This window comes from Coregonus clupeaformis, chromosome 34, assembly GCF_020615455.1.
Source record: "Coregonus clupeaformis isolate EN_2021a chromosome 34, ASM2061545v1, whole genome shotgun sequence".
NCBI lineage: Eukaryota > Metazoa > Chordata > Actinopteri > Salmoniformes > Salmonidae > Coregonus > Coregonus clupeaformis.
In genome coordinates, this window is record NC_059225.1 from 696,156 (window position 1) to 757,500 (window position 61,345).

Here is a 61,345-nt window from a genome sequence, read left to right on the forward strand (position 1 = left end):
CTCTGGAAAAATAGTAACATACTGTAATGGCCTATTTCCTACACTATTTCCTACACTTTTTGTCATCATGTCTCAATACACATTCTTCACATGCAGCTGGAAATCAATCAGCGATAAACAGAAATGATATGAAATATAAAATGGCAGCCGCCATTGAGATAATATGAATGTGCTGCCTGTATGTGCTCTAACTGTCTAGATTCCACCCAGCAAAACCCTGACCTTTGTAGAATCATTATAATACCTTCTAATCTGAATAGTTGCTGTGGATATGGCCTTCCCTTTCCTGCTTGGTGGAAAGGGTACGCAGGATGATAATGGGAACATTTCAAGGGCTTCCTGCCTCTCTCTCTGCCTGCATGTGGGAATTAATGCCCGCCGGAATGAAATTGACACAATATTTGAGTGTCACCCAGCATCATTATCATGTACATTTCAAAATGTACAGATAAGAGAGAGCATTTGAATATGCTTTTTTTCTCACTAGACCCATAGTAGTGTGTTGGTGTCATCATGCGTTCAGCATGCAAACATTCTGTTTAAAGCTAAAGAGGCTGTTGTATGTAGTGATTACAGTCATGGCTATAGTCCAGGCCATCATTGTAAATACAGTGTCTTGTGAAAGTATTCACCCCCCTTGGCATTTTTCCTATTTTGTTGCCTTACAACCTGGAATTAAAATAGATTTTTGGTGGTGTGTATCATTTGATTTACACAACATGCCTACCACTTTGAAGATGCAAAATATTTTTTATTGTGAAACAAACAAGAAATAAGACAAAAAAACAGAAAACTTGAGCGTGCATAACTATTCACCCCCCCACCCCAAAGTCAATACAGCTATTACAGCTGCAAGTCTCTATAAGCTTGGCACATCTAGCCACTGGGATTTTTGTCCATTCTTCAAACCAAACTGCTCCAGCTCCTTCAAGTTGGATGGGTTATGCTGGTGTATAGCAATCTTTAAGTCATACCACAGATTCTCAATTGGATTGAGGTCTGGGCTTTGACTAGGCCATTCCAAGACATTTAAACGTTTCCCCTTAAACCACTCAAGTGTTGCTTTAGCAGTATGCTTAGGGTCATTGTCCTGCTGGAAGGTGAACCTCCGTCCCAATCTCAAATCTCTGGAAGACTGAAACAGGTTTACCTCAAGAATTTCCCTGTATTTAGCGCCATCCATCATTCCTTCAATTCTGACCAGTTTCCCAGTCCCTGCCGATGAAAAACATCCCCACAGCATGATGCTGCCACCACCATGCTTCACTGTGGGGATGGGGTTCTCGGGATGATGAGAGGTGTTGGGTTTGCGCCAGACATAGCATTTTCCTTGATGTCCAAAAAAGCTCAATTTTAGTCTCATCTGACCAGAGTACCTTCTTCCATGTGTTTGGGGAGTCTCCCACATGCCTTTTGGCGAACACCAAACGTGTTTGCTTATTTTTTTCTTTAAGCAATGGCTTTTTTCTGGCCACTCTTCCGTAAAACCCAGCTCTGTGGAGTGTACGGCTTGAAGTGGTCCTATAGACAGATACTCCAATCTCCGCTGTGGAGCTTTGCAGCTCCTTCAGGGTTATCTTTGGTCTCTTTGTTGCCTCTCTGATTAATGTCCTTGCCTGGTCTGTGAGTTTTGGTGGGCGGCCCTCTCTTGCGGGTTTGTTGTGGTGCCATATTCTTTCCATTTTTTAATAATGGATTAAATGGTGCTCCGTGGGATGTTCAAAGTTTCAGATATTTTCTATAACCCAACCCTGATCTGTATAACCCAACCCTGATCTGTACTTCTCCACAACTTTGACCTGTTTGGAGAGCTCCTTGGTCTTCATGGTTCTGCTTGCTTGGTGGTGCCCCTTGCTTAGTGGTGTTGCAGACTCTGGGGCCTTTCAGAACAGGTGTATATATACTGAGATCATGTGACAGATCATGTGACACTTAGATTGCACACAGGTGGACTTTATTTAACTAATTATGTGACTTCTGAAGGTAATTGGTTGCACCAGACCTTATTTAGGGGCTTCATAGCAAAGGGGGTGAATACATATGCACACACCACTTTTCCGTTATTTATTTTAAATTACAGGTTGTAATGTAACAAAATAGGAAAAACGCAAAGGGGGATGAATACTTTTGCAAGGCACTGTAAGAATTTGTTCTTAATTAACCTTTCTGGTAAAATAATGATAAAATAAATAAAATAAAATAAATAGGTTGTTGTTAAGCACAAGGTGAAGAAGCTGTGGTGTGTTTTGCTGCATAAACCTACCATTAATTAACAACTTTGAAATTATCCATGAATTTGGAATGATCAACACAAGTAGTTGGGGATAGAAACGTAGCCTACATCTTGTGGCCATTGAAAACGATCATTGACACATTCCATTAAATGTTTTATCTTCGTGAAATGGACAACATTTCAGAAACAAGATCAATTTTCGTAATAATAATAAAGTCCTGACACCTTGGTATCAGATAGCCAATGCCTCTCTTGCTCTGTATCGCTTTCGGTTTCGGCCACATAGCCTATCCCTCAGAGAAAAATAAAGAATATCCTTTGTGCAACAGTGACATCTTTTGGTTAAATATATCCCTGCTTGGAGTTGTGGAGAATGTGTGAGGTCCAGGTCCACAAATCATCAATAATATTCTGTATTAGGCTATTATGCTTTTATTTAGACACCAAATTTTGATCTAAAGATACATAACTAATCATAGAGAAATAAGAAACACCAATGCATCCAGTAGCCTTTAAAATAAATTGTTACCTGTGTAATAATTGCACTGTAATTTCTATAGTAACAATATTGTAATAACTAGGGTAAATGAAGTGTAATCTATTCTAGCCTAATCTCGGTTAACCCAGAACTCAAATCTCGCGTGATTGGTCAACTACCTTTTATGTTTTGGTGGTCTGCCCACCGTTTCCACAAGCTACCACAGCCACAAAGTCAAAATGGGCTATATCGTAATAATTCATGAAAATAAAAAGGAGCTTTTGGGGTTTAATTTAAAGTTAGGGTTAGGTATAAGGTTAGCAGTGGGGTTAGGGTTAGGTTTAAAGTCAAATTTTAAAGAAAATACATTGTAGAAATAGGCGGGGTTTATGACTTTGTGGCTGTGGTAACTAGTATCTGCCCACAATAAAACCTGGTTTGAAAGACTATAGACGTAAATCCATTGCTATTCAAATGAAGGCTATTCAAATGAAGGCTAGTGCTTCATCCTTCACACAGATCACGGTCATGACATGTAGGCCTCCTCTCCTACTATGGACAAAGGCTACATTTAGTTGCTTCTTCTATTCATAACAGTGACACGTAGCTATGTCCTCTGGCATATAACATTTATGTCACATACTTCTACAGATATAATCTGAGATGTCAGATATCCATATCCTGACCTATCCTATTCAATTAATCCGTGGCCAACCCTCTCCTTTTCCCAGTGGTACTTCCGTTTCTGCGCAGTAAATTGAATTCACTCAAATTCTGAAGTTATACTGAGTTTCAGCAGCAGCGACTGCTGATGATATCCCCGTAGCCTACGTTGTCGGTGTAAATCTGGGCAGCTATGAGCGGAACTATCGACGGTGTTGTGTCCCCCACCCAAACAATTACAATACCTGCCGACATCTCCGGACAGATGTTAGATCTAGACGAGGATGACGATTTAGAAGTTTTCAGCAAGGTAAAAAGAACACTAGCCTAGCCTACTAATGTGGAACGTACGGGGAAGTTTAGAAACTGAGTTGGCGCAGGGGGTTGATGCGATATGTCTGTGCTACGTGGATAGCCTACATTTGACACTCAGTTCTGAGTTAATCGTTTAGGGAAGGTTGCATTGCTTTTGTAAATCCAATTAACTTCAGGCAGAAACGTGCATTGTTACGGTGCGTGCCACTTGGATAGTCTAAAATGTATCTTTTACCAGTTTAAATCACAGTATTTTACGTAGTCTACATTAATGCACCATAACTACATCTTAAAAGTATATTTTATATCAGACATTGGCTCGAAAAAAGTATTGACGTATCACCCTTTTCAATTATCTGCTGATGTTAGGCATGTTTTTGTCCGTTTCAAAGGTCACTCGATCAGGTGCTGTCATGCAAATAGTATTAGGACTAATGCCGCGTTCAAACAACTGGGAACTCGGAAAAATACGGGGTCAAATCATGACGTCAGTGATCTTCTGCTCGGAAAGTCGGAGCTCTAGAAAGTGGCCGGAGTTCCCGAATTGGAATTCCGAGTTGGATCACCGTTCAAATCGATTTTTCCCAGTCGAAGCTCGTTTTTTCCCGCGTTCCCAGTTGTTTTGAACGCAATGAAGTCTGAAGTCGGAGATTTCTGAGTTCCAAGCGACCAGTTGTTTTGAACACGGCATACTTAATCTCGTTGCCATACACAGAGGCGTCATGCCCATAGGGGGCACGTGCCCCCTTAAATTAGTCCTGTAATTTTTATTTTATTTTTTACAAATGTTGTTTCTCTGTGATACTACTAGCCATCTAGCAATTTTATGAAGTTGGCTTTAGCTAGCCCAGATAGGTTCCCAACATCATAACTAGCTACCAAGAAGCCATTTCAGGCAATCAATGAAGTTAGAGTAGCTTTCTTGTCTACCATAGCTGGCATGGCTGCTGGCAAGATTGGTAGACTTTAGAAAAGCAAACAATTACTAAATGTTAGTGCTGAGCGATTAACTGAAATGTCAGTTATTTTTTTATTTTTAAAGAACTAATTGACCGAAGTCCGTTAAATTATTTGAATTTCATTTAGTTTGTTTTTTTCTGTGAACTCAATGCGCACATTGCGCTGCAATTTCTCTAGAGCTAAATCAGATCAAGCACGAACTGTGCGATCTTGTAGGGAGTTGTAGTTTCCAATGTTCCACATAGTTTAGTGCAGAAAATCTGGTAATTAACTACAAAGACCATAATCCATTGCGCGCCTATTTGTCCGGTCTGTTTCTTTTACACCTGCTACGTAAAAGAGAGAAGAATGTGCGATCAAGAGGGATAGAAAGCAGTTGCTTCGCGACGTATCTCTACCTGAACATATACTTTTTTCTTCTTCATAGAATTAAGCATAATGATTATGACTAGATTGAAGGAAAACGGTGTTTGAAAAATGCAAAATGCTCCAATTTAAATCTAAACCCGATTTTCCCCAGCCATCTTCACTTTTGTACCCCCTCAGATTGTTGGGGTGCATGATGCCCCTGTTGCCTAATGTAGCAATGTTTTTGATACTCTGTCACATTTTGTTGCCAAATCTGATTGTTGCATTATCATTGCTGGATGAAAGTTGTGGCCGCCAAGATCTCACAACTAAGTTACAGGGTTTTTGAAGTTCTTTCATCTGTCAGACTAGCAGAAGAAACAGACACATTTTGCAATGAACTTTCTGCCTTTCAGCAAGAAAGCCGCTCATGGTGCCAACTAAAACTGCCATGAGGGGACAGGAAATCAAATCAAGTGCATATTTGATCTAAATCGAATTGTTTATTTGTAGCCTATTATTTTTGCAACATCACAGAGAAAGCAGTTAAAATAGTTACATCGTTGTTGTTTCAGGTTGTGTTGTTCCCATTGTTTTGCGGTGCGTATCGCAGCCAGGGGAGTAGCCTAGGCAGCAGGCTATGCATTCTGCTGACTACAGTAGCCTCTCAGTTCAGTGTTATTACAGGAAGCGTCATGAAAGGACAATGATAAAAGAGTGTCATGCTGCTCCCTGTGAACAATGGCACATCAGTTCAAGTCCGCTGAAACGTTTGTATGTTGTAGATGGCCTGTCCATGATTTGACTATGACACTACCATGGGTTGTTGACATCGGATTGTGGAAAGGTGAATAAATGATTTGGAAATGGTGCCATATATTTCTTGACAAACTGCATATGGAGAGGAAGTTCAGGGACCATTAAATACAACTGACAGTTGAAAGTTCCTTATCACAAACAAACTCGGTAGGATAGCCTACAGGTAGGTAGGACTGTTAGCCATTTTATAGGATCTGAGGACATCCCTCAGATGATAAATGCATTAAACTTACCTGACCCATCACATGTGACCTGTTGGACAAAAATGTGATGAATGCACAAATTGTCACAAATGATGTGCTACCTTGTCCCGGACCTGCTGTCTCGACCTCGGAATGGTCGGCTATGAAAAGCCAACTGACATTTACTCCTGAGGTGCTGACCTGTTGCACTCTCTATAAACACCATTACTATTATTTGACCCTGCTGGTCATCGATGAACGTTTGAACAACTTGAGGAACGATCTGACCTAAATGGCCATGTACTCTTATTGCCACCCGGCACTGCCAGAAGAGGACTGGCCACCCCTCAGAGCCTAGATCCTCTCTAGGTTTCTCCCTAGGTTCCTGCCTTTCTAGGGAGTTTTTCCTAGCCACTGTGCTTCTACAACTGCATTGCTTGCTCTTTGGGGTTTTAGGCTGGGTATCTGTATAAGCACTTTGTGACAACTGTTGATGTAAAAAGGGCTTTATAAAATACATTTGATAAGGGTTGACCAAGCAGGCAATGAGAGAACTGAGTAGGGTGATAATATAAACTTGAAGTTTTTTACAGATTAAGAGAAATAAAAAAAACAGTGCATAAAAAGGGTACTTAAAGGTCTGTAAATTAATTAAAGTAAAACTGTTTCAACACCTCAAACATAGATAAATGTAAAAGTGAGGTCTACATGGCATAACAGGAGCAACTCCAAGGGTTAACGCCAGCCATAATGTTAGAGCACAGAATATAAAGGGATGGCCAGTTCCAAATATCTGAGGCAGGATGCACATAAATGATCAAGGATCTGTTCTTAAATGTTTTAGCATAAACATGATTTTAAGCATACATATTATTATTGTATTTTTTATGATGCATTTTAAATATATGCATTTTGAATAGAAAATTCTAGCATAACATTTTAAACTGGGGAACTCCATTTCCCCTATGCTGGACAGCGGTGGTATCAGCTGACACGCCCCTCAATTTCAGGATAATAGGACGTGCCAATTAGCAGCATGCCCTCTAACAAGCGCACCTGGCCTTCATGCTGCAGACAAGGCACCCGAAAAGATCTGCAGAAACTCAAATGGTAAAACCTAGAAATAATTGCTGGATTTAGATGTTACAAATATAAATCAAAGAGCGTGCACTCAACTTAAAATTAATATATGCAACAATTCAATAAAGATGTCTTTGATATTTGAAATGGAAACCACGTGTTGGGTCATTATTTGATTGGACACAATGTTTGGTGCAAATGAATGTTAAAGTGCAAAGGAAAGGGCTTTCTTAGCTGTGTGGCTACATGTGGCCGTCACATCACAAGACGGTGTCGCGTAACAATCTCATACACTATGTACTGTATGGTATTTACTGTAGTCTGTTGTGACAGAAGTAACTGGCCAGCGCATGTGAGTTTTGGTTCTGGGTTCCTCCTCCAGATTATTTGAATCATTTCTGCCCTTCATGATTTGTTTTTCTAGGATGCGACCCTTGCGGACGGGAGTATGTTCAACGCCTCCATGCAAACATCCCCAGGCTCCATGGTCAACCAGTATAAGTTTGAGGAGGACGAGGAGGGTGACTCCAAAGACATTTTCATTACCGTGGACAACCCAGAAAGTCATGTGACTGCCATTGAGACCTTCATCACCTACAGAGTTCTGACCAAGGTGGGGGGGGGGGGTGTCCTCATTGTGGGCATGTGTAATGTACTGTATGTCCTCTAGAAATTGAATTGCATCGATTGTACAGTATATACCAGATTGTGTATTTGCCAATAGGATTGAGTTAATCGGGTTCTGTGTTTCTCTCCCTCGGCCTCCCTCAGACCACACGGAGTGAGTTTGACAACTCTGAGTATGAAGTCCGCAGGCGCTACCAAGACTTCCTCTGGCTCAAAGGGAAACTGGAGGAGGCCCACTCCACTCTCATTGTTCATGTATGTAGTCTCTGACCTGTGAAGGAATTGAGAATTTGGTTAAACTCCACACTATCGATCCACTGTATATATTTCTGAGCTTAATCCTCCTTCCTGTCCTCAGCCTCTGCCAGAGAAGTTTGTGGTGAAGGGGATGGTGGAGAGGTTCAATGGTGATTTCATCGAGACACGGAGGAAAGCTCTCCACAAGTTCCTTAACCGTATCGCTGATCACCCCATTCTGTCCTGCAGCGACGACTTCAAAGTCTTCCTTACTGCTCAAGCCTGGGTAAGCAAGCATATACCAAACTCGTACATAACAAACCACACCAAACACATACTCCATAAAAACTTTCAGAGAGCACACAAAAGACATACACGTTACGCAGTCAGACTACACACACCTGCTACGTCAAGCTAGTCTAATAACTCGCACATGGTGTAGTCACGCTGCCCTACCACAACCTGATTAGCCTACTAGTTTAATGCCTAGACTTTAACTCTGTGTGAATGAATGCTTCCCTTGTGTCCCAGTGTCTTTTTAGAATGTTATCAGTTCACAGATCAAATCAAATCGTATTGGTCACATGCGCCGAATACAACAGGTGCAGACATTACAGTGAAATGCTTACTTACAGCCCTTAACCAACAGTGCATTTATTTTAAACAAAAAAGTAAGAATAAAACAACAAAAAAAAGTGTTGAGAAAAAAAGAGCAGAAGTAAAATAAAGTGACAGTAGGGAGGCTATATATACAGGGGGGTACCGTTGCAGAGTCAATGTGCGGGGGCACCGGCTAGTTGAGGTAATATGTACATGTGGGTAGAGTTAAAGTGACTATGCATAAATACTTAACAGAGTAGCAGCAGCGTAAAAAGGATGGGGTGGGGGGCAGTGCAAATAGTCCGGGTAGCCATGATTAGCTGTTCAGGAGTCTTATGGCTTGGGGGTAGAAGCTGTTGAGAAGTCTTTTGGACCTAGACTTGGCACTCCGGTACCGCTTGCCGTGCGGTAGCAGAGAGAACAGTCTATGACTAGGGTGGCTGGAGTCTTTGACAATTTTGAGGGCCTTCCTCTGACACCGCCTGGTATAGAGGTCCTGGATGGCAGGAAGCTTTGCCCCAGTGATGTACTGGGCCGTACGCACTACCCTCTGTAGTGCCTTGCGGTCGGAGGCCAAGCAGTTGCCATACCAGGCGGTGATGCAACCAGTCAGGATGCTCTCGATGGTGCAGCTGTAGAATTTTTTGAGGATCTGAGGACCCATGCCAAATCTTTTTAGTCTCCTGAGGGGCTTTGTCGTGCCCTCTTCACGACTGTCTTGGTGTGTTTGGACCATGATAGTTCGTTGGTGATGTGGACACCAAGGAACTTGAAGCTCTCAACCTGTTCCACTACAGCCCCGTCGATGAGAATGGGGGGCGTGCTCAGTCCTATTTTTTTTCCTGTAGTCCACAATCATCTCCTTTGTCTTGGTCACGTTGAGGGAGAGGTTGTTGTCCTGGCACCACACGGCCAGATCTCTGACCTCCTCCCTATAGGCTGTCTCATCGTTGTCGGTGATCAGGCCTACCACTGTTGTGTCGTCGGCAAACTTAATGATGGTGTTGGAGTCGTGCCTGGCCATGCAGTCATGGGTGAACAGAGAGTACAGGAGGGGACTGAGCACGCACCCCTGAGGGGCCCCCCGTGTTGAGGATCAGTGTGGCAGATGTGTTGTTACCTACCCTTACCACCTGGGGCGGCCCGTCAGGAAGTCCAGGATCCAGTTGCAGAGGGAGGTGTTTAGTCCCAGGATCCTTAGCTTAGTGATGAGCTTAGAGGGCACTATGGTGTTGAATGCTGAGCTGTAGTCAATGAATAGCATTCTCACGTAGGTGTTCCTCTTGTCCAGGTGGGAAAGGGCAGTGTGGAGTGCGATAGAGATTGCATCATCTGTGGATCTGTTGGGGCGGTATGCAAATTGGAGTGGGTCTAGGGTTTCTGGGATAATGCTGTTGATGTGAGCCATGACCAGCCTTTCAAAGCACTTCATGGCTACAGACGTCAGTGCTACGGGTCGGTAGTCATTTAGGCAGGTTATCTTAGAGTCCTTGGGCACGGGGACTATGGTGGTCTGCTTGAAACATGTTGGTATTACAGACTCAGTCAGGGACATGTTGAAAATGTCAGTGAAGACACTTGCCAGTTGGTCAGCACATGCTCGGAGTACACGTCCTGGTAATACGTCTGGCCCCGCGGCCTTGTGAATGTTGACCTGCTTAAAAGTCTTACTCACATCGGCTACGGAGAGCGTGATCACATAGTCATCCGGAACAGCTGGTGCTCTCATGCATGCTTCAGTGTTGCTTGCCTCGAAGCGAGCATAGAAGTGGTGTAGCTCGTCTGGTAGGCTTGTGTCACTGGGCAGCTCGCGGCTGTGCTTCCCTTTGTAGTCTGTAATAGTTTTCAAGCCCTGCCACATCCGACGAGTTCTTAAGAGGATCAAGTTTAGACAACGCATATTATACTCTGTCGTTTCAGGACGTAATGTTAAGCCTCAATGAGAACAGGGATACAACCACTGGATTGTAGTTTAGGTTGAAGGGGAATTTTCTCATCTTATCAGGCACTTGGTGTGTGGTTTGAGTTTGTAGAACATAACATTTAATTCAAGGTCAATTTGACATGAAAGCCATTTCTGTAACTTGATGACAGTGGAATGTTCTAATCTAGAGCACATGTTATTGTAGGAATGAAAGGATAGGATACAGTATCTGTCTCTGACATACTTAATTTATGTCTATCGATATTATGTAAATCTCACTCCTTCCAATGTAAAGCATAAGTAAGATCAATGAATATAATTTGCTGCAATCTGCCATACTACAGGATGGGACTTTGTCAAAGATCATTGATTGTTCTAAAGCCTTTATTTGACCCCTGTTTGTGTGCATGCATGCTTGCGCATGTGTCTGTCCATCCGTCTGTCCCTGTAGGAGCTGACAACCTATAAGAAGCAAGGACCGGGGTTCTTGAGCAGGATGGGGGAGACGGTGCGAGCGGTGGCTAACTCCGTCAGAGGGGTGAAGAACCGGCCAGAGGAGTTTACTGCCATCCAAGAGTACGTAGAGGATTTCAGCAACAAGATCACCTCCCTGGACAAAGTCACCCAAAGGATCGTCAAAGAACAGAAAGGTAAGACCACAGAGTTAAATAGAACTCTATAAACGTACCACCACCTCACTGGATTACATGGGAATGTAGCGTTTTCAATCAGACTTGTACATTATGGGTAGTTGACCGTACATCTCTTCGTTTCAAACATGGAGAATGATAGAGGACTCTTGTTCTTTGTATCTGTACCATTATGGTGTCTGTGAGCGCACGTGCAGCGACATTGAGGCAATCTCCATTTTGAAGTAGTACATTTTCTTCTACTACTTCTGAGTTGGTAAACAAACTGCAAGGGTGCATACAACCACCTGGAGTGTGTTTGAACAGGTATAAAGCCAAGCTTGGATATTTACTGCCACCTCCAGTTATGGAATATTTGCTCACAAGGATAATTCATTGGCTGATGACCCCGATGGAATTATGTGGTCCTTTATTAACCCATAGGAAGTCCCACCCAGTTGACTACTTAAAAATTGTGAAAGTCCTCAATGCCGCTGCCCATGCTAGAACAGAGTCCTCTATGGTCTCAAAGTACCTGGAGGAGCTGAAAGGTAGTGCATTGTGGGTAGTGTAGTTGACAGTACATATCCCTGTTTGTGTCGCAAGAGTATCTGGAGGAGCTAAAGGAGTACGGTCCCACGTACACCCTGTGGTCGGGCTCAGAGGAGGAGCTAGTGGAGCAGTTAAAAGGTGTAGCCGGCTGCATAGAAAGGTGCTGGAAAGAGACAGAGGAACAGGTCGGCCATCTCTCAGACACCCTGGTGCCTGCTTTACACGAGTACGTCCTGTGTGCTGAGACACTCAAGGTAAGACCACTCCTCTGCAGTAAGACAGTAAAGGAAGTCGTTTAAGCGGCTGTTAAGTGGCGTTTAAGACGTCATGACAGCCCAGCACTGTGCAGTTGGCAAAATGACAGCCCAGCACTGTGCAGTACTTGCTAAACCTGTATTATGTTGATGAAACCATAAAAGGCTTTGACTTAACTTGCCCCCATCACCCACACATATTTACATAGTCTACATACACAAACATACTTACTGCGTAGATAATATCAAGCCTAATGCATCGTTTTGTTGGTGTTTCAGGAATAAGCAATGATCACTGCTAGATTATTTTATTTTCCTTTTCTCTAGGCAGTATTGAGACGGAGGGATAACATCCAGGCAGAATTTGAGGCCAAGAATGAAGCTCTGGCCACCAAGAAAGTCGACCGAGATGCAGTAAGTGCAATACTGACTCTTTGTAAATGTAACATGGTCAGTAAGCTAGTCAGTGGGGGGGGGTTCAAGTGAGTGTTAGTTTAGGAAAGGCAATTTTTTATTCTAGAATTTTTTTTATATGCACCTTCTATAAGCCACCAGTCGGCCTACCTGATGCTTCAGTGCAATTTTAGGAGAGGCAATTTTTTTATTCTAGAATTTTTTATATGCATCTTCTATAAGCCACCAGTCGGCCTACCTGATGCTTCAGTGCAATTTTAGGAGAGGCAATTTTTTTATTCTAGAATTTTTTATATGCATCTTCTATAAGCCACCAGTCGGCCTACCTGATGCTTCAGTGCAATTTTAGGAAAGGCAATTTTTTATTCTAGAATTTTCTATATGCACCTTCTATAAGCCACCAGTCGGCCTACCTGATGCTTCAGTGCAATTTTAGGAAAGGCAATTTTTTATTCTAGAATGTTTTATATGCACCTTCTATAAGCCACCAGTCGGCCTACCTGATGCTTCAGTGCAATTTTAGGAAAGGCAATTTTTTATTCTAGAATGTTTTATATGCACCTTCTATAAGCCACCAGTCGGCCTACCTGATGCTTCAGTGCAATTTCCCAGAGATTAGGAGTAATAAAGCTGTGCTGTCTGAACTGCCTCCTCGTCACCTCTCATTTGAAATCAAGCGGTCTTAAGCCAGAGGAGGAGCTTTGGCGATATTGGAAAAGGCCTCCTCTGAGGATTATCTAAATATCTCCGGATAGTTCAGGATGTCCCTCTTGAGCTCCTGGCAGACTTCAGGAAACTGGGTGGTAAATATTGTCTAATATAGCCTTGATAATCACTGCGTAATGAAAACTCCCACATCTATCGACGTCTTACATCGAAATGCCACTGACTGGTGGTAAGATCTGATATGGATGGAGAATGAAGAATGGAAAGGGATTGAGAGGACAGAACTGTTCGGGATAATTGCTGTTCAAATCCTGTGGGTGTCCCTGGTTCCTTCCTAGCTTAGCAGTGACCTTTTACCCTGAGATTTTAATTAGGTTGCTGGCTGAGAAATCACCTGTGGATTTCCAACAATGCACTGTAGTAGCGTGTGTTTAAACAATGGGATCTAGAGTTCTAGAACAATGAAGGACTGTGAGGATGAGGTTTACAGTGCTTTGTGAATGAGTCAATGTCAAATGTATGCCTTTGTAGCAGGTCCCAGTGTTTCACCAAACACAATAACTGAGTAAGATCTTTCATGTAGTTTCACCTGGAAAGACTATATGCAAAATAAGATTAGGCTACATTCATGTGACAGTCCAACGCAGTGTGACACGTACATTTATGTCATACAGACAATTCTGAAATATTCAGCTAGGCATGTACAAATGTTGACAACTTGAATATTTTGTCATTAGTAATAACATAGTTGTAACTATTGTCTGTCAAAATGAGACAGCAGAGGGGCACAGCATACAGGCCCAAACTACAACACCTACTAGTGTTTCCCCTAGGTACAGATCTGGGATCAGCTTCCCCTTCTCCAATCCTAACCTTAACATTTTAGCTGAGAAAAGGACAAAACTGATCCAAGATCAGCATCTAAGGGCAACGTCATCCTACACCATGCAGACATGATCATTCATTCCTGTTCCTGTTGTGGCTTTTGCCCTCTGACCTCTGTGACATCTTGAACTCCCTGTGATGTGACTGGAGGAGTCTAGTGATCTAGGTTTTGTGTGGGGGAGCCTGCTGGGTAAAAACCCCGAAGAAGCCAGACATCAGAGGCAGGAGAGACTTGATGTGGAGATTGAAGAGGTACAGCGAACTGTGGACCATGCAACTGTAGTAAACAGCTTCTGCTTAACTTTGCTTTGAGTGGAGCTTTTAGCTTTCCCTTTGCTGAATGGACATGTTTGAGATGTTAACGTTTTCAAAATGAGCAAAAATATAAAGCTAGAAAGTCAAATGGGCTTAACATTATTTTGTTTGTCTTTTTAGTAATTTTGTATTAACACAAATTAAAATGCTACCAACTATCAACTTGTCCATTCAAGCAAGCAGTGGTTGAGCAAGTCCCACCTTTCTAACAGCTTGTTTGTGCTGTACATAGTTCGCTGGATGGTAGTTCTAGATTATCCTGACCCTAACCTCTAACACTTTGGCTGGGTTTGCTGGATGTTGTTTATCTGGCCTAACTCATAGATAGTGCATTTAACATTGACTGGCTGTGGTTTGAAGCAGAATGTCATGTTTCCATTTCCCAGCACAACCGGTCTGGAGATGGGATGTTGAATTGTGCTTTTCTCACGGCCTTGCCAAGGTGTGGGTCCCGTGTAGCTCAGTTGGTAGAGCAAAAATGTATGCACTCACTAACTGTAAGTCGCTCTGGATAAGAGCGTCTGCTAAATTACTAAAATGTGCATGAAACTGGGAAACGACTGGACATACAATTGTAATGTAGTATTTGAACCAGTAGATGGCAGAGATGCTTCAATCAAGAAACAAAGCCCAGAAAAAAACAATGAAACGTCTTCTGTCAATTGTTCACGTTCCACCCAACTTGTAATGATTTGAGAAGGGAATCTTTTGGGTTGCAATTATGGAAAAGGTTAACATAAGTGTGTGTGTGTGCGACCCTGTGTGTGTGTGTGTGTGTGCGACCCTGTGTGTATGTGTGTGCGACCCTGTGTGTGTGTGTGCGACCCTGTGTGTCAAATCAAAATCAAATCATATTTTATTTGTCACATACATGTGTTTAGCAGATGTTATAGCGGGTGTAGCGAAATGCTTGTAAAATTAGTTTTCCCCGGCTGTATGTAATGATACAAAACACTTTCTGAGCTAATAATGTAAAAAGTAATACATAAAAAAACAAAATACTGCAAAGTTTCCTAAGAGCTAGTCGCGAGGCCGCCATCTTCATCTGCGCCAGTACTGTGCATCCCTGTGTGTGTGCGCGACCGTGTGCAACCCTGTGCGTGTGTGTGTGTGCGACCCTGTGTGTGTGGTAATGACAGTGAGGATGAGTCCACATTGTCACCTGGGAGATAGTTGCTGGTCCAGACAGCCAGCCAGACATAGCAGCTAAGCCTTTACCCACGGTCTGTTGGTCTCCCCAACCACCCTCTTGTTACACATGACAAGCTCTCCTAATCAACACACAGCCCGTCAAGTCTCGCGTCGATCCCCTTCTAAACAGGACCAGAGCGCTAACGCCGCACAACCCTTATCAGCTCCACCTGTCAATATCCACCTCGTCTCAAATGGAGCCATGCATATCTGAGCACTGCTAATTTGAGACCAAGGTCTCCCTCAGGACCCTGTATTATCTTATCCCTGTGTATCTGATTAATTATTCAATAAGTTCCTCTCTGTGTGTGTTCTGACAGACAGTCAAATGTTTGGGGGCAACGGACTGAGACTGTTGTACTCCAGAGGGAGCGCTTGTTTAAATGAGAGACAGGCATTGGGCTGGTTAGGTAGGACCATGAGGTAGCTGATGAATCAATAACACTGCAGTAACCTTACAAACAGGACCATTGAGAGAGATGGCTCTCCAGAGGGGTGTATGTATCACAAAGTAGCAGGAACAGCAAAGTTGACCAGCTAACTTTGATAAACATTTACTGGATCACAAAGCAGTAGCATCTAACTTGGATAAACATTTACTGGATCACAAAGCAGTAGCAGCTAACTTGGATACACTGATGTATAGTCTCTTTTCATATGTTTTACATGTCAACTGTCAGACCAGGATTAGTAAGTTAGCTAACTTTGATAAACATTCACATAAAGGTCTTGATCATTAGGCTATATCACACGTGTACACACACAACCATAGGATATGCCAAATAATAAACCACAAGCTTAATGGTTTTCGTTTTTATGTCAATGAAATGACAACACAAATGTATTAACATTGGAAGGCCTGATATGGGTGCTATCCAAGGAGGTAATCCTCTTAATTAGCCTTGCCTATGAATCAGTTAGTTTATAACGCTATGTTACATTTACTACTACTGTCCCTGCGTGGTGAGACGATTTAATGCTTCCATCAGACCAGAAATTATTTATCAGCAGTTTTCAGGGGCACAGTGGTCGTGTCCGAATAACCATACTAGCGTACTACATACTTAAACTACATACTACACTGAAAAATATAAATGCAAAATGCAACAATTTCAAAGATTTTACTGAGTTACAGTTCATATAAGGAAATCAGTTAATTGAAATAAATTAATTTGGCTCTAATCTATGTATTTCACATGACTGGGAATACAGATATGCATATGTTGGTCATAGATACCTTTAAAAACAATTTAGGGACATGGATCAGAAAACCTATCAGTATCTGGTGTGATCACCATTTGCCTCATGCAGCGCAAGACATCTCCTTCACATATAATTGATCAGGCTGTTGATTGTGGAATGTTGTCCCACTCCTCTTCAATGGCTGTGCGAAGTTGCTGGATATTGGCGGGAACTGGAACAGGCTGACGTACACATCGATCCAGAGCATCCCAAACAAGCTCAATGGTTGACATGTCTGGTGAGTATCGAGGCCATTGAAGAACTGGGACATTTTCAGCTTCCAGGAATTGTGTACAGATTCTTGTGACATGGGGCTATGCATTATCATGCTGAAACATGAGGTGATTGCGGCGGATTAATGGCACGTCAATGGGCCTCAGGATCTCGTCACAGTATCTCTGTGCATTCAAATCACCATCGATAAAATGCAATTGTGTTTGTTGGTCGCAAACCCACAGTTTCATCAGGTGTCCGGGTAGCTGGTCTCAGACGATCCTGCAGATGAAGAAGCCGGATGTGGTGAGATTAATCCGTGAAGAGCACACTTCTCCAGCGTGCCGGTGGCCATCGTAGGTGAGCATTTGCCCACTGAAATCGGTTATGATGCAAAACTGCAGTCAGGTCAAGACCTGATGAGAACGATGAGCACGCAGATGAGCTTCCCTGAGACGTTTTCTGACAGTTTGCAGAAATGTTTTGGTTGTGCAAACCCACAGTTTCATCAGCTGTCCGGGTGGCTGGTCTCAGACGATTCCGCAGGTGAAGAAGCTGGATGTGGAGGTCCTGGGTTGGCGTGGTTACACGTGAGGCCGGTTGGATGTACTGCCAAATTCTCTAAAATGACGCTGGGAGGCGGCTTATGGTGGAGAAATGAACATTCAATTCTCTGGCAACAGCTCTGGTAAACATTCCTGTAGTCAGCATGCCAATTGCACGCTCCCTCAAAACATGATCTGTGGCGTTGACAGAACTGCATGATCATTACACAGGTGCACCTTGTGCTGGGGACAATAAAAGGCTGCTAAAATGTGCAGTTCTGTCACACAACCCAATGCTACAGATGCCTCAAGTTTTGAGGGAGCGTTCAATTGGCATGCAGACTGCAGGAATGGCCACCAGAGCTGTTGCCAGAATACTTTATTTCAATTGACTTATTTCCTTATGTACCGTAACTCAATAAAATCTTCTGAAGTTGTTGCATGTTGTGTTTTTTATTTTTGTTCAGTATATTTAGGACTTAAGTATGGATATTCGGACATGGCCACTGTCTTAAATAAAACTGGCCCCATCACGTGATTTCTTTGTGTGAAGGTCTTCTTGCTTTAAGTGTTCTGTATGTCCAGGTTGTTGTGGTTGATGTGAAGGGATATTGCACTGTAATATGTAATGTTGGTAAGAGGAGGCGGATGATGATGATGATGATGATGATGATGATGATGATGGTTGTGTGTGTGTGTGTTAGCTGAAGGAGGAGATTGATAAACTGGAGGACCGTGTGGAATGGGCCAACAATGCACTGAAGGGTGACTGGGGCCGATGGCAGAGGAGCATGAGAGGAGACCTCAAATCAGCCTTTCTCTCCACCGCAGAGAAGAACGTAGACTACTACGAGAAGGTGAGATACTCTGACTGGTTAGCGGGATGGATGGAGGGAGGGAAATTTGGATAGAGACACTATTGATATGGGAGATAGTTGGAGACTGGAGTCAAATAAGAAAGAGAAGCATGTGGGTGGGGGTGGGGCGCAGAGTGGGAGTTGGAGGCAATGGAAGAGAATAAGAAAATATTAAATTAGAGAGCCAGAAAAGCACTTGGAGAGAATGTGAGAGAGACTATATAAATTGTGTCAGGGAGAGAACTCCCGAGAACCAAAACTAAAATGGTTATAGTGGTAATTTACGATGTCATCTTTTATAGTTTTGGGATGGATTATAACCGTAAGTCCTTCAATGCAATTTGGGCAGAAATATGGTTGTCTGTGCTGTGTATTTCTAGTCACTGTCTGGACAACTGCCAGTAGAGGGGGTAGTACTTCATCTTTATTCATACTCACAAATTACTGTCAGTTCATAGAGGTTGTCAATGCAGATAATTGCAGTATAAATTGATGCTTCATCTTATGGATACCTTAAATACACTGCTCAAAAAAATTAAGGGAACACTTAAACAACACAATGTAACTCCAAGTCAATCACACTTCTGTGAAATCAAACCACTGTCCACTTAGGAAGCAACACTGATTGACAATAAATTTCACATGCTGTTGTGCAAATGTGAATAGACAACAATAAATGACTGGTTTTGCAGGTGGTGACCACAGACCACTTCTCAGTTCCTATGCTTCCTGGCTGATGTTTTGGTCACTTTTGAATGCTGGCGGTGCTTTCACTCTAGTGGTAGCATGAGACGGAGTCTACAACCCACACAAGTGGCTCAGGTAGTGCAGCTCATCCAGGATGGCACATCAATGCGAGCTGTGGCAAGAAGGTTTGCTGTGTCTGTCAGTGTAGTGTCCAGAGCATGGAGGCGCTACCAGGAAACAGGCCAGTACATCAGGAGACGTGGAGGAGGCCGTAGGAGGGCAGCAACCCAGCAGCAGGACTGCTACCTCCGCCTTTGTGCAAGGAGGAGCAGGAAGAGCACTGCCAGAGCCCTGCAAAATGACCTCTAGCAGGCCACAAATGTGCATGTGTCTGCTCAAACGGTCAGAAACAGACTCCATGAGGGTGGTATGAGGGCCCGACGTCCACAGGTGGGGGTTGGATGTTTGGCATTTGCCAGAGAACACCAAGATTGGCAAATTCGCCACTGGTGCCCTGTGCTCTTCACAGATGAAAGCAGGTTCACACTGAGCACGTGACAGAGTCTGGAGACGCCGTGGAGAACGTTCTGCTGCCTGCAACATCCTCCAGCATGACTGGTTTGGCGGTGGGTCAGTCATGGTGTGGGGTGGCATTTCTTTGGGGGGCCGCACAGCCCTCCATGTGCTCGCCAGAGGTAGCCTGACTGCCATTAGGTACAGAGATGAGATCCTCAGACCCCTTGTGAGACCATATGCTGGTGTGGTTGGCCCTGGGTTCCTCCTAATGCAAGACAATGCTAGACCTCATGTGGCTGGAGTGTGTCAGCAGTTCCTGCAAGAGGAAGGCATTGATGCTACGGACAGGCCCGCCCGTTCCCCAGACCTGAATCCAATTGAGCACATCTGGGACATCATGTCTCGCTCCATCCACCAACGCCACATTGCACCACAGACTGTCCAGGAGTTGGCGGATGCTTTAGTCCAGGTCTGGGAGGAGATCCCTCAGGAGACCATCCGCCACCTCATCAGGAGCATGCCCAGGCGTTGTAGGGAGGTCATACAGGCAAGTGGAGGCCACACACACTACTGAGCCTCATTTTGACTTGTTTTAAGGACATGACATCAAAGTTGGATCAGTCTGTAGTGTGGTTTTCCACTTTAATTTTGAGGGTGACTCCAAAAAATGAGCATGGCCTTATTTCTATTAAAACATATTGGATGACTGTCATTCATATTTCATTCACCCAGCTCTATGTAACATTGATAGGTTTAGGCTACTACGTGATATTAAAATTTTCCTGATACCCATCATGAGGTTGCTACAACCTAGCCTGTAAATGAAAGTTTACAACGTAGGTGCGCAGGTCGAGAGAAATCTGAGTAATCAAGGTGACAGACATTGACAAATTCAATACCGCCTTGCACAATCTTGCCTGCATCTAATTTAGCTGATCTCGAGTGTAATTATTAGTCCAACAGTTGCAAATTAGAGTTTCAAGTGGACAAATTCAGGTATGTTTATCCCCGTTTTGTTCCGTTTGCTTCCGTTTTAAGAAATGTTTTTCAACAGAATCGGCGGAATGAATTCACCCCTAATAACACGCAAACACAGTTCACTTTCATAGCAGCCACATACGAACAGCATGATCCCTTCTACAATGATTTTTGTTGTTGTTGATGCGACACGATTTGGGCGTCCGCATGGTCCTAAAGCACACCGCTGCCTCGTTTTATATCACATTCCAATGATAAAACTGGGGGGGACAAAAATGCAATTTCAGAATGTGGGGGGTATATGTCCCCCGTCCCCAGTGAAAGTTGCACCCCTGATTATTACCCTGCAAGAAAGGAGTCTTGTCTAGACAAGCCCGTCAAGATCCATATCCGATAAGCCCATCGCTCATATGTTTTCTTGTATGGCCTGAAGTTAGCATCATTGTTTAATGCAATAACATAGTGTGGGGGAAAAACACTTCCATTATGGGATACTTTGAGACAGAGCAGACGATTTAAGTCCTCAGCTGGTTATAATACATACAGTTGAAGTCGGAAGTTTACATACACTTAGGTTGGAGACACTAAAACAAGTTTTTCAACCACTCCACACATTTCTTGTTAACAAACTATAGTTTTGGCAAGTCGGTTAGGACATCTACTTTGTGCATGACACAAATAATTTTTCCAACAGTTGTTTACAGACAGATTATTTCACTTATAATTCACTGTATCACAATTCCAGTCGGTCAGAAGTTTACATACACTAAGTTGACTGTGCCTTTTAAACAGCTTGTAAAATTCCAGAAAATTATGTCATGGCTTTAGAAGCTTCTGATAGGCTAATTGACATAATTTGAGTCAATTGGAGGTGTACCTGTGGATGTATTTCAAGGCCTACCTTCAAACTCAGTGCCTCTTTGCTTGACATCATGGGAAAATCAAAAGAAATCAGCCAAGACCTCAGAAAAGAAATTGTAGACCTCCACAAGTCTGGTTCATCCTTGGGAGCAATTTCCAAATGCCTGAAGGTACCACGTTCATCTGTACAAACAATAGTACGCAAGTATAAACACCATGGGACCACGCAATGTGAAGATGCTGGAGGAAACGGGTACAAAAGTATCTATATCCACAGTAAAACGAGTCCTATATCGACAACCTGAAAGGCCGCTCAGCAAGGAAGAAGCCACTGCTCCAAAACCGCCATAAAAAAGCTAGACTACGGTTTGCAACTGCACATGGGGACAAAGATTGTACTTGTTGGAGAAATGTCCTCTGGTCTGATGAAACAAAAATAGAACTGTTTGGCCATAATGACCATTTATGCTTGGAGGAAAAAGGGGGAGCGCTTGCAAGCCGAAGAACACCATCCCAACCGTGAAGCACGGGGGTGGCAGCATCATGTTGTGGGGGTGCTTTGCTGCAGGAGGGACTGGTGCACTTCACAAAATAGATTGCATTATGAGGAAGGGAAATTATGTGGATATATTGAAGCAACATCTCAAGACATCAGTCAGGAAGTTAAAGCTTGGTCGCAAACGGGTCTTCCAAATGGACAATGACCCCAAGTATACTTCCAAAGTTGTGGCAAAATGGCTTAAGGACAACAAAGCCAAGGTATTGGAGTGGCCATCACAAAGCCCTGACCTCAATCCTATAGAAAATTTGTGGGCAGAACTGAAAAAGTGTGTGCGCGCAAGGAGACCTACAAACCTGACTCAGTTACACCAGCTCTGTCAGGAGGAATGCGCCAAAATTCACCCAACTTATTGTGGAAGGCTACACAAAACGTTTGACCCAAGTTAAACAATTTAAAGGCAATGCTACCAAATACTAATTGAGTGTATGTAAACTTCTGACCCACTGGGAATGTGATGAAAGAAATAAAAGCTGAAATAAATCATTCTTTCTACTATTATTCTGACATTTCACATTCTTAAAATAAAGTGGTGATCCTAACTGACCTAAGACAGGGAATTTTTACTAGGATTAAATGTCAGGAATTGTGATAAACTGAGTTTAAATGTATTTGGCTAAGGTGTATGTAAACTTCCGACTTCAACTGTAAATGTATCTTTAAACAGTGCAATGGGTTTGTTGTGTAGCAGAAACGGAGGTAATTTGTCTTGACTGGTTCTCGCTGGTGAATTGGTGCACCAAGTAAAGACTCTACCTGCGTCCCAAATGGCACCCTATTCCACTTATAGTGCACTACTTTTGACTAGGATCCATAGGGCTCTGATCAAAAGTAGTGCACTATATAGAGAATACAGTGCCATTTGGGACGCATCCTTTGTCAGGGATTGAAGTGGTGGGACTTTGAATAAATTGGAAACAGCATATCCTGAGGCCGCATTCGTTGTAGCTGGGGATTTTAACAAAGGAAATGTAAGAAATTCTCCCGAATTTCCACCAACACATCTTGCCCCACTCATGGGAGAAATAATTTACATCGGAACATTGTTATTCTCCATTCCGAGACAGATTAAAAGAGGACTGGTTGATTCAAGTAGGAAAATGTGTTCCAACAACGAGCTGCAGTTTTTGAATAATGGTGTCCGTCTATTGTTTTTTGCTGAATGAATGAATTAATGAATGAATGAATGAATGAATGAATTACATGTTATTTTTGTGTCAAATCGCAAGTTGGCAACCCATCCCTTACGGGATTAATTGACACATTAACAAACATTTTAAATAATTCAGTAATAATTATTCCGGTGTTCTGTGCAGTGCACACCACATAAAGGGTGAAAAATAAATCAATACATAATAGTAAATACGTTTATCCAAGCAATAATTATGACCCTAGAGCTGTCAAAATAATAAAAATACGTAGATAAATGAACCCAGTCTGGCACTAAGAGAAGGTTCAAGTGTGAGACAAGCCTACACAGTCTATATACAGTGGGGAAAAAAGTATTTAGTCAGCCACCAATTGTGCAAGTTCTCCCACTTAAAAAGATGAGAGAGGCCTGTAATTTTCATCATAGGTACACGTCAACTATGACAGACAAATTGAGATTTTTTTTTTCTCCAGAAAATCACATTGTAGGATTTTTAATGAATTTATTTGCAAATTATATTGGAAAATAAGTATTTGGTCACCTACAAACAAGCAAGATTTCTGGCTCTCACAGACCTGTAACTTCTTCTTTAAGAGGCTCCTCTGTCCTCCACTCGTTACCTGTATTAATGGCACCTGTTTGAACTTGTTATCAGTATAAAAGACACCTGTCCACAACCTCAAACAGTCACACTCCAAACTCCACTATGGCCAAGACCAAAGAGCTGTCAAAGGACACCAGAAACAAAATTGTAGACCTGCACCAGGCTGGGAAGACTGAATCTGCAATAGGTAAGCAGCTTGGTTTGAAGAAATCAACTGTGGGAGCAATTATTAGGAAATGGAAGACATACAAGACCACTGATAATCTCCCTCGATCTGGGGCTCCACACAAGATCTCACCACGTGGAGTCAAAATGATCACAAAAACGGTGAGCAAAAATCCCAGAACCACACGGGGGGACCTAGTGAATGACCTGCAGAGAGCTGGGACCAAAGTAACAAAGCCTACCATCAGTAACACACTACGCCGCCAGGGACTCAAATCCTGCAGTGCAAGATGTGTCCCCCTGCTTAAGCCAGTACATGTCCAGGCCCGTCTGAAGTTTGCTAGAGTGCATTTGGATGATCCAGAAGAGGATTGGGAGAATGTCATATGGTCAGATGAAACCAAAATATAACTTTTTGGTAAAAACTGAACTCGTCGTGTTTGGAGGACAAAGAATGCTGAGTGTCATCCAAAGAGCACCATACCTACTGTGAAGCATGGGGGTGGAAACATCATGCTTTGGGGCTGTTTTTCTGCAAAGGGACCAGGACGACTGTTCCGTGTAAAGGATAGAATGAATGGGGCCATGAAGATGAAACGTGGCTGGGTCTTTCAGCATGACAATGATCCCAAACACACCGCCCGGGCAACGAAGGAATGGCTTCGTAAGAAGCATTTCAAGGTCCTGGAGTGGCCTAGCCAGTCTCCAGATCTCAACCCCATAGAAAATCTTTGGAGGGAGTTGAAAGTCCGTGTTGCCCAGCGACAGCCCCAAAACATCACTGCTCTAGAGGAGATCTGCATGGAGGAATGGGCCAAAATACCAGCAACAGTGTGTGAAAACCTTGTGAAGACTTACAGAAAACGTTTGACCTGTGTCATTGCCAACAAAGGGTATATAACAAAGTATTGAGAAACTTTTGTTATTGACCAAATACTTATTTTCCACCATAATTTGCAAATAAATTCATTAAAAATCCTACAATGTGATTTCCTGGATTATTTTTTCTCATTTTGTCTGTCATAGTTGACGTGTACCTATGATGAAAATTACAGGCCTCTCTCAACTTTTTAAGTGGGAGAACTTGCACAATTGGTGGCTGACTAAATTCTATTTTTTCCCCACTGTACTGTACATACATGCCATTTGCTATATATATATTTTTTATAATTTAATTATAGGTCGCCCATTTTCTTTTATTCCAGGCTTTATCTTAAAATTCCGCGAACGGAAATACACAATGGACAAAAAAAACGATTTCAGTTTCTCCTCATGGCTCAGCCACATAATGCCACGTTATATCTGGTGGGCTTTCTGGAATAAGGACAAGCATATATTGTGGTAGAAAGGGCAATAGAGGATAAAATTAATTTATTTTTCGATTTATTTGAGGTCACAATAGTTACATAGTCTTTCCTCTTCCATTTCACCATTATACCAACCTGTTTTGATATGCAGGGATAATATCCCTGATCTTACCTGTGCACTTAGCGATATCTTGCTTTTAGGTAGGTTATACATAATACACACTACATAGCTGAAAGTATGTGGACACCCTTTAAAAGTGAGGTCCATACAGAAATGGTTTGTTGATAGGTGTGGAAGAACTTGACTGGCCTGCACAGAGCCCTGACCTCAACCCCATTGAACACCTTCGGGATGAATTTGAATGCGAGCCTGGCCTAATCACCGAACATAAGTGCCCGACCTCACTAATGCTATTGTAGCTGACTGGAAGCAAATCCCCGCAGCAATGTTCCAACATCTAGTGGAAAGCCTTCCCAGAAGAGTGGATGCTGTTATAGCAGCAAAGGAGGGACCAACTCCATATTAATGCCCATGATTTTGGAATGAAATGTTTGATGAGCAGGTATCCACATACTTTTGGCCATGTAGTGTATCGCTCGCACACATTCACCCTTAATCAAAAGGTTTTGAATTTGGGTTTATGATTAATCTCCTCCACCAATTTATTTTCATATTTTGTCAGTTTTTTAATAGCGCCTATGTCTCCCTTAATTTGGTTTTCGTTCAATTGTTCAGTCACTGTTGGAAAAGGTCAGACATTTCTGTGGCCCAGGCCCTTATGGAGAGATCCCATTAAAAACTTTGCTGACTGTTCTGCCAATTGGCATATCCAACAGTCTATTCCAAAGTCTCACCATACACGCCTTCCATCTCACCTCACAGGGTTCCCAGTCCATGTCCCCAGTTATTACCAGTATAGGTGCAAACTTGTTGATACCTAAAAAATAACGTACTGCTCTGTTATGGATGTGTTTGTTTCTTAGATACATCTTAGCACCCCACACTCCTGCTGAGAAGTCCAGAACAGGACACGCATGTCTGATACAGTTTGGAATACGTGGCATAACCAATATCTTTGTGTGTTTTGGTTTTTCGTATAACTCCCCCAAGAGCTCTACTTTCTGAGTCGGCCAGGGCACATATAGAAAGGTCATATGTTCATCAAATAAAGACCCAAATATTTATAATTGCTAGTAAACTCAAGAATTTCTTCACCAAAACCAAACTGAAAAACACATCTTAGTACCTGGGTTCCTAAAATGCATTATCTGTGGGTGTTTTCTGGTTGATCATGAGTCTCCATCTTTTGCACCAATTGACTGTACATAAAACAGAGGCAGTGGTAAGGCGTCTCCTTGTTTTACACCTCAAGGTGTGAGAAACCAATCTGTACCATATTCATTAACACGCTCACAGGCAGTTGGTGCTTTGTGGAGACTGGATTGCGTGATAACATTTCCTATTACAAAATCGAAGGTGTTCTGGAAATCAATGAAACATACAAAAGTAGGCTTATCTTCCTGTAATCTATTTCTGACTATTGTGAAGATATGATCGATACAGGCTCTGGATTTACGAAAACCATTGTGTTCTTCCACCAGAATGTTTTGATCCTCCAAAAAGATTATTAGCCTACTGTTGAGGATGGATGACTAATTTTATAGACCGTACTTCGTAAACGTATGCCTCTACAGTTCGTGGTCAAAAGTTTTGAGAATGACACAAGTATTGGTCTTCACAAAGTTTGCTGCTTCAGTGTTTTTAGATATTTTTGTCAATGTTACTATGGTATACTGAAGTATAATTACAAGCATTCCATAAGTGTCAAAGGCTTTTATTGACAATTACATTAAGTTTATGCAGAGTCAATATTTGCAGTGTTGACCCTTCTTTTTCAAGACCTCTGCAATCCGCCCTGGCATGCTGTCAATTAACTTCTGGGCCACATCCTGACTGATGGCAGCCCATTCTTGCATAATCAATGCTTGGAGTTTGTCAGAATTTGTGGGTTTTTGTTTGTCCACCCGCCTTTTGAGGATTGACCACAAGTTCTCAATGGGATTAAGGTCTGGGGAGTTTCCTGGCCATGGACCCAAAATGTCAATGTTTTGTTCCCCGAGCCACTTAGTAATCACTTTTGCCTTATGGCAAGGTGCTCCATCATGCAGGAAAAGGCATTGTTCGTCACCAAACTGTTCTTGGATGGTTGGGAGAAGTTGCTCTCGGAGGATGTGTTGGTACCATTCTTTATTCATGGCTGTGTTCTTAGGCAAAATTGTGAGTGAGCCCACTCCCTTGGCTGAGAAGCAACCCCTCACATGAATGGTCTTAGGATGCTTTACTGTTGTTTTTCCTGGAGAGAAGTGGCTTCCTCGCTGCCCTTCTTGACTCCAGGCCATCCTCAAATTCTTCACCTCACTGTGCGTGTAGATGGGGCGGCAGGTAGCTTAGTGGTTAAGAGCGTTGTGCCAGTAACCGAAAGGTTGCTGGTTCTAATACCTGAGCCGACTAGGTGAGAAATCTGTCGGTGCCCTTGAGCAAGGCACTTAACCCTTATTTCTCCTGTAAGTGGCTCTGGATAAGAGCATCTGCTAAATGACGTAAATGTAAAATGCACTCACACCTGCCTGCTGCCATTCCTGAGCAAGCTCTGCACTGGTGGTGCCCCAATCCCGCAGCTGAATCAACTTTAGGAGATGGTCCTGGCGTTTGCTGGACTTTCTTGGGCACCCTGAAGCCTTCTTCACAATTGAACCTCTCTCCTTGAAGTTCCTGATGATCCGATAAATGGTTGATTTTAGGTGCAATCTTACTAGCAGCAATATCCTTGCCTGTGAAGCCCTTTTTGTGCAAAGCAATGATGACGGCACGCGTTTCCTTGCAGGTAACCATGGTTAACAGATGAATAACAATAATTTCAAGCACCACCCTCCTTTTAAAGCTTCCAGTCTGTTATTCTAACTCAATCAGCATGACAGTGATCTCCAGCCTTGTCCTCGTCAACACTCTCACCTGTGTTAACGAGAGAATCACTGACATAGTGTCAGCTGGTCCTTTTGTGGGAGGGCTGAAATGCAGTGGAAATGTTTTTGGGGGATTAAGTTCATTTTCATGGCAGAGTGTGACTTTGCAATTAATTGCAATTCATCTGATCACTCTTCATAACATTCTGGAGTATATGAAAATTGCCATCATAAAAACTGAGGCAGCAGACTTTGAAAATTAATATTTGTGTCATTCTCAACTTTTGACCACGACTGTACAGTTCAGTGGCATTTTTTTTTTAAATTTGGGAATGGGATTCATTATATACTTATACCAAGTGGATGACGGTATACTGTACTCAAAACAAATTTGTAGCGAATCTTGTAGAACTTCAGTTAATTTAGGTGATTTTAACACTTCATTACAGTAAATCGATGCCAAATGCTTTCCCATTTTTTGCAGCGTCAATCACCTTAGCTTCTGCCACAGACAGCACCTCATTTAGTTATAGGTTACATATACAGTTGAAGTCGGAAGTTTACATGCACCTTAGCCAAATACATTTAAACTCAGTTTTTCACAATTCCTGACATTTAATCCTAGTAAGAAGTCTTAGGTCAGTTAGGATCACCACTTTATTTTAAGAATGTGAAATATCAGAATAATAGTAGAAAGAATGATTTATTTCAGCTTCTATTTCTTTCATCACATTCCCAGTGGGTCAGAAGTTTACATCCACTCAATTAGTATTTGGTAGCATTGCCTTTAAATTGTTTAACTTGGGTCAAACGTTTCGGGTAGCCTTCCACAAGCTTCCCACAATAAGTTGGGTGAATTTTGGCCCATTCCTTCTGACAGAGCTGGTGTAACTGAGTCAGGTTTGTAGGCCTCCTTGCTGGCACATGCTTTTTCAGTTCTGCCCACACATTTTCTATAGGATTGAGGTCAGGGCTTTGTGATGACCACTGCAATACCTTGACTTTGTTGTCCTTAAGCCATTTTGCCACAACTTTGGAAGTATGCTTGGGGTCATTGTCCATTTGGAAGACTCATTTGCGACCAAGCTTGAACTTCCTGACTTGTCTTGAGAGGTTGCTTCAATATATCCACATCATTTTCCTTCCTCATGATGCCATCTATTTTGTGAAGTGCACCAGTCCCTCTTGCAGCAAAGCACCCCCACAGCATGATGCTGCCACCCCCGTACTTCACGGTTGGGATGATGTTCTTCGGCTTGCAAGCAACCCACTTTTTCCTCCAAACATAACGATGGGCATTTTGGCCAAACAGTTCTATTTTTGTTACATCAGACCAGAGGACATTTCTCCAAAGAGTACAATCTTTGTCCCCATGTGCAGTTGCAAACCGTAGTCTGGCTTTTTTATGGCGGTTTTGGAGCAGTGGCTTCTTCCTTGCTGAGCGGCCTTTCAGGTTATGTCGATATATGACTTGTTTTACTGTGGATATAGATACTTTTGTACCTGTTTCCTCTAGCATCTTCACAAGGTTCTTTGCTGTTGTTCTGGGATAGATTTGCACTTTTCGCACCAAAGTACGTTAATCTCTAGGAGACAACGCGTCTCCTTCCTGAGCGGTATGACGGCTGCATGGTCCCATGGTGTTTATACTTGTGTACTGTTGTTTGTACAGATGAACGTGGTACCTTCAGGCGTTTAGAAATTGCTCCCAAGGATGAGCCAGACTTGTGGAGGTCTACAATTTGTTTTGAGGTCTTGGCTGATTTCTTTTGATTTTCCCATGATGTCAAGCAAAGAGGCACTGAGTTTGAAGGTAGGCCTTGAAATACATCCACAGGTACACCTCCACAACCTAAGTGTATGTAAACTTCAGTGTGTGTGTGTGTGTGTGTGTGTTATATATCGATAAGTCACTTATTAAATCATTCAATCAGTCTCATTCTGAATGTCGCATACTCCTTGATATCTGCAAGAACCCTATCCTTATGAGTCAGCAATACACAAATTGGCTTAAATATTTGAGTGTCCTATCCCACTTCGGTGAGACTCGGCTTGTCTTCGAGTGGAGTGTTCGTTAGAATAGATACTTCAGATGTACCAACGGTTGTCTGAGATGGGTTTGTCCTTCCCAACTCGTGTCTTTAGTAAGCGTTCTAGACTACTTTACATGCCAGCTGCAGACTGGTAATTCTATGGTCTAGTAAGTTTCTTCTTGTGTTGAGTTTGAATTTCTCACCATTTCAAACGTGTGGACTAACGTCTCACGTTTCCTGGTCTTTGTGTCAACCATTTGTAACGTTCAGCTCCCGCTGCACTTTGGCTAGTCTTTTTGGTCTAACCATTTTAAGCCGTGTAGCCACAGCTCCACGCTTCTTGGTCTTTCTCATTCAAAGTTTTAACTATTCTAAACGTGCAGTCGCCGCTCTCATTTTCTAGTCTAAATGTACATTTCGTTACAAAGGCTTTTATCCTCGGGTAAAAAGGGGGCGTTCGATCACGCCGACCGAATGTCTGTGCTCACTTGGGCGTGGTTACTGACTGGGCAAAAGTTTATATAGAACAATTATCTCATTAGAAGAATAAAATCACATTGCAATCTTCACAAAAGTACTCTCATAGTTAATCATATAGTTGATAAACATTTAGATGTAAACTTGATAAATGGAACGTGTACACTTTCAGAGTTAGTTATTCCGTTATACCATCCTTAATGACATCACAAACTAATAAACAATATGACATGATTATTCTTTAGGTCCCCACTGACCATTCCAAACATTTGGAGGTCAGGAATAATGTTCCAATGTCCACTTTTATTGACGTAAGAGTTTCTGGAACAAAGAAAATCTCAGTCTTCCCATTCTAGAGACCAAAAATAGTCATTTTCTGCAAACTATTTATGACCGGCTGTTAAGTCATACAACTGGCCCAACTCCCCCTTCTCCTCTCCTGTGGTAGAGCTGGGGGTCTGGCTATCTGTCAGCCATTTGCCAAAAGTCTGGAACCTTTGATCCTCACCAAGGAGAGAGTCATGACACATTAAATGATCTGGCAACCGCTTTGGTGGACATTCCTGCGGTCAGCATGGTAATTGCATAATCACTCAACTTGAGACATCTGTGACGTTGTGTGACAAAACTGCACAATTTAGTGGCCTTTTATTGTCCCCAGCACAAGGTGCACTTGTGTAATGATCATGCTGTTTAATCAGCTTCTTGAAATGCCACACCTGTCAGTTGGCTGGATTTTCTTGGCAAAGGAGAACAGCTCTCTACAGGGATGTAAACAAATTTGTGCACAAAATTTGAGATAAATAAGCTGTTTGTGTGTATGGAACATTTCTGTGATCTTTTATTTCAGCTCATGAAAAATGGGACCAACACTTTACAGGTTGCGTTTATATTTTTGTTCAGTATGTGTCGGTCGGTCGGAATGCCTCCCTGTGCAACTGGATCCTAGATTTCCTGACGGCCCGACCTCGGGTGGTGAGGCTAGGCAACAAAACCTCCGCCACACTGATCCTCAACACGGTCCTGTACTCCCTGTTCACCTATGACTACGTTGCCGCGTACGACTCCAACTCAATCATCAAGTTTGCTGACCACACGAGAGTGGTAGGCCTGATTTACCAACATCGACGAGACAGCCGACAGAGGATGTCAGAGCCCTGGCGGAATGGTCTCACCACACCTTGGTGAAGGCGCAACAGCGCCTCTACAACCTGAGGCAGCTGAAGAAATTCGGCAAGAGCCCTAAGACCCTCATAAACCTCTACAGATAAACTATTGAGAGCATTCTGATGGACTGCATCACCGCCTGCTACGGAAACTGCACCTCCCTCAACCGCATGGCTCTCCAGAGGGTGGTGCGGTCAGCCCAACGTATCATCTGGGGCCCGCTACCTGCCCTCCAGGATATTTACAGCACTTACAGTCGTGGTCAAAAGTTTAGAGACACAAATATAAATTTTCACAAAGTCTGCTGCCTCAGTTTTTATGATGGCAATTTGCATATACTCCAGAATGTTATGAAGAGTGATCAGATGAATTGCAATTAATTGCAAAGTCCCTCTTTGCCATAAATGAATTTAATCCCCAAAAAAACATTTCCACTGCATTTCAGCCCTGCCACAAAAAGACCAGCTGCCATCATGTCAGTGATTCTCTCGTTAACACAGGTGAGTGTTGACGAGGACAAGGCTGGAGATCACTCTGTCATGCTGATTGAGTTAGAATAACAGACTGGAAGCTTTAAAAGGAGGGTGGTGCTTGAAATCATTGTTCTTCCTCTGTTAACCATGGTTACCTGCAAGGAAACACGTGCCGTCATCATTGCTTTGCACAAAAAGGGCTTCACAGGCAAGGACATTGCTGCTAGTAAGATTGCACCTAAATCAACAATTTATCGGATCTTCAATGAGAGAGGTTCAATTGTTGTGAAGAAGGCTTCAGGGTGCCCAAGAAAGTCCAGCAAGCGCCAGGACTGTCTCCTAAAGTTGATTCAGCTGCGGGAACGGGACACCACCAGTGCAGAGCTTGCTCGGGAATGGCAGCAGGCAGGTGTGAGTGCATCTGCACGCACAATGAGGTGAAGACTTTTGGAGGATGGCCTGGTGTCAAGAAGGGCAGCGAGGAAGCCACTTCTCTCCAGGAAAAACATCAGGGACAGACTGATATTCTGCAAAAGGTACAGGGATTGGACTGCTGAGGACTGGGGTTAAGTCGTTTTCTCTGATGAATCCCCTTTCCGATTGTTTGGGACATCTGGAAAAAAGCTTGTCCAGAGAAGACAAGGTGAGCGCTACCATCAGTCCTGTGTCACTTCTCCCAACCATCCAAGAACAGTTTGGTGACGAACAATGCCTTTTCCAGCATGATGGAGCACCTTGCCATAAGGCAAAAGTGATAACTAAGTGGCCCGGGGAACAAAACATCGACATTTTGGGTCCATGGCCAGGAAACTCCCCAAACCTTAATCCCATTGAGAACTTGTGGTCAATCCTCAAAAGGCGGGTGGACAAACAAAAACCCACAAATTCTGACAAACTCCAATCATTGATTATGCAAGAATGGGCTGCCATCAGTCAGGATGTGGCCCAGAAGTTAATTGACAGCATGCCAGGGCGGATTGCAGAGGTCTTGAAAAAGAAGGGTCAACACTGCAAATATTGACTCTTTGCATAAACTTAATGTAATTGTCAATAAAAGCCTTTGACACTTATGGAATGCTTGTAATTATACTTCAGTATACCATAGTAACAGCTGACAAAAGTATCTAAAAACACTGAAGCAGCAAACTTTGAAGACCAATACTTGTGTAATTCTCAAAACTTTTGACCACGAAGAAGTCCAAGAAGATCATTAAGGACCTCAGTCACCCGAGCCATGGACTGTTTACTTGGCTACCGTCTAGCAGACAGTCAGTACAGATGCATCAGTGCCAAGACAGGGAGACTAAGAAACGGCTTCTATTTCCAGGCCATCAGACTGTTGGACAGACAATCACTAGCAGTCTACCAGGTGATGCTCACTCGCACAAAACGCCCAGAATGTTTTTTGTGTTATTACATACAGCTGGAAATAACTTTTTACAAGCATTTTGCTACACCCGCAATAACATCTGCTAAATGTGTATGCGACCAATACAATTAGATTAGAAACCTCATAGTCACAAACGCGCACACACACTCACAAATACTGTATTCCCGACATGGCTCATTCTAATATTTCTACTACTATACTTTGTATTTAGTTACACTGTTTATATACATCACATATTTTTTGATATACTCTCTTCTTGACATAGCTCACTAATACATCTGCTGCTGTACGTATCATTCTTAGTATATCTTGTGGAAATGATTTTCGGTGTACATAGTGCCTTCAGAAAGTATTCACACCCCTTGACTTTTTCTTACTGCCTGAATTTCAAATGGATTAAATTGAGATTTTGTCACTGGCTTACACACAATACCCCATAATTTCAAAATGAAATTATGTTTTTAGAAATGTTTACAAATTAAAAATGAAAAGCTGAAATGTCTTGAGTCAAGTATTCAACTCCTTTTGTTATGGCAAGCTTAAATAAGTTCAGGAGTAAAAATTCGCTTAGGTTGCATGGAATCACTCTGTGCAATAATAGTGTTTAACATGATTTTTTTTTTATGACTACCTCATCTCTGTACCCCACACATACAATTATCTGTAAGGTCCCTCAGTCGAGCAGTGATTTTCAAACACAGATTCAACAACTAAGACCAGGGAGGTTTTCCAATGCCTCGGAAAGAAGGGCACCTATTGGTAGATGGGTAAAATAAAAAAGCAGACATTGAATATCCCTTTGAGCATGGTGAATGTATTAATTACACTTTGGATGGTGTATCAATACACCCAGTCACTACAAAGATACAGGAGTCCTTCCTAACCACTCAGGGATTTCACCATGAGGCCAATGGTGACTTTAAAACAGTTTGAGTTTAGTGTCTGTGATATGAGAACTGAGGATGGATCAACAACATTGTAGTTTCTCCAGAATACTAACCTAAATGACAGTGAACAGAAGGAAGCCTGTACAGAAACCTTTTTAATCCAAAACATGCATCCTGTTTGCAATAAGGCACTAAAGTAAAACTGCATAACATGTGGCAAATAAATTAACTTTATGTCCTGAATACAAAGTGTTATGTTTGGGGGAAAATCTAACAACACATTATTGTGTACCACTCTTCATATTTTCAAGCATGGTGGTGGCTGCATCGTTATGCTTTTCATCAGCAAGGACTAGGGAGTGTTTTTGGGATAAAAATAAACTGAGCTAAGCACAGGCAACATCCTAGAGGAAAACCTGGTTGTCTTTCCAACAGACACTCGGAGACATTCACCTTTCAGCAGGACAATAACCTAAAACACAAGGCAAAATATACATAAGTTGCTTACCAAAACGACATTGAATGTTCCTGAGTGGCCTAGTTACAGTTTTGACTTAAATCTATGGCAAGACTTGAAAATGGCTGTCTAGCAATGATCAACAACCAACTTGACAGCGCTTGAATCGTTTTTAAAAGAATGTGCAAGTATTGTACAATCTAGGTGCGCAAAGCTCTTAGACTTACCCAGCAAGATTCACAGCTGTAACCGCTGCCAAAGGTGACTCTAACATGAATTGACTCAGGGGTGTGAATACTTATGTAAATTAGATTTTTGTATGTAATTTTCAATACATTTGCAAACATTTCTAGAAACATATTTTCACTGTCATTATGGGGTATTGTGTGTAGATCAATTTAATCCATTTTGAATTCGGGCTATAACACAACAATATGTATGAATACTTTCTGCAGGCACCATGTATAAATTGCATTTTGATTACTCTTAGTGCTATTTGGGTTAATTGGATTCGTCCCGACTATCTTGATCTCTTGTTTTTTTGTACTAATTTTACTTGTTACTTATTTGTGTACTTTACTGCATTCTTAAGAGCTAGGAACATAAGCATTTCTCTGCAGCCACTATAACATCTGCTAAGCTGTGTACGCAACCAATAAACTTTAATTAGATTTTATTCAGGTGTTGAAGGTGGCTGGATGATGAGTGTGCCGTGGGCTTTGTGAAAGATTTATGTAAGACCTTTAATAAGAGAAGAGTCTCGGAGGTCCACAATGGACACTGATAATCCAGAATGAGAGGTGTGAGGGGTGGCAGCAGTAAGCCTGGGAGGGAATGCTCTGTGCTCCCCATCTCCCTCTCACCACCACTCTACCGCATTCTTCACCCTGTGGTACCGTCAATGCAATAACCTGGCCCTACTGCCGAGACTGCAAAGGAGAGCAGGGATGGATGCGTGACCGTGAGAGAGCGGCAGATAAAGGGAGGAGTGAGATGGAGGAACTGGGTGAAGGAAGAGGGGATGAATGGAGGTTCAGACTGGGGAAGGGTGGGGAGAGATTGGGTTGTACTCTGTGGACACTGAGGTGTTTGCTATTCCTGAGATGGAATATTAACATCAATTATGAGCTTGGATAAATCTCAGGGTGCATGCTTGTCTGTGAATCATCAGTTTGCCTGGAGGGCATAGACCCATTTGCCATACTTTATTCCATACCTGTCACATTCCGTCTTATGACTGGAACCATACTGAGATACACAGAGCTGCAGAGCTAGGTCACACAGTTTGATCCTTAGAAAGGTGATGGTGGAGGTCATAGTTCAATTCTCCAACTATTACTGTACCGTAATATAGACATATTATTACTAGAATGTGAAAAGCCCCTCAGACCAGGGATTCTATTTCTATGACTGTAATCACCTTGTACCTTTTATTTCCAATCCAATGCCCTCTCAAATTGTGTATATAACCAGGATTCATTTTTTCCTACAGATATCGTGTTTATGCGTACACGCTGATGGAGAACCATGAATAGTTTAGATATGTATCTATTCTAATCGTAATGGTCCTTTGGTGTAATACACTGCTCAAAAAAATAAAGGGAACACTTAAACAATACATCCTAGATCTGAATGAATGAAAAAATCTTATTAAATACTTTTTTCTTTACATAGTTGAATGTGCTGACAACAAAATCACACAAAAATGATCAATGGAAATCAAATTTATCAACCCATGGAGGTCTGGATTTGGAGTCACCCTCAAAATTAAAGTGGAAAACCACACTACAGGCTGATCCAACTTTGATGTAATGTCCTTAAAACAAGTCAAAATGAGGCTCAGTAGTGTGTGTGGCCTCCACGTGCCTGTATGACCTCCCTACAACGCCTGGGCATGCTCCTGATGAGATGGTGGATGGTCTCCTGAGGGATCTCCTCCCAGACCTGGACTAAAGCATCCGCCAACTCCTGGACAGTCTGTGGTGCAACGTGGCGTTGGTGGATGGAGCGAGACATGATGTCCCAGATGTGCTCAATTGGATTCAGGTCTGGGGAACGGGCGGGCCAGTCCATAGCATAAATGCCTTCCTCTTGCAGGAACTGCTGACACACTCCAGCCACATGAGGTCTAGCATTGTCTTGCGTTAGGAGGAACCCAGGGCCAACCGCACCAGCATATGGTCTCACAAGGGGTCTGAGGATCTCATCTCTGTACCTAATGGCAGTCAGGCTACCTCTGGCGAGCACATGGAGGGCTGTGCGGCCCCCCAAAGAAATGCCACCCCACACCATGACTGACCCACCGCCAAACCGGTCATGCTAGAGGATGTTGCAGGCAGCAGAACGTTCTCCACGGCGTCTCCAGACTCTGTCACGTCTGTCACATGTGCTCAGTGTGAACCTGCTTTCATCTGTGAAGAGCACAGGGCGCCAGTGGCGAATTTGCCAATCTTTGTGTTCTCTGGCAAATGCCAAATGTCCTGCACGGTGTTGGGCTGTAAGCACAACCCCCACCTGTGGACGTCGGGCCCTCATACCACCCTCATGGAGTCTGTTTCTGACCGTTTGAGCAGACACATGCACATTTGTGGCCTGCTGGAGGTCATTTTGCAGGGCTCTGGCAGTGCTCCTCCTTGCACAAAGGCGGAGGTAGCGGTCCTGCTGCTGGGTTGTTGCCCTCCTACGGCCTCCTCCACGTCTCCTGATGTACTGGCCTGTCTCCTGGTAGCGCCTCCATGCTCTGGACACTACGCTGACAGACACAGCAAACCTTCTTGCCACAGCTCGCATTGATGTACCATCCTGGATGAGCTGCACTACCTGAGCCACTTGTGTGGGTTGTAGACTCCGTCTCATGCTACCACTAGAGTGAACGCACCGCCAACATTCAAAAGTGACCAAAACATCAGCCAGGAAGCATAGGAACTGAGAAGTGGTCTGTGGTCACCACCTGCAAAACCAGTCCTTTATTGGGGGTGTCTTGCTAATTGCCTATAATTCCCACCTGTTGTCTATTCCATTTGCACAACAGCATGTGCAATGTATTGTCAATCAGTGTTGCTTCCTAAGTGGACAGTTTGATTTCACAGAAGTGTGATTGACTTGGAGTTTTGAGCAGTGTATGAATTCTATATGCATTCGATTTAGAATCTTCCTGTTCCTCACTGTGTACCCTCTCTGCATACAGCACAGCAGCTGTGCATCGTACTGTTAGGTGGCAACATCAGAGGATCGCCATGGTTACTCCATAGCAATTACTGTTTCTTCATGATATTGTTATAAACTAGACATGGTTTTACTAACAAGGCGGTGTTCTAGATTCACAATAATTATCAACCTTGTTCTTGTCACCGCTCTTGTGCATAAAGACGTGACTACGTATGCGTGTGCCAGTTTGCTTGTGCATGCATTTTTGCAACCCCTGGTGTTCATATGTAATGCTGCCTGATTATCTCTGTTTACCTGTCCTCCGGCTAAACCACTGGAACCTAGAGGAAGAAAAAGAGGATTGTTAACGAGGCTAGCCGTCTCTTCCCCCCCCCTTAACAATCTCCTTAATTAGCACGTTAGCCACCGCTGCTACGCAGGTCCCATTACCTCAGCTGGTGCTGTCACAGGCCGTGTCAGGAACACAGCACTGATGGAGCACCTCCACAGATAAACACACACACACACACACACACACACACACAGAGGCACTCCCCCGTTGGCGGCAGAGTGTGTATTGACATTTGCCTGTTTGGTAATGCACCGATAGCCACCCCTGATTGGACGGCGACTTATCATCCCCGTGGAGCTCTACGTCAGTGCACACGTCAGTCCAGACGGGCTGGAACCAAGGACAGATTACCCTTCGATTTTGGGTCCAATTATTCACTTCGTTATAGTTCAGGTCCCTGTACCTGTTGGTCATGTCATATTAAAGATACACAGGGTATTATTTGTGAAGGTGAAAGTTATGAAACGAGACACACCATAATGAACATCGGTCGTGCGCAGTAGATCACCTGCTGGGTGTTGACAAACTGTGATTATTCAACGTGACCGCCGACGTTCTGTGGTCAGAGGTGATAGGATTGCCAACCGCTGCACACGGTCAATGTTCGTTATGTGTCTTGTCCTTTTAGTTGTGCTCAGGTGTGAAGTTCCTCTCTCTGCCTCCCACTGTACTGCCACAGGTGTTTTAGGCTGCAGAGCAGACTAGTGTTGCTTTAATCAGACCGTCATCCTCACAGCTCCAGTGCAAGGTATGAACTTAAAGGACTTTGTTGTCGATCTTTGGAGTCTCCGGGAAGAATGCTGTGTTGGCAGCAGGGTTGTAGCTCCCTACCAGTCGGGTCCTTAAATGGATTTAGCCGTCCCCTGATTCTCCTGAATGTTTTATTCAACAGTCTGTTGTCTTATCTGTGTTTTGAGGGCTTAAACACCATCCGTCTGGAAGGAAGGATGTTGCACTAAGTATGTATCGCTTTCTTCAACCACAATCTTCAACACATGTAGTCTGTTATCTTGATAAGTACTATTCAAACCTGTTGATTGATCCCAAAACATGCTATATCATTAAGAATATGCTTTCAAGTTTGAATAAACTCTACTCCAAGAAGGAGTTAGCTGTCAAAGTGAATGGAAATTTTATTTTAAGTTCAGCCAACGTTGTTTCACCTCTTTCCTCTGTCTGTCTTGGTCTTTCCTGTGATCTGCTCTGTGCATCTGCTCTCATTTAGTATTCTAGCCAGCTGCTGAGTCATACAGACAAATCTACTTATATTCGCAATGTTTTCCCTCTGCTCGTGTGTTCTGTATACCCTGTGTAGCTCACAGCAGCTCTGTCCCTGTGCAGCTTGTGGCCCCTGGTCTAGTCTACGGTAACTCTTCCAGCCCCCTCGCTTCTCGCCCCTCTCCCTGTGCTGTAGTTGGCACTGCTCTGCTCTCTCTGTCCCTGTCCTTGTATAACCATGGCCTCTGGTGTACAGCAACTCTGTCCCGGTTCTCTGGTTAGCTCTGTCCCTGTATAACCTATTGTCCATACTCTGGTTAGCGCTGCGCTCTCTGTAGTGCCCTGTCAGTGATGGGTAAAGATCAGACTGGGTCTGTGTCCCATGGTGAAGGTGTCATCATGATTAAGCACTAGTGACATGGCAGTCAGCTGGCTACCCACCGAGAGCCTCCTGCCACTGTCTTGTTGGCTAAGTTTGAAGAGGAGAGAAGGGTGGAGTGAAGGGGTGGTTTGGGTGCGTGTGGAAGATTGGGGAGAGAGGAGAGGAGGCATGGTGAGAGTGGGAAGGGGATGTTTAGGTGTTGGCTGGAGGGGGAGGATTGAGACAGGGAATTGTGCTGTTTGGGTGGGTGCTTTGCTCTGTTTGGGTCAGAACATTAATCACAACCTTGTCAAGTGACATAGATGAGACCGGAGTCCAGGGAGCAGCCGGAGCCTGTGAACGAAATTGTCTGCTGAATTGAGGCATGCCATGTGTGTCTGACTTACGGCGGCCATTAAACGGACAGCTATTACTTTGGAAGTTTAGATGACAGCGCGGAAGGTTTTATTGATGTGTGGAAACATACTGTGGAAACATACTGACTTGCTCTGAAGTTCAGACCTGCCATTTCAACTGAATGATTGTGTGCTCTCGTGTCTGGTGTGTGTGTCTTACCGGTCTGTCATAACCTGATGACGTGGGTGTTCTCTCCTCTCCTCCAGTGTCTGGCAGTGTGGGAGACCTTCCTTCTCTCCCAGAGAACAGAACCCAGCGAGGAGACTGACAGAGACAACACCTCCTAACCCCCACGATGCACCTATTCCACAACCCTCGGCCCACCACCCCTACCCTACCCAGGGGGCACAGCCAAAGACACCTTTCAACACAACCCGGAGGACTCATGGAATTTAACCCTAATCATTCCAATGAAGCTTCACTTTAAAGTCACTTTAGCACAGACCGTGATAAATCGGAGAGATCTTTAAATATGCATGATCAGCCAGCTTCTGTTTAGTACAGCCATAGGATCTGAGGGTAGATATACTGAAAACACTATGATGGATCCACCATGATGACTTTCACAGCGATACGATGACATACTTGTTTACCTGTTTTACAATGACTCACTATGGTATTTTGATAACAGAAAATAAACTAAAGAGTGTCACTTTTTTTTAATACTATACACTTATTTTTCTCTTTGTAAAGCTTTAAATTGGGTTTTTAAGATGTTGGCATAATAAAATGGATTGATACGTTGCGCTTGCTCAGTACATGGTGTTTTATGAAAGCCTAAGCTATTGGCTTGTAGTTAGTCTTAAGAGCGTGCAGCAGCAGTCTCTAGTACTTCTCTTTTGGACATCAATATGTTCTTTTCATGTAGGTGCTTTTCATGATATTACGATCCGCAATGCTTATGACGGAACACTACTGTCTGAAAAGAAAACCATACTAAACTCTTGAGAAAGAAATGCCATCTTTTCCATTGATCCCAAAATATAATGCATAATACATTTTCACATCAATGTCTCATTACATCAAACCAGAATCGCTCTACTCTAAACACCATAGTGCGAATTGTAATCAGAAATAATTTTTGTGGCATACGTTTTGTTTTTGTCGGTTGGGGGATTTTCATGCTGTACGTGTGTGAGAACGGACAGAGTAGAGATGCATGTTCCCTGCTTAACTAGGTTACCCACTAAAGGCCTAATCACATGAAACATTAAAGAACCCTCTTAAAATAACAGTGCCCTGAAATTAGGCCCTTTATCTGCATTTTATTGAATGTAGAATGAGCAGTGAGAGGAAAGAAAAACACATTATGCTTGTTAACCAAGACCTGAGCTATAACCAGATATGTGTCTCAAATGGCACCCTATTCCCTACATAGTGCACTACTTATGACATAGGGCTGTGGTCAAAAGTCGACCTACAGTTGAAGTCGGAAGTTTACATACACTTAGGTTGGAGTCATTAAAACACGTTTTTCAACCACTCCACAAATGTCTTGTTAACAAACTATAGTTTTGGCAAGTCGGTTAGGACATCTACTTTGTGCATGACACAAGTAATTTTTTTCAACAATTGTTTACAGACAGATTATTTCACTTATAATTCACTGTATCACAATTCCAGTGGGTGAGAGGTTTACATACACTAAGTTGACTGTGCCTTTAAACAAATTTCCAGAAAATGATGTCATGGCTTTAGAAGCTTCTGATAGGCTAATTGACATCATTTGAGTCAATTGGAGGTGTACCTGTGGATGTATTTCAAGGCCTACCTTCAAACTCAGTGCCTCTTTGCTTGGTGTCATGGGAAAATCTAAAGAAATCAGCCAAGACCTCAGAAAATAAATTATAGACCTCCACAAGTCTGGTTCATCCTTGGGAGGAATTTCCAATAGTATGCAAGTGTGAACACCATGGTACCACGCAGCCGTCATACCGCTGAGGAAGGAGACGCGTTCTGTATCCTAGAGATGAACGTACTTTGGTGTGAAAAGTGCAAATCAATCCCAGAACAACAGCAAAGGACCTTGTGAAGATGCTGGAGGAAACAGGTACAAAATAATCTATATCCATAGTAAAACGAGTCCTATATCGACATAACCTGAAAGGCCGCTCAGTAAGGAAGAAGCCACTGCTCCGAAACCGCCATAAAAAAGCCAGACTACGGTTTGCAACTGCACATGAGGACAAAGATTGTACTTTCTTGGAGAAATGTCCTCTGGTTTGATGAAACAAAAATAGAACTGTTAGGCCATAATGACCATCGTTATGTTTGGAGGAAAAAGGGGGTGGCTTGCAAGCCGAAGAACACCATCCCAACCGTGAAGCACGGGGGTGACAGCATCATGCTGTGGGGATGCTTTGTCTGGGGCACTTCACAAAATAGATGGCATCATGAGGAAGGAAAATTATGTGGATATATTAAGGCAACATCTCAAGACATCAGTCAGGAAGTTAAAGCTTGGTCGCAAATGGGTCTTCCAAATGGACAATGACCCCAAGCATACTTCCAAAGTTGTGGCAAAATGGCTTAAGGACAACAAAGTCAAGGTATCGGAGTGGCCATCACAAAGCCCTGACCTCAATCCTATAGAAAATGTGTGGGCAGAACTGAAAAAGTGTGTGCGAGCAAGGAGGCCTACAAACCTGACTCAGTTACACCAGCTCTGTTATGAGAAATGGGCCAAAATTCACCCAATCTATTGTGGGAAGCTTGTGGAAGGCTACCCAAAACGTTTGACCCAAGTTAAACAATTTAAAGGCAATGCTACCAAATACTAATTGAGTGTATGTAAACTTCTGACCCACTGGGAATGTGATGAAATGAATAAAAGCTTAAATAAATCATTCTTTCTACTATTATTCTGACATTTCACATTCTTAAAATAAAGTGGTGATCCTAACTGACCTAAGACAGGGAATTTTTACTAGGATTAAATGTCAGGAATTGTGAAAAACTTGAGTTTAAATGTATTTGGCTAAGGTGTGTGTAAACCTCCGACTTCAACTGTATATAGGGAGCCATTTGGGACAGATCAGAACTGGCTTCAATACAGTGTTAAAAAGCATCCAGTTAGAATATAATATTAGATTGCATATGTCTGTTAATCAAGTTTAAACAATGGACCATGTTTGGTTGTTTCTCACTGACTCCTCTACCTTATCCACAGTTCCAACCCATTCCTTTTGATCATGCTGATTGTTCTGAAAAACGAATAGTATAGACTGGGTGGTTCGAGCCCTGAATGCTGATTGGCTGACAGCCGTGGTATATCAGACCGTATACCACGGGTATGACAACATATTTATTTTTACTGCTCTAATTACGTTGGTAACCAGTTTATAATAGCAATAAGGCACCTCGGATGTTTGTGGTATATAGCCAATATACCACGGCTAAGGGCTGTATCCAGGCACTCTACATTGCATTGTGCGTAAGAACAGCCCTTAGCCATGGTATATTGGCCATATACCACACCTCCTCGTGCCTTATTGCTTAGGTATACCCTTGAGGTGAGGAGGATACAGTGGGGGAAAAGAAGTATTTAGTCAGCCACCAATTGTGCAAGTTCTCCCACTTAAAAAGATGAGAGAGGCCTGTAATTTTCATCATAGGTACACGTCAACTATGACAGACAAATTGAGAAAAAAAAATCCAGAAAATCACATTGTAGGATATTTAATGAATTTATTTGCAAATTATGGTGGAAAATAAGTATTTGGTCACCTACAAACAAGCAAGATTTCTGGCTCTCACAGACCTGTAACTTCTTCTTTAAGAGGCTCCTCTGTCCTCCACTCGTTACCTGTATTAATGGCACCTGTTTGAACTTGTTATCAGTATAAAAGACACCTGTCCACAACCTCAAACAGTCACACTCCAAACTCCACTATGGCCAAGACCAAAGAGCTGTCAAAGGACACCAGAAATAAAATTGTAGACCTGCACCAGGCTGGGAAGACTGAATCTGCAATAGGTAAGCAGCTTGGTTTGAAGAAATCAACTGTGGGAGCAATTATTAGGAAATGGAAGACATACAAGACCACTGATAATCTCCCTCGATCTGGGGCTCTACGCAAGATTTCACCCCGTGGGGTCAAAATGATCAAAAATGATCACAAAAATCCCAGAACCACACGGGGGTCCTAGTGAATGACCTGCAGAGAGCTGGGACCAAAGTAACAAAGCCTACCATCAGTAACACACTACGCCGCCAGGGACTCAAATCCTGCAGTGCCAGACGTGTCCCCCTGCTTAAGCCAGTACATGTCCAGGCCCGTCTGAAGTTTGCTAGAGTGCATTTGGATGATCCAGAATAGGATTGGGAGAATGTCATATTGTCAGATGAAACCAAAATATAACTTTTTGGTAAAAACTCAACTCGTCGTGTTTGGAGGACAAAGAATGCTGAGTTGCATCCAAAGAACACCATACCTACTGTGAAGCATGGGGGTGGAAACATCATGCTTTGGGGCTGTTTTTCTGCAAAGGGACCAGGACGACTGATCCGTGTAAAGGAAAGAATGAATGGGGTCATGTATCGTGAGATTTTTTGTGAAAACCTCCTTCCATCAGCAAGGGCATTGAAGATGAAACGTGGCTGGGTCTTTCAGCATGACAATGATCCCAAACACACCGCCCGGGCAACGAAGGAGTGGCTTCGTAAGAAGCATTTCAAGGTCCTGGAGTGGCCTAGCCAGTCTCCAGATCTCAACCCCATAGAAAATCTTTGGAGGGAGTTGAAAGTCTGTGTTGCCCAGCGACAGCCCCAAAACATCACTGCTCTAGAGGAGATCTGCATGGAGGAATGGGCCAAAATACCAGCAACAGTGTGTGAAAACCTTGTGAAGACTTACAGAAAACGTTTGACCTGTGTCATTGCCAACAAAGGGTATATAACAAAGTATTGAGAAACTTTTGTTATTGACCAAATACTTATTTTCCACCATAATTTGCAAATATATTAATTAAAAATCCTACAATGTGATTTTCTGGAGAAAAAAAATCTCTTTTTGTCTGTCATAGTTGACGTGTACCTATGATGAAAATTACAGGCCTCTCTCATCTTTTTAAGTGGGAGAACTTGCACAATTGGTGGCTGACTAAATACATTTTTTCCCCACTGTACATTTACCACCTCAGCAGACAACCTGCACCTGAAATGGCACCCTATTCCCTTTTTAGTGCACTACTTTTGACCAGGACCCATAGGACTCTGGTCGAAAGTAGCGCACTATATAAGGGATTGGGTGCTATAAGGGACACATTTAACCAGATTTCTCTTTCTGTGGCTATACTGTAGTGAACGCTGGCCCTGTCCCTGCCATGTGGGTATGAATATTCCAGTAGCTCAGATGAACTTCCATGCGATGCGAGGCTGTGAGCAGCCAAGCCAAGCATGGCAGTATGGCAGGGCTTTCCAGGATGCCCGCCTGCCTGCCCCACTGCCGGGTTAAGGAGGAGGGGTGAAGGGGGCGTCTTCCTCCATTCGCCATCTGATTTAACATTAGTCAAGCTGGAGACAGGAAGCTGATGAATGAATGGAGATGGTGAGGTTTAGCTCTATTAGTATGCATCCATAATGGCACCCTATTCCATTTATAGTGCACTACTTTTGACCAGGGCCCATAGGGCTCTGGTTTAATATAGGGAACTATAAAGGGAATCGGCTGCCATTTGGGACTCAAATGTAGACTCTGCTAATGACTACCTGAGGGATGGATGTGTTCAAGTGTCTTTGCCATGTGTAATGGATACATTGAAAATCTTACTCATGCAATGCTCACACAACAACCATAAGAAATATAGGCTATAAATATACCAGTGCAACAACCAGCAATGAAATCAGTAATAAAAACCAACCAGCAAAATAATAAAACTGATATAAATCAAACAATGCATTGACTGGAGGGCTTTCTCACAGAGACGGTGTTCAATAAACAATACTTTATCTTTTTGACATATACTCCTCTCAGAAGTCATCATCTGTGTTTACACAATACAAACATTGACATTTTTGCTTTGGGGAGAGCAGAGATGGGCACATGAACACGCTGTTTTAGACAGTTGGTGCCCAAAACAGTCACCGTAGTTACTCCTAGTGAAAACATTTGCATGTGATTAATACAAGAGGGCTATAATGGCAACAGAAGTGCCTATCATCATCAGCATTAAGTGTGCTCCAGTAAGGCTGCTGAGGGGAGGACTGCTCATAATAATGCCTGGAATGGAGCAAATGGAATGGCATCAAACTATTGTTCCATTTCATTTTTTGTCTTATTAAAATACCTGCACCAGCTCCTTTCCTCTCGCTCTCTGATCCCTCTGGCTCGGAGCGTCAAGCCAACTGTAACTGTGGCTAACTTCCTGGTTTCTGTTGTGTGTTGCGGTAATTAGAGTGGTGGGTGTGAAATTGATGCGTGGCGGTGGCAGGCGCTGGCAGGCATCGTGGTCATGTCAAATCCCTGGAATGCTCCAATGTGCAGACAGCAGGAGACTGTTATGACAGAGAGACAGAGATGGGCTCTGGTAAAGGACAGCCTAAAGGGGGGGAAAGGTAGAAGCTTATATTTTCTTATTATTTATTTGTCTATTGTTGTCTCTGGGTGTGATTTTTTCAATATGTCAAAATATGCCTGTATACAACATGATGAAGCAATGGAAAAATTCACTTCTAGGAACTAATCAGTTAGTAATTGACCTTATCTAATCCTGCTATCGAAATAAATCAGAAAATAAATGTGTGCTTATCATTCAGTGCTGACGTGGATAAATATAACAGATGTTCTAATGTAATCAGAATATTAAATCCTGGTCAGTGTACAGAGTTTGTCCTAAAGGCAGAAGACCAGACTCCTGACATAATAGGACATAATTAACTGGACCCACTAGGCCCATGATGAAGCACTGCTGTATTTCCACTGTCATTGGTGTCGCTCTGATCTTCTTCAATGAGCTTCTATTAGACAGTGGTTGCGTTCCGAACGACACCCTATTCTCTATAGTGCCATTTGGGACGAGCCCACTGAGTCTGGGTAATGCTGCCTTCCACAATCTGATATCCTCACAGATTGCGGGTCTTCTCTAACCATTTAGTACAAATATCAACCCCAGGAGAAAACTACTGGTAGCCTATTTAGCATTATAAACAGCTTTTTGCTGTTTATAACTAACTTCCTTAGAATGGCAGTCAGCCAGTCCGCCATTGGTGTAGACCAGAGGAGCTGTTACCAACACAATGGTACAACCTGACACCAGTGGTAGCCATTGTGAGGACAATGGAGAAAGTTTGGCATACACACAGTACACGTACCTTCTATACATCTACTGTTAACATTCAAGTTTAAATTCATACAGCCTGTTGAGGAGCTGGATAGAATGAATGAGCAAGGACTTACAAGGGATAAAGATAGTATTTTCTCACATCATGAAAATAAGCTTCTGAGTGTTCAATTCTTGAGGTGTTTCCTGATAGGCATTAGAATGTTTCATAGTACTATTTACAACAGCATCATCTTGTGTAAAACAATGTGTTGTTCACTTGACACACTTAAGGACTAACTGCTGTGGTGATTTGAAACCTAATTGACAGGGATTTTCCGAATGCATTTCTCCATATCCATCTTCTCAGAAAATATGAAAAGAGAGAAGGAGACTCCTCTGTGCAGCGCTTGGGAGGGCTCCGAGCCAGATAATGGACCCAGTGGTAAGTAATCAGACTTTTTCAGTCAGTCACCATCATTCAGTCTCAGAGCCTAACAAACCTCATAATCCTTATTCCTGCCTTTCCTGGAAGCGAAGCTGAACATTGGATAATGCAAAGCTCCATAACACCAGAATAAAAGGTAAACACATCATCGTGTTCAGTAAATGTAACATGAATGGCTCATAAAGGTAGTCAACAGATGCAGACGGATGTCCCCATGGTTCTTTTTAGCATGGCTGTGTGTGTGTGTGTGTGTGTGTGTGTGTGTGTGTGTGTGTGTGTGTGCTTGTTGACTGACTGACGTCCTCATGGCACTCTTATTTAGCGTAGCTCTGTGTATGAACAGCGGGAGAAAGTGTAATATCCAATACAGTGTGTGTGTGTGGCTAGGCCCAACTTCAGCATGACACTGTAACTACACTGTGGGATGGTTCGCCTGCTGGGATAAATTATACCTTGGAACCAGGACACAGCTATTATGAACAGAAACACCCATATTAGCGATGCGGCTTCAGCCACCCAGCAAAACCAATCTTGACCTTCCAGAATACAACAAACACGTTTTCCACTGCCAAGGAGGCTCAAGACTTCTTCAGATAAGCACATCAAGCACAATACACAAGGGGACGAGCTGACAGATCTAGGGTAACCCCAATTTGACTGGCTCAATATTCAGGTATGCTACCCACGCACAATCACGCAGCCTAGCTTATGGCTGTGATGCTTCCCTCAGCATAAGACAATGATGAGAAAACCCCCTCAATGGGGTAAAATTATTATTATTATTGTTGTTGCTGAACATTGGACTTTGTTATTATTATATTGCCTATGTTCCAGGACATTTAGACAATGATGACCCCACGCCAGTTAATGAACAATGGACAATATATTGAAGTGCCATACAGACTGGGGCTACAGCACATTGCATCCCTATGGGCTAAACTGTTTAGGATAGATCGCCAGTCCCCTATGGGCTTCCACACAATTCGTTTATTTTATTTTTATGTTTAACTTAATTTAGACCATATTGCTAATAATAATTAGGATATTTGTGACCCACCACCTGGATTCAGTCCTATGTAGAAAAATTTGAAATTGTGTTTTTTACATTGGATAAAAGACACAGAGCTAGAAAATTGTAGATCATACACTGCAGTTGAGGAACAATGGGAAAGTAATTCTGCTTTGAAAGTTGATAAAACTTGTAGCCCCACTTTTGAGAAAATGACCCGTGAATGTTCTGGTACACCAACTGGAGAGCTCTTTGTATACACGCATTCAGCATCGTTCACACCTTCTTAAGCCTTAGCCCCACCCATCTCTTTAAGGATTCACATGTGAGGCCATGTGCTAAACAGAGTGAATACGGTAGTGTAGCAAACAACCAAAGATTTCAAGACTAAAAATGGTGAAAGTAGTAGCAAAAAGTAGTAGTAAAAATACACTTGATCTAGTCCTTGGCCTATATACTAATCTGACTTTGGTGCAGGTCATGTTGTTCTTCACATTACTGTCTCTGGTAAACACACACTATATCAAATAAAATCAATGTTTATTTGACACATGCACAGGATGCAGAAGGTGTAAACGGTATAGTGAAATGATTACTTGCATAGTCAAGTCTTTAGCTAGCAACAACTCATACTACCATGCACCTTGCATGAATCTGCAGGTAGCTAAAGCTAACCAACTGAACAAAAGTATAAACGTAACATGCAACAATTTCAAAGATTTTACTAAGTTACAGTTCATATAAAGAAATCAGTCAATTGAAATAAATTAATTAGGCCCTATCTGTTAGCCACAGATACCTTTTTAAAAAAGGTAGGGGCGTGGATCAGAAAACCAGTCAGTATCTGGTGTGACCACGATTTGCCTCATGCAGTGCGACACATCTCCTTAGCATAGAGTTGATCAGGCTGTTGATTTTGGCCTGTGGAATGTTGTCCCACTCCTCTTCAATGGCTGTGCAAAGTTGCTAGATATTGGCTGGAACTGGAACACGCTGTCGTACATGTCGATCCAGAGCATCCCAAACATGGTCAATGGGTGACATGTCTGGTGAGTATGCAGACCATGGAAGAACTGGGACATTTTCAGCTTCAAGGAATTGTGTACAGATCCTTGCGACATGGGGCCGTGCATTATCATGCTGAAACATGAGGGAATGGTGGTGGATGTATGGCACGACAATGGGCCTCAGGATCTCGTCACGGTATCTCTGTGCATTCAAATTGCCATAGATAAAATGCAATTGTGTTCGTTGTCCGTAGCTTATGCCTGCCCATACCATAACCCCACAGCCACCATGGGGCACTCTGTTCACAAAATGACATCAGCATCATTCTGCCATCTGCCCGGTACAGTTGAAACTGGGATTCATCCGTGAAGAGCACACTTCTCCAGCGTGCCAGTGGCCATCGAAGGTGAGCATTTGCCCACTGAAATCAGTTAAAATGTCAAGACCCTGATGAGAACGATGAGCACGCAGATGGGCTTCCCTGAGATGGTTTCTGACAGTTTTGCAGAAATCCTTTGGTTGCGCAAACCCACAGTTTCATCAGCTGTCCAGGTGGCTGGTCTCAGACGATCCCGCAGGTGAAGAAGCCGGATGTGGAGGTCCTGGGTTGGCGTGGTTACACATGGTCTGCGGTTGTGAGGCCAGTTGGACGTACTGCCAAATTCTAAAAAACGACGTTGGAGGCAGCTTATGATAGAGAAATGAACATTAATTTCTCAGGCAACAGCTCTGGTGGACATTCCTGCATTCAGCATGCCAATTGCACGCTCCCTCAAAACTTGAGACATCTGTGGCATTGTGTTTTGTGACAAAACTGCACATTTTAGAGTAGCTTTTTATTGTCCCCAGCACAAGGTGCACCTTTGTAATGATTATGCTGTTTAATCAGCTTCTTGATATGCCAGAACTGTCAGGTGGAAGGATTATCTTGGCAAATAAGAAATGCTCACTAACAGGGATGTAAACAAATGTGTGCACAAAATTAGAGAGAAATAAGCTTTTTGTGCATATGGAAAATGTCTGGGATATTTTATTTCAGCTCATGAAACATGTGATCAAAACTTTACATGTTGCATTTATATTTTTGTTCAGTGTAGTTGAACATTTGTGCCGCAAATATAAATTGTGTGATCAATAATAGGACCAAAGCGTAGTTTACTTTGTTCAAATCAAATCCAATTTTATTTGTCACATACACGTGTTTAGCAGATGTTATTGCGGGTGTAGCGAAATGCTTGTGCTTCTAGCTCCGACAGTGCAGTAATATCTAACAAAAAATATCTAACAATTTCACAACATATACCCAATACACACAAATCTAAGTAAGGAATGGAATTAAGAATATATACATATATGGACAAGCAATGACAGAGTGGCATGGACTAAGATACAGTAGAATATTATAGAATACAGTATATACATATGAGATGAGTAATGCAAGATATGTAAACATTGTTAAAGTGACTAGTGTTCCATTTCTTAAAGTCGCCAGTGATTTCAATAGGCAGCAGCAGCCTCTAATGTGCTAGTGATGGCTATTTAACAGTCTGATGGCCTTGAGATAGAAGCTGTTTTTCATTCTTTCGGTCCCAGCTTTGATGCACCTGTACTGACTTCGCCTTCTGGATGATAGCGGGGTGAACAGGCAGTGGCTCGGGTGGTTGATGTCCTTGATGATCTTTTTGGCCTTCCTGTGACATCGGGTGCTGTAGGTGTCTTGGAGGGCGGGAAGTTTACCCCCGGTAATGCATTCGGCAGACAGCACCACCCTCTGGAAAGCCCTGCGGTTGCGGGCGGTGCAGTTGCCATACCAGGCGGTGATACAGCCTGACAGGATGCTCTCAATTGTGCATCTGTAAAAGTTTGTGAGGGTTTTAGGTGCCAAGCCAAATTTCTTTTAGGTGCCAAGCCAAATTGAAGAGGCTCTGTTGCGCCTTCTTCACCACACTGTCTGCGTGGACCATTTCAGTTTGTCAGTGAACTGGATATACAGTTGAAGTCAGAAGTTTACATAAACCTTAGCCAAATACATTTAAACTCAGTTTTTCACAATTCCTGACATTTAATCCTAGTAAAAATTCCCTGTCTTAGGTCAGTTAGGATCACCACTTTATTTTAAGAATGTGAAATGTCAGAATATTAGTAGAGAGAATGATTTATTTCACCTTTTATTTATTTCATCACATTCCCAGTGGGTCAGAAGTTTACATATACTCAGTTAGTATTTGGTAGCGTTGCCTTTAAATTGTTTAACTTGGGTCAAACGTTTCGGGTAGCCTTCCACAAGCTCCTGACAGAGCTGGTGTAACAGAGTCAGGTTTGTAGGCCTCCTTGCTCACACACGCCTTTTCAGTTCTGCCCACACATTTTCTGTAGGATTGAGGTCAGGGCTTTGTGATGGCCACTCCAATACCTTGACTTTGTTGTCCTTAAGCCATTTTGCCACAACTTTGGAAGTATGTTTGGGGTCATTGTCCATTTGGAAGACCCATTTGCGACCAAGCTTTAACTTCCTGACTGTTGTCTTGAGATGTTGCTTCAATATATCCACATAATTTTCCTTCCTCATGATGCCATCTATTTTGTGAAGTGCACCAGTCTCTCCTGCAGCAAAGCACCCCCACAGCATGATGCTGCCACCCCCGTGCTTCATGGTTGAGATGGTGTTCTTCGGCTTGCAAGCACCCCCTTTTTCCTCCAAACATAACGATGGTCATTATGGCCAAACAGTTCTTTATTTGTTTCATCAGACCAGAGTACATTTCTCCAAAAAGTAAGATCTTTGTCCCCATGTGCAGTTGCAAACCGTAGTCTGGCTTTTTTATGGCGGTTTTGGAGCAGTGGCTTCTTCCTTGCTGAGCGGCCTTTCAGGTTATGTCGATATAGGACTAGTTTTACTGTGGATATAGATACTTTTGTACCTGTTTCTTCCAGCATCTTCACAAGGTCCTTTGCTGTTGTTCTGGTATTGATTTGCACTTTTCACACCAAAGTACGTTCATCTCTAGGAGACAGAACGCGTCTCCATCCTGAGCGGTATGACGGCTGCGTGGTCCCATGGTGTTTATACTTGCGTACTATTGTTTGTACAGATGAACGTGGTACCTTCAGGCGTTGATTTCTTTTGATTTTCCCATGATGTCAAGCAAAGAGGCACTGCATTTGAATATAGGCCTTGAAATACATCCACAGGTACACCTCCAATTGACTAAAATGATGTCAATTAGCCTATCAGAAGCTTCTAAAGCCAGTCATTTTCTGGAATTTTCCAAGTTGTTTAAAGGCACAGTCAACTTAGTGTATGTAAACTTCTGACCCACTGGAATTGTGATACAGTGAATTATAAGTGAAATAATCTGTCTGTAAACAATTGTTGGAAAAATTACTTGTGTCATGCACAAATTAGATGTCCTAACCGACTTGCCAAAACTATAGTTTGTTAACAATAAATTTGTGGAGTGGTTGAAAAACTAGCTTTAATGACCTAAGTGTATGTAAACTTCCAACTTCAACTGTATAAGTGAGGGATATATAAGTGAAGACCACCTCTTCCAGGGCAATAGGAGACACCATATTTCTCTCTACACTCAGCCAGGGGGCAGAGGAATCATGTCTAAACCAATTTATGATGGAGCGAAATGCTATTGCCTGGAAAATTAAAGTTAGGTACAGATAGTCCTCCTACATCTTTCCCACTTTCTACATTTTATCCAGGATCGTTTACCTTGCCATATATATTTTTAAACTGCACTATGAATTTTATCTCAATAGCCAGGAGGGGGAGTCATGGGAAGCATTGAACTATATGAAATTCAGCCGTGGCAATATATTCATTTTGACAATAGATATTCTGCCAGTTAAAGGAACTGGGATATTATTCCATCTACTGAGGTCGGATTGAATTGATTTGAGCGTTCTGTTAAAGTTTCTGCCAATGGTTTTATCTAAAAAGGGAATTGTATCTACTTCCAAATATTTAAAATGGGAAACGATTGGGATTCCATAAGTAGAGATGGGGTCCTCCAACGGGGTATTGAGAGGCAGTAGGGCTGATTTGGTTAGATTCATTTTATAACTTGAGATGAAGCTAAATGTATCTATGAGCTTCAATGCGTTTGGGAGTGATTGAGATACATTGTCTAGATATATTAAAATATTGCTCTGCGTATAATGAGATGAAGTCATCAGTAGATTTGTGAGAAATTGGTGTTATTTCCTTCAATTTACTAATTGCATGGGCCAGGGGTTCCATGGATAAAAAGAATAGCAGAGGCAAAATTGGATCGCCTTCTGAATGGAGCAGAGCAGATATTGCCTGTTATAACTATGGCTGAGGGATTAGCATATAGTATTTTAATTATATTAATGAAATTGGAGCCAATTCCCATATGTTCCAAGACAGACCAGAAATATGACCAATTTAGGTGTATCAAAAGCTTTTTCTGCATTCAGATAGCTGTTGTTTCTGATTAACCATCTAAGGTATGTAATAGACGACGGAGGTTATCCGAGGATAATGTTTTTTAACAAACCCGCTTTGGTCAGTGTGGATCAATTTGGGTAAGTATGTCTCGAGACAGGACAACAACATTTTGGAAAACAGTTTAATATCTGTGTTTATCAAAGATAGGGGGCGATAGTGAGAACACTGGGTGGCATCCTTACCTATTTTGAATAAAAGCTAAATTAGTGCTGTAATCACATCTCTCCCAAATGAACCTTTGTGGATGGCTGTATTATTGATTTCGAGTAATAGTGGACCTAATTGATTCCAACATTTTAAATAGACAGGAGGAATACCGTTCCATCCAGGTGATATCCTGTTATTCATGCATTCACTGTAACTTGTTGCATGATGCATTTATATTTTTGTTCAGTATATGTAATTGGGAATCAAAATGGCATGCCCATACTCCAATATGTCACAATAATGCCTTGCGATCTGGAGGGTGGCCATTTGCATCCCCCCAATGGTCCAGATGTGGAATCCGTACCCATACCGATATAATGGACAGTAATGGTTTGTAAATTATCTGGGCTCCCGAAAGGACTGATCTCTATAATATATAAACAACTTTTGGAAAGCTCATATTCTGAGCTAGCCATTAAAAAAGTATGGTCCACAGATCTAATTGATTCTGAACCACCCTTTAACTGGAACAGAATATGGAAAAATATGACCTTGGCATCCCGTAATCCGAACCACCAATTTAAACATTTTAAGTTTGTTCACAGACTGTATTTAACACCAAGGAAATGTTTTACGATGAAATTGGCATCAACTCCCAACTGTTCACTGTGTCCCCTAAATCAGGTAGGCACATTCCTTCACATGATGTGGGAGTGCCCTGTAGTTAAATGCTTCAGAGGCAAAGTTACACAATTAATTTTGAAGTGCATGAATTTAAAGTGGAACGGACAGCGTTTTAACTACTACAGTCAAAAAGATTAAATTCCCAGTTTATGCTACAAAACCAACTTTATAAGAGGTTTTAAAATAGGTTCTATTCGGCTCAAAATTCAATGACGTACAGTATGGCAGAATTGTTGTCAGAATATATGGATGCATTTCAATGCATGATTAATATAATTTAAAAAATATTGCTATCAGGTTGTAAAGCACAGCTGGCCTGGTACATTGTTTGCTTCCTCCACCCATAAATTCACTCTGGCTTACTCCAATTTCAGAGCACTTTTCTGAGTGTGCCAGAGCGCAGAATAATTGATGAATTTACGAACATGCAACACCCGCTGATTATGACTGGCAAAAAAAGTTATTAAATTGTTGCCAGCAGCACAGTTAGTCACTCACGCTCTAGATAACATGAAAACAGCCTAACCAGGTCTGCTAGGCCGTGTAAAATGTTCAGAGTGAGGTGTTCTCTCATTTGTGTCTGGAAATAGCTAGCAAGCTAGCCAACTTTAGCCAGTTAGTTTGGGTGCTTGACTGCCAACACTGTGAGGAACACTCGGATCAACCCTACTCCTCGGCCAGAGAGTCCCAGTGTCAATAGTGCAGTGGGTACCTGAACGCTCGGAGAGCGGAACGCTCTGAATTTAAGAACAGACATCTGACAATGCTCTGAATTAGGAACGACTCAGAGCGTACTCTGACACACTGGATTTACGCACCCTTAGTTGTCAATCATATGTATTTGGCATCGATCAAATGAGTGGGCAGGCAGGCAAGTTCCCATTCAGTTGTCAAAATGTGGGTTGGGACAAGCATGCAATGGCTGGCAAGCTGCAGAAGGATGAGCAGGCTGCTATTCCCATCGTTTATCAGTGCAATTTTGATGGCCAACTAGCTGAAAAAGTTTGAGAGGGTTTATCTAATGTTCCCTCATTAGATTTTAGCTCATCTCACTCTGGCCAGCATTAGTTGTTGATCTTGTTGTTGTTGGTGTGCATAACTGAGGGAGAGAGCCTACCTTTTCATGGTTGTTTGAGCAATAGGACTGTAAAGTTCCCAAATCTAAGAGGACTCCCGTGGTATTGACATATTTGCAGAAATCCATTCAGGTGTATTCTGTGGCTTTTGGTGAATGCGTTCTGATGATCTAAAGTTGTGCTGTTGCTACTGCCTGTAAACACACAGTCCAGTTGAAAGTGAAGGATGGCAGGCCCGTGTGGAAAATGGCTTATTTGCATAAAGGCCTACTGTAGCTCTGATTGGCTATGGCGCACCGGTCTGCGTTAACTCCGGTCCTGGACTAGACAGATGTTTTTCTTAGGTTTTATTTACTACAGTGTCTATCAATTGTCCGAACGCACGGCCGCTTTCCCACTCTATATTGCTATATAATTTTTACAAATATCTTGCTCTACGTGATTCCCAAACATTCTATGAATTTATGAAAACCTGAAAATGACCATATCTAAGTGCTCGCTTGTCAGAAAATGTAAAAAAGGTGTCATATTCTTCCTGGGGGTGTATATTAACAGATTTTAATTAGATTTAATGCTGCTAAAACGCTGTCAGTTCCTCTTTAAATATTCAATGCATTCCATCTATTATGTTACTTGATGATAATGATGATAGACCCTTGAATCTCTTAATCAATCAGAGAAGATTACTGCTGACAGGCAGCACTGCTGTGATAAAAAGCATGGTTTCCTGGTGGGGAGGGAGGATGCGGGTGGGTGGATGGGGACTGAGGGTTAACTTTGTATGCATTTATTTGATTGTTTCTGTACATGTAACCCCCCTCTGAAAAAGAAAAATGACAAAACTGAATAAAAAGTTGGTCACAAAAAAAAAGATACACCAATATTACTGGGCCTGTACATGTCGCTATGTTCAGAAACACTGTACCTTATATTACTGTCCCAATATTACACCTTTGTACCTAAAAGTACTGTTCCATATTACACCTTTGTACCTAAAAGTACTGTTCCATATTACACCTTTGTACCAAAAAGTACTGTCCCTATAGGATCCTAACAGTAACCCTCACCTGCACTGCAGCAGGTGAGGGGTTAAATAGAGTGTGCCCTTGTCTATAAAACACTCCTAATTTATTATCCTGTGGTGGGATGGGAGCTTTAAGAGCTGTCTTGTCCAGAGCCTTCTGTGGTGGACCAACCAGGCTACTGTTCCAGATGAAGGCCTTTGGCTTGAGTAAGTCATCGATCAGTGTTTGGGCCTGTGTGGACACAGCACTGTAATTATAGCCAGGCTCAGTGATTCATCATGACTGCAAAAGGACCAGGTTGTCTCAGCCATTCAAATGGGGCTCTCTCACTCTGTAGCTGGATCCAGTCAGTGGGGGAGGAAATAAGGTTATGGGAAAAGACCCACTGCTCTTATGATGTAATAGAATAAAAAATGAAGAGAGCAATAATTAGGGGAAATTATTTCGATCAAGGTTGCAAGCCCTTATGGAAAAAGCACATGATTTCACGAGACTTTGGGATTTTCTCGTGGTCAAATAACCTTTCATATGTGAAATCATGTGAAGCCATGTGGTTTTGGAACACTTCACATGCGATGATATTTCACATGAAGTTTCACGTGGATATTTTTCACATGAGATTTCACAGGTGATGCCCAGCAAACAAAAATGAGTCGTTAAGATGTCCCCGGAACGTCACGCAGTCGCAGTGTTTTCAACTTACATACACTATATATACAAAAGTATGTGGACACAACTTCAAATGAGTGGATTCGGCTATTTCAGCCACACCCATTGCTGACAAGTGTATAAAATCAAGCTCACAGCCATGCAATCTCCATAGAAAAACATTGACAGTAGAATGTCCCGTACTGAAGAGCTCAGTGACTTACAACATGGCACTGTCATAGGATGCAAACTTTCCAACAAGTCAGTTCGTCACATTTCTGCCCTGCTAGAGCTGCCCTGGTCAACTAAGTGCTGTTATTGTGAAGTGGAAACGTCTAGGAGCAACAACGTCTCAGCCGTGAAGTGGTAGGCTACACAAGCTCACAAAACGGGACCGCCGAGTGCTGAAGCGCATAGCGCGTAAGAATCATCTGTCCTCAGTTGCAACTGTCACTACAGAGTTCCAAACTGCCTCTGGAAGCAACGTTAGCACAATAACTGTTAGTCAGGAGCTTCATGAAATGGGTTTCCATGGCCGAGCAGCCGCACACAAGCCTAAAATCACCATGCACAATGCCAAGCGTCGGCTGGAGTGATGTAAAGCTCGCCACCATTGGACTCTGGAGCAGTGGAAATGCGTTCTCTGGAGTGATGAATCACGCTTCACCATCTGGCAGTCTGACGGACAAATCTGGGTTTGGCGGATGCCAGGAGAACGTTTTTCATGGTTCGGGCTAGGCCCCTTAGTTCCAGTGAAGGGAAATCTTAATGCTACATCATACAATGACATTCTAGATGATTCTGTGCTTCCAACTTTGTGGCAACAGTTTGGGGAAGGTCCTTTCCTGTTACAGCTTGACAATGCCCCAATGCACAAAGCGAGGTCCATACAGAAATGGTTTGTCAAGATCGGTGTGAAAGAACTTGACTGGCCTGCACAGAGCCCTGACCTCAACCCCGTCGAAGACCTTTGGGATGAATTGGAACACCAATGAATTGGCCTAATTGCCAGCATCAGTGCCCGACCTCACTAAAGCTCTTGTGGCTGAATGGAAGCAAGGTCCCACAGCAATGTTCCAACATCTAGTGGAAAGCCTTCCCAGAAGAGTGGAGTCTGTTATAGCAGCAAAGGGGGGACCAACTCCATATTAATGCCCATGATTTTGGAATGAGATGTTCGACATGCAGATGACCACATACTTTTGGTCATGTAGTGTATTTGACACACTGACATACATTGTGTATGTTTATTTATACAGTAATTATTATTCAACATGTCCTCATCTGGGATTTGAAATCACAACCTCTTGGTTGACGGCATTTCGATCTTCCTGCTACACCACCATGTCTGTGTCAATAACAGACTTCACTTGGATTCCTACACTTTAGACTTCAAAGTAAATCTCAGCTTTGTTAAAAATACACTCAAGAAAAACGATTACATTTATCATAGTGATTCAGGAGTAACATTAAAACAGAATCATATGCCCCACCAACATTAGACAACTATACAGAAAACCCTCAAATTACTGAAATAAGTAAATTAAATCAATGATGAGGGAATAGTCAGATTAACTGATAAGTAAAACAGCAGTGCAGATGGCACTCTTTTGCTAAGAGATGTAGTATAGGTAATGAATCTGTAGGTGACTTCTGAGAATGCTACAGAGTTTGTGGCACAGGAGAAAGATCAGCATACTCCAAATTATTTTTGAACAGTCAGCACTAAGTGATGTCAAATGTAATCATATTGATTAAAGATGTTTACACTATTTTAGCTGAACAGCGTACCACCTACCTTAAAACCCCCATACCATTTTATCATATTTTCACATGTGAAATAGCTGTTTTCACATGTTGAGCTGAAATGTTCACATGTGAAACCATATATTCACATGTATTACATTTAGAGTTCACATGTTAGCACCACCTTTTCACATGTGAGGAGAGTAACATGTTTTCACCATTTCAAAAACATTCACATGTGAAAATCTTACTCTCACATGTGGAATTGCATTTTCACATTTGAAAAACATTCACGTGAAAACTTTCAGATGTTGGTGAAATATTGCATCCCCATGTTGTCACATTTCTTTCACGAGATCATGTTTTCACGTGTAGCTTCATGTTATCACATTAACTTCACATGAGATCACGTGAAATTCATGTGTTTTTTCCGTAAGGGTGGTAACACTCATTTGGCTTTTGGGTCTGTTTGCTTGAGGGTATTTTTTTTCTATGCTATTTTTATGTTATTCTTTCTAAAGAATGTTTGCGATCAGCTAAAAAGCTGAGGGTAAACGTCACTGACATTGGTGTCAAGGCTTTGTAGTATGGCTGAGAATAAACATACCTATCCTGTCTTATCATTAAATCCCTAATGATGTCATTTTCTCCATGTAAATTATTCACTTTGACTTCTATGCCTTTTACATATATAATGAACTGATTTCAACGTGTTGGTTCGAGGGCTCGCGCTGTAGTCTAACACACTGCCACAGCTGAGTAGCGTGACAAGATTAGAGCCGTAAACATGAACATTCTCCCATACTTTTTTCTCCCCCAGATGATAATGAATTTCACGGACGCCAGAGGGCTAGAAGTGAGTTCAATCTGAACTGCAGATGTTTGGATGTGAGGAATATCGTAGCGTCGTCCCATTTGATAACTGAGCCATGGTCCTATGCAGTAGAAGAAGTGGGGGATGGGATGGAGATAGTGGAGAAGCTCACTGCCGATCTCGTTCCTCTCCCAGTGAAATCTCCCAGACAGCTCCAAACCAACCCCTGCTGGGAGAGATTTAACACGTCCAATTCCAACTGTGCTCAGATGCATTCCCAAACGGGCGCCGATGATCCTCCGCCTCAGAAGAACAGAAACGTTGCTCAAAGCCAAAAATGTTCTTCAGCGCAGTCTGAACAAAAAAACATCAAACAACAGAGACTGAAGCAGCGACCGCTACCACTGACCAGGTCCCATTGGGGCCCAGCCTCTTCATCTGTTTCACTGACCAGGTCCCATTGGGGCCCAGCCTCTTCATGTGTTTCATGTGTAGAGCAATCTGCAGAGGAACAGGAATTAGCAGTGCCATGGCGGTGTAGGGCGATGGTGGCACAGAACCCTGAACCATCTCGGCTCCCTTCCAGAATCTTGCCAAA

The 61,345-nt window shown here is 42.6% G+C and overlaps 1 protein-coding gene across 3 annotated transcripts; it reads left to right on the plus strand.

The window, feature by feature from the left end:
- Positions 1 to 3,483: 3,483 nt before the first annotated feature.
- On the plus strand, positions 3,484 to 41,144 carry snx7 (sorting nexin 7). Of its 3 annotated transcripts, XM_041861881.2 has the most exons (10): positions 3,484 to 3,684; positions 7,503 to 7,691; positions 7,850 to 7,960; positions 8,064 to 8,228; positions 10,918 to 11,116; positions 11,702 to 11,901; positions 12,229 to 12,315; positions 14,017 to 14,118; positions 18,077 to 18,229; positions 40,606 to 41,144. In XM_041861881.2, exons 1-10 carry the CDS (start codon positions 3,568 to 3,570, stop codon positions 40,684 to 40,686), a joined length of 1,404 nt encoding a protein of 467 aa, XP_041717815.1. In that variant the 5' UTR covers positions 3,484 to 3,567; the 3' UTR covers positions 40,687 to 41,144. The 3 variants fall into 3 exon arrangements, with proteins under 3 accessions (XP_041717815.1, XP_041717816.1, XP_041717817.1); XM_041861882.2 differs by lacking the exon at positions 14,017 to 14,118; XM_041861883.2 differs by lacking the exons at positions 14,017 to 14,118; positions 18,077 to 18,229.
- Positions 41,145 to 61,345: the final 20,201 nt, after the last annotated feature.

Excerpts from the sequence above, each read along its gene's own strand:
- snx7 (XM_041861881.2), top strand. The coding sequence starts at position 3,568 with ATGAGCGGAACTATCGACGGTGTTGTGTCCCCCACCCAAACAATTACA. Across the intron at positions 8,229-10,917 it reads TCCTTACTGCTCAAGCCTGG|GAGCTGACAACCTATAAGAA; the intron begins GTAAGCAAGCAT and ends CTGTCCCTGTAG. Across the intron at positions 11,902-12,228 it reads TGTGTGCTGAGACACTCAAG|GCAGTATTGAGACGGAGGGA; the intron begins GTAAGACCACTC and ends CCTTTTCTCTAG.